The 60,948-nt window shown below is 36.3% G+C and overlaps 4 protein-coding genes, 1 long non-coding RNA gene and 1 pseudogene across 6 annotated transcripts; 4 read left to right on the top strand and 2 right to left on the bottom strand.

Annotated features, from left to right (window-relative positions):
• Positions 1-996: 996 nt before the first annotated feature.
• LOC119769552 lies at positions 997-1,762 on the bottom strand. The gene is made up of 3 exons (XR_005278419.1): positions 1,721-1,762; positions 1,518-1,666; positions 997-1,209 (listed from the first exon to the last, which is right to left on the bottom strand). It is a non-coding gene; the product is annotated as an uncharacterized LOC119769552 (long non-coding RNA).
• A 10,090-nt stretch (positions 1,763-11,852) lies between these two features.
• LOC119769550 lies at positions 11,853-12,618 on the top strand. Its single transcript, XM_038262424.1, has 3 exons — positions 11,853-11,969; positions 12,065-12,261; positions 12,388-12,618. The coding sequence occupies exons 1-3, from the start codon at positions 11,908-11,910 to the stop codon at positions 12,498-12,500; spliced, it is 372 nt and encodes a 123-aa protein (XP_038118352.1). The 5' UTR covers positions 11,853-11,907; the 3' UTR covers positions 12,501-12,618.
• On the top strand, positions 12,524-13,898 carry LOC119768982 (annotated as a pseudogene).
• A 1,599-nt stretch (positions 13,899-15,497) lies between these two features.
• Positions 15,498-16,445, top strand: LOC6032533 (rRNA methyltransferase 2, mitochondrial). Of its 2 annotated transcripts, XM_038262423.1 has the most exons (3): positions 15,498-15,576; positions 15,654-15,761; positions 15,819-16,445. In XM_038262423.1, exons 2-3 carry the CDS (start codon positions 15,748-15,750, stop codon positions 16,387-16,389), a joined length of 585 nt encoding a protein of 194 aa, XP_038118351.1. In that variant the 5' UTR covers positions 15,498-15,576; positions 15,654-15,747; the 3' UTR covers positions 16,390-16,445. The 2 variants fall into 2 exon arrangements, with proteins under 2 accessions (XP_038118351.1, XP_001843114.2); XM_001843062.2 differs by having other exon boundaries at positions 15,503-15,761.
• A 3,502-nt stretch (positions 16,446-19,947) lies between these two features.
• On the top strand, positions 19,948-26,223 carry LOC6032534 (uridine 5'-monophosphate synthase). Its single transcript, XM_001843063.2, has 2 exons — positions 19,948-20,620; positions 24,976-26,223. The coding sequence occupies exons 1-2, from the start codon at positions 20,197-20,199 to the stop codon at positions 26,013-26,015; spliced, it is 1,464 nt and encodes a 487-aa protein (XP_001843115.2). The 5' UTR covers positions 19,948-20,196; the 3' UTR covers positions 26,016-26,223.
• A 6,166-nt stretch (positions 26,224-32,389) lies between these two features.
• On the bottom strand, positions 32,390-33,953 carry LOC6032535. Its single transcript, XM_001843064.2, has 2 exons — positions 33,108-33,953; positions 32,390-33,047 (listed from the first exon to the last, which is right to left on the bottom strand). The coding sequence occupies exons 1-2, from the start codon at positions 33,664-33,666 to the stop codon at positions 32,530-32,532; spliced, it is 1,077 nt and encodes a 358-aa protein (XP_001843116.2). The 5' UTR covers positions 33,667-33,953; the 3' UTR covers positions 32,390-32,529.
• Between the last annotated feature and the right edge of the window lie 26,995 nt (positions 33,954-60,948).

Below are 60,948 nucleotides of genomic sequence, written 5' to 3'. Positions count from 1 at the left end.
CGGATCGCCGATTCTTCTCCAACTTGGCTTCCTTCGGGATTTGCCTTGACCGCAGCTTCCGGCTTGAATGTTGGTATTCTTCTGAGGCGGCCGTGGCAGCATCTTTGCCGTGTTGGACTTTTGCTCCTCGACGAGCTGATCTTGGACCTCCGACGGATTGATGTTTACCGGAGTACGAGACAACGTGGGTTTGTGGAGTACGAGTACGAGAAAACTTGGCTGCTTCCGTGGGTTCTACGGAAGCCACGCGGGACCACACGGGGACGCATGGTTTCCGGCAGGATCAGACCAGAATATGTTTGTTACCTGAAAAAATATAACATCAATCAACAATTGGCAAGAATTTATAATTGAATTCAGATTTTAATAATAATAATAATAAAATTTCAAGACAATAAAATTTCAAATATGTAATATTCAAATATTTTGTAACTATAAAAGAAAAACTAAATTTATTTATTCTCGCTTACTTTTACAAAATGTCCTATGCACATACACAGAAAAAAAAAATTGGGTAAATTTACATCATTTGTGATGTACCAAAAGTGCACGTCATTAATGATGCTAATTTACATGAAGTTCATCGGAAATTTAAATGCCATCCGATGTAAACGCGCCTAACAAAAATGTCACGAAAACATGTAAATTTCCGATGAAATCTACGTAAATTTACCCAACCAAAAATTTTTTTTGCTCCGTTGAATCTAGAATCTGATGTAATTTTCAAATACTTTATAGCCTTACGAAGCATAAAAAGGTACACCTTTGATTAACTTTATGGTCAAATTTAGCACCTGAAAATATTCAAAAAGTACGTTTGTTTGACCAGAAAGGAAAACTGTAATGTCCATTTAAACTGTCAAAGGCAAAGAATTTGTAAATAATGTCAAATTCTAAATCCAACAGAGAAATATACAAAATAAACTGGGAACAACTAGTCTTGTAGATGCTAATCTAACGATTATTGCATAAATAAGGGCTGGAAAAAAAATAACCTACGTGCCAAATTCACCGTTTTATCAAACCGAAAGATATGAATGATTTACACTGCTGAGCCAATAGTTTGATCATGGTCTGCTTGATTTGAAGTATTTACAAACCTAGTCGTTCAGTTTGTGATCATGTAACCTCGTGCATGCCAAAATCACAATGTCAGCATAATTCTCGGTACTTCCAGTCGTGTTTGCCTTTACAAAAATGCCTCGATCCCTGTAACGAAAAAGTAGAGGAATTCTAAGTACAAAATAACGAGTTTTCTAATGATCTTTTAATTATTTTTTTATAATTTTAATGCAACATTTGAAAACGGCACATAAGCAATGTTACAGCTGGAACCATGTCTCAAATCATTAGACAATGCGTAACTACTTTTTGAACACAGCAATGGTTGAAAGGCACTTTATGTTTTGTAGAAAAAAATACTCAGAACTGTCAGCATTAAATATGATTAATTCCAATGTTTTCTCGTGCTGGTCCAGAAATAATGTGTGGAAAACACTTAATTTATAAAAACATACCATATCCACTTAAATCAAGGCCATCCAGATCGGCCTTGAATTTGATCTTTCCAGGAATTCTAGCCGTTCTTGCGGCTCTCCCGGCGCTGCCTTGGACGTCAGAATTCGGGTCGATGTGGCCGTCCAGCCGCGATTGTATGAGCATTGTGCTGTAAGGAAATTATTTTAAATCACAAAAAGTACGGGGGAAAACTAAAACAAACCTGCAAAATTGAGTTCCAAGCGATGGATGTTCACGATTTTGCTTCAAAAACGCGAAAACAGATGAAAGAAACTGTAGAAAAAAACACAAACACGTTTGACATTTCGGGCGTTTATGTCGTAATTCGCGAATGTCGACTACAGTGTTGCCATATTGGAATTGGTTAAAATCTGGAGCAACATTTGAAAGGGGCAGTACGACATTGCTTTTACTGCATTTCGTCCCATTTAAACGCGTGCAATGAAAGGCCGTAAGAGCAATGTCGTACCGCCCCTTTCAAATGTTGCTCCAGAAATTAACAGCGCTGAAAATCTGTATAACTATATTTATGTATACATGAATCGAAAAAATCTGTAAAGTGGTTTGAGCATGAGCATGAGCATGAGAGACCACCCATGGTTGTCCTTCTCCGTTGCTGAACAGGACCGTAATATCCTATCAACACAACCGGTCATACGCTTCAACGATCAAATAATGTTTCCCTTATCAACAGCATTCATGAATGCGCTGAAAAGATAAAACATCACGGTCATCAAAACTAGAGCCGTTGCTAATAGGAAACAGTCATTGGCCACCAACGGCGCCCGCCATGTCAGTTTGTAGATCTCGAGGAACGGGACGGGAATGTTAGTTAGCACAGGCTGCTACCAAGGGTGGGTTCTATACGATATCCACACCCCGCGTGTGCCGGAAAACTACTTCTACTTGGGATTTTGTTAGTGGGAAAGGGTAATGGCCAGGATTCATCATAGAGGATGATGATGTGGCCCAATAATCAATGAATTTCGTTGAGTGATAGGGTGATGTATTATGTATTCTCAAGGCAAACAATCGAATGATGCGGATGAGACCATTCCCGGTTATTTGGTGTTGAGTTTAGCACAAATGATTTAATCTTAGACAGCCGGCTGTGGAAAGATAGAATCAAAATTGTGTGATTAAAAGTGAAATATTATACTCAGCGTAACACATTTACGTAGAGTTGACCTGAGACTATTTATACTTTTAAGTTTTTATAAGATGAGCGACCAATTAATTACTGATGAGTTATGAGTTATCTGAAGGACTTGAACAATCGCGTTAAAACAATATTTGTCACCGTGCTTTACGAGCTATAATGCTAAAATGTGATTTCGCGGCAAACGAAAGGTCAAATATAATTTATGCTAACGCAATTAAGAACGAATCTTCCCATGAAACAATCGCAAATCATAGAACAAAGAAACTCGACTGACTAACGAGAAAGACGATCGCGATATTTGAACTTTACAATCTAATTAAGAAGAAAAAAAAGCCACGTCAATAGAAAGGAATAGACAAACATACAGGTAACCACAAAACGGACTGCCTCAACTGTCATCGTGACAACCAGAGCAAGCCGCATATTCACACACACACACGCGCGCACTCACCCGAAAAACTCACCGACGACGAACGACGCGAAAAAACATGCGATCCGTCGGACAGGCATCGCAAAACGGACTGGCTCAACTGTCATTTTTCTACCAGAGCCAGCCGCACCTTCACACACACACACGCGCGCACTCACCCGACAAACTCACCGACGACGAACGACGCGAAAAAACATGCGACCCGACGGACAGGCATCGCAAAACGGACTGGCTCAACAGTCATTTTTTCAACCAGAGCCAGCCGCACCTTCACACACACACACGCGCGCACTCACCCGACAAACTCACCGACAGGCTTGCCACAAATACAGATTTTTCAGCACAGGCCCGAAACACAAACGAATTTTTTTTAACAGTTAAAATAAATTTGAGCAATTTTTGTTAAATTGGCCAAAAAGATAAACATTGTTAGCCTCTTTTGGCATGTTCAGTTATTGGTTAGAATATTATTCTTTAAAGTTATACTCGATTGAGTGTTTGGTATGTGCCAAAAAAATCTGTATTTGTGGCAAGCCTGCTCACCGACGACGAACGACGCGAAAAAACATGCGATCCGACGGACAGGCATCGCAAAACGGACTGGCTCAACTGTCATTTTTCTACCAGAGCCAGCCGCACCTTCACACACACACACGCGCGCACTCACCCGACAAACTCACCGACGACGAACGACGCGAAAAAACATGCGACCCGACGGACAGGCATCGCAAAACGGACTGGCTCAACAGTCATTTTTTCAACCAGAGCCAGCCGCACCTTCACACACACACGCGCGCACTCACCCGACAAACTCACCGACGACGAACGACGCGAAAAAACATGCGACCCGACGGACAGGCATCGCAAAACGGACTGGCTCAACTGTCATTTTTTCAACCAGAGCCAGCCGCACCTTCACACACACACGCGCGCACTCACCCGACAAACTCACCGACGACGAACGACGCGAAAAAACATGCGATCCGACGGACAGGCATCGCAAAACGGACTCCGTAATGGCTGTTATGACGTATTGCAAACTAACTAGAGAATTCTATTTTTACGAAAAAATCTGTAAAGTGGTTTTAGGACAAATTTGCATTATAAAAACTGGATTTTTTTAAGTTCAGCCAATTCAAGTCAAAGGTACCGTTATCAGGGGTGACATTGGGTCTGGGGGGTGAAATTGGGTCGTATAAATTTCAGCAATTTTGATGACCCAATCTCACCCCAGACCCAATGTCACTCCTGATGACGGTACCAGTCAAAGCACGAGAGCTGTGACGGGGTGACTTTGATAGGTTTGAGATTTTTCCGCAAATTGAGGAGTAAAAAATAAATACGTACGAAAATGTATAGAATCATACTGACCGTTGTAGAGAAGTGTAAAAAGTTCTTCTAAAAGAAGTTTTAATAAAGTTTTGATAAATTTAACAAATGAAGAAATATATGTCCCCCCGGAATTCAAATAAGTAATTTGAACGAAACTATAGATGTCATCTGATGACATGAGTGAAACTTTTACAATCGTCATGTTTAATTTTACAGAAGCTTGACAGAAAATTTAACTTCATGGGTGAAAATAGGAAATACTTTAGAATTACTGATAAATATAAAGTAAAAATCATTGAAGAATGTTTATAATCGATACATTTGTAACTTAATCGATGAAATTTATTTAGGTTGTTTTGTCCCTCGCCTCTGTTCAAAGTCGAGGGGGGGGCCTAAAAAATAAAATAGTTTGAAAATTGAATTTAAGAGCCACGGTTTTAACAATTGAATGAAAAAAGTGTTTTAAAATGCATTATACACCATTAGTTATCATCAGTTTCCAAAATATCTAAGTATTGACGAAAATTCAATATTTTGCTAAAAAAAAAGTTTCTGCGGTGCTGTGCATTGGAATTTCATAAAAATTCAAAATATTGGTAATCCAGCCCAAACATGCTAAATATGATTATCAATGCAGACGTCTATTCTCATTAAAATTTTAAAGTTTTTTGAAAAAATATTTTTTTGCTCCCAGATTTTTCGGACAAATTTTGAAGGGGTGCGACATTAACTTTGAAAAATATTTGCAACGGCCTTACTTCCTTACTAAAAAAAAATATTGCTTATAGCGAGATAAAATCACGTTTCTCCTTCGCTGTGACTGACAGGAGATTATAGCCGCCTTACTACCGCAGTGTGAAAATCAGCAAGTTGAACTCAAATTCTACGTTGATTTGGCTGTCAACTTGATTTGTTTTGAATATTTTCCAAAAAGTCAGCTGAAAACTCAAGGCAACCTTTGACAACAGCCAACAATTTGTTTCTGCGGCTGTCATGTGGCCATTATCCTGCGGTCATATCAGCGCGCGCGAACTCTAATTATAGACGCCCACGATAAAACTTTAGGCCGCTGAAAATATTTTTTAAAGTCTATGTCGCAAAACCTGGCTTGAAAAATCAGGGGTCAAACATATTTTTTCAAAAAATATCAAAATTTCAATGAAATAAAACATGCAGCTTCCTGCGTTGATAATCATTTTCATAAAATTTCGATGCACTGTTAGTATAGTTTTTTTTTCGCAAAAAAAAAATAGTGATTGTAAAACAACAACAACAAAATAGTTTTTTCATTGAAATGTCAAAACTAATAAATAATTTTATTTGTCATGTTTTTTTTTCAATTTTTTGGTCTTCCCCCCTTGACCCGGAGACAAGGAAGATAAACTTTAAAAAATATTTGCAACGGTAATAAAATAATAAAATAAATAACACAACATTTACAACATTTCCATCCATTGAATTCTGCATTGTTTTTTAAAGAACGAAATAAGAAAAAAATATGATTTTTTTATGAATTCCCTAGAAATGTTACATTGATGTTAATCTCTAAATACTGTGATATATCGTGCTTTCCATTTCATTAGGGCACAAAACTTTTGTAAACAAGAGTGTATCCCTCTCACACCTTATGCAAACTGGCATTTGAGTGAAAGGGATACACTATTGTTTACTAAAGTTTTGTGCCCTAATGAAATGTTAGGCTCCATATATGAGTCCAGAAACTACATTCACACTCAACGTAAACTTTACGTAAGTGGAATAGAGTTATCTACGTGCGCATGTATTGCGTGTACGTACACGAAATAAAGTGAGGTTAAATTTTGTACCCGCCAGCAAAACAAATGGCGTGCTAGTGTTCGTGCGAACGGGCTTAGATAACTCTATAGACTGTTTGTTTAAATCCAGGGTTACGCCCGTTTGAAAAGTTACGTCCCAGTTTTGTTGTTGTGGTTTATGTCGACTCCTTTTATGCCTCACCTATGTAATGCATCACATTAATCCACCAAGATCCCGGGGTTGCAACTGTCAAGTTGACAGAGTTGACATCGTCAAAGAAGTTTCTTTTCCGCAAATTATCGTGAATCCCAGAAAAAAACAAGTGTGAGCAATAATATTTAATAATTAAGGTTATAAATTTAGCTTAAATTTCATTCAACGATGGCCAACTCAATCCTAAATAATATTACCTGTAATGGTGATGGTGATTTGAACTGTGAGTTTATAAAAATATGTATTACAAATTATTGTACTCTTGTGAACTAGAAATAATGATTGAAACCGTTATTTTACAGATTTCGGTGGGAATCTCACGAAAGTTCGACGAGTTAGAAACAGACTACAAAAGCTGCCCTGACTGTCGATCGAAAGATTCCTTGGGACGATTGGCGCTCTGGCAGTGAGTACTTTACGTGTTTGAATCGATGCAGGCATGTTCCGGAAAATTGCTGGTCATTGCTTAGAATCTAGAAGCTCGCCCATCATCAACAAACTCAGGGCAGGAACCTGCAAAGATGGACAGTAGACACACCAAGTATATTAAAGTACTTACCCTTATGATTTTGTTACGGCAAAAAACCTATTCTGATGCGATTGACCAAGGCTGCGGAGTAGGGAAAGCTTTTTGAGGACCCCGACTTTTCAAATCTTTTCGAGTCCAACTCCCCCTCCAGCTTTCCTAAAAGACCCTACTCTTCCACAGCTTTGTGACTGACACCAAACAAAACACATTCTTCTACATGATCTGCTGCGGAAACAGTTTTCTTCACTACACGAAACTTTAATTTGTCTACGGTTCCCCGTTTTTAGTTTCTCCAGCAGAACCAGACGGGGGCAGTAACGTCTTGCTGAAAACCGACCGAAAATGTCTCCATCCGCGTTGAATACTGCGAATTTTATCTTGGTAGTTACCCGCCGCAAGACACCTTCGAATACGAGCACCCGAAGCGGCCTGCGGCAGCCCAACATTGTTTTGATTTTGCTAGCTGTCAATCACAAAAGCAGACAAATCTTTTGTAATTTTACAGTTTTTCTAAATTTACGTAAAACATTTTTAAATGTGTTTCTCAGTTTACATGCTATTCATATATTCAAATTTGCTGGTTTTGATAAACAATTTGTTCGTTTACATAAGATTTACCAATTACGTAGAATCTGATTTTACAATATGGCTCTTTAAGTGGCATTCAACCGATTACATCGACTTTCAAATTTACATGAACCGTATTTACGTCTGAAACAAGGTTTACGAGTCAGGTAAATTTACAGTTTTTTTTCTGTGTAGGAAACCCATGGCGCATTGGTTTTTTTTAAAGGAATCTAGAATAATCAAAATTTAAACATTTAAAAAGAATTATAAATGAAGATATCTAAAAAAAAAATTAAAAACGTATAAAACTCAAATTACTGCAAATAATAAAAAATCCGAAAATATTATTATTATTATTTAAAAATTGTACCAAATTTGAGAATTTAAAAAAAAATTATGGTCAAACGTCAATCATCAAATTCTTAAACTCTAAAATTCTAAAATTCTAAAATTCTAAAATTCTAAAATTCTAAAATTCTAAAATTCTAAAATTCTAAAATTCTAAAATTCTAAAATTCTAAAATTCTAAAATTCTAAAATTCTAAAATTCTAAAATTCTAAAATTCTAAAATTTAAAATTCTAAAATTTAAAATTCTAAAATTCTAAAATTCTAAAATTTAAAATTCTAAAATTCTAAAATTCTAAAATCTAAAATTCTAAAATTCTAAAAAAAATTCTAAAATTCTAAAATTCTAAAATTCTAAAATTCTAAAATTCTAAAATTCTAAAATTCTAAAATTCTAAAATTCTAAAATTCTAAAATTCTAAAATTCTAAAATTCTCAAATTCTAAAATTCTAAAATTTTAAAATTCTAAGATCCTAATATTCTAAAACTCTAATTTTCTGAATTTTAAAATTTGAGAGTACCTCAACACCAGAATCATTTAATTCAATTCCTGATTTTTTTTTAACTCCTATTTTTCATTAGACAATTTTTTCATTTTTACATTGTAATGTCCTTGAAAATTTTCAAAAAATAAATTTTTTGGAATTTTTAGATTTTTTTAAAAGAATTTTAAAAAGTTTAAAATATTTAAAAGAAATTAAAAACTTTAACATTTTTAAAACTAAAAAAATATATTTTGAAAAAATTTTGAATTTTGAATAAGATATTTTTTTTATTTAAAATTATCAAAAATTTAAGATGTGCAATTTTTTTTAATTTTTATAATTTTAAGAAACTTACTTATTTTTAAAATGCTTTGAATTTAAAACAAATAGAATTTTCGATTTTTTTATTTAAAAATATAAATTATTTGAATTTTAGCATTTTTAGAATTTACAATTTTGGAATTTTAGAACTAATAATTTTTGGAATTTTTGAATTCAAAATTCCAACTCGCGCGACTTACGTTTAGGGAATTTAAGAACTTTATAATGTTAGATTTTTAGTATTTATGAATTGAAGAATTTTAGTATTAAAGAATTAGGAAATTTTAGTATTTAAATTTTCGTCAATTTCAAAATTTTCACATTTAAGAATTTCATTTTTTTAAATGTTTGAAGAATGAGAATTTTAAATTAATAAATTCTAGAATTTAAGAATATTAACAATTTGCACAATATCAAGAAATTAAATAAATTTAGAATTTTCAATTTCTTGCATTCTTATGTTCTGGAATGTTACAATTTGAAAATAAGAATTAAAAACTTTATAATTTAATTTTACAATTATCAAATCAAATCAGCGTTGAAGTTTTTTTAAGCTTTAGTATTTTGGATTTTTCCATTTTTCAGTTGGAATTATTGGATTGAAAAGTTAAGAACTTGTGATGATCATCCTATTTTTAATTTCGATCGTCCAATAGCACTCCCAGCACACTTCCTCCATCGTTTCTAAAACATGACTCACCAGTTCCATTAGATATGCGAAGCAAACTCCCACGGAAAGTAAAACACCAAACACTAACCGCTTCCTCGATCGCAAACTGGTTCCTTCCCGTCGCGTCTTCCGGAATGGCCCGCCGAGTAAACCATATTTCCCGTCCTCCTCCTCCTCCTCTTCCTCCTATACCGCCACAAAGACCGCAATCTGGAATACAAGACAATTTGATTCGGTCGCTCGCCTACTCCGGCCGGAACTTTCCGGCAGAAAAAGTAATTCAACCTAGAACACAACTTACCTTTAAACTGTCCAAAATCCTCCCAAAGCCTAAAACCAACAACAACTGGTTCGACTCGGTTGCAATCAAGTCCGAACAAGATCAACTGAAGAGAATTGAGAGATTCGACAGAAACGTGCACGCATCCTGGTGGCGAGTAGAAGCACTACGCAACGATGTTCGGAATGACAGCGTGCTTGGAAATATTATTTTTTTTGCAGTTTTTGATTTTTATTTCCTTCAAATATTTTTTAACGTCGATGAAAGTTATTGTAAAGTGTGGCAATCGCATAAACGAATCGAATGATGTATAAATCATAGGGGCTGAGTTAATTTTTCATGTTTTTTCCTCAAATTTACCAAAAAGATCTTTTGAAAAATTGATTTAAATATGATTTATTTGATTGATAATGCTCTTATGTGTGTATTATTGATAGAACAAACTGTTAGTGTCATATTACAGCATAATTACAATAATTTTCTCAAAAAATTGCCAGTTATTCGAATTTTTCCAAAAAATTCCAAAAAATCACCAAAATGCATTTTTAAGGTCAATATTTTGGTCAAAAGGGAAGAAAAGTAAAGTTTAAACACTTTTACATAACATTTCATCATTACTTTTAACTTTTGCAACATTTAACTCAAGTTATTCAAAATATCGATCATCTTTTAGAAAAATCGTTTAAATAAAATACCAGTCACAATTAATCACTACAAATCACCACGCATTATGATCGTTAGCGAAATTGCCACACTTTGCAATACCCCACTTTTCTGAAAATGCTCGATTTTTCATCATAAACGCGATTTTTTCCTAAAAACTGCTCAAACTGTATGGGGGCTGTCATTCCGAACACCGCTGGAACAACAGCGAACCTAGCGGAAAAAACGTCGTCGAATTCTTCAATTGTCAAACTGATAATCGACGTCGAATTGAAGGTAAATCGATGGAAAAAACAATGTCGAGCATGTCGAGTGTTTGTCGTACGTTTGTCGTCCTTTCGACCAATCGATATCGAAACGGTAAAATCAAAACCGTGCGACAACGCGTACGACGTGCGACATTTTTCAAACAGGGGTGGTGTGTGCAGCTGCCCCTAGGGGAATCGTTATTATATACACGGTCAGCTGGATGTACTCAAAATCAAGTTCAAATCCACTCAAAATCAAGTTCAGGTCTCGAACTGAAAATGAGTGGTTTTCTGAACTTGATTATGAGTGGATTTTTCACTCAAACGACAGTTCAAAAGCTGAACTGGCGTTTGAGTAGTTTGGACTTGGCGAAGAAATGGTCAGCAGCAGTCAGCTTTTTTTCTAAGTCGAGGTAAGTTCAGTTCAGGAAGCGGCAAAGTTGCTTTTTCTTTTCGGAAGGTCCGGGAGTTGTGGTGGTCCACTTTTGCCAGCTGGAAGAAATGTCAATTTACTTCCCCTTTGCCGAAATGGTCCGGGAGGATTGAGTGACCACTTTTCCAGCTGGCAAAAGTGGCAATCCAGTTTCCGCTGTGTCTCAAGATTTGCATCTTGAGACCTTCCGGATTGTCCGGAAGAGGCAAAACTTCCTCCTCCAACATAATATTATTTTGCAACGCCCGGACAATTCGGATGGTCAAACAGAATTGTTCGGACGTTGCAAAATATGTTGCAGGAAGAAGTTTTCCTCTTTGTTTTACCTCTTCCGGACAATCCGGAAGGTGCAAAACCGACGGAGGAGAAAAGTAACCGTCTGATTTTGACATTCCACATTGGTCGGAAGATGCAAACACGCTTTCTTTCTTCTCAACAGGATATACGGAACTGGTTCCCGGAACACAACGGGGACGGTCGGAACTGGTTCGCGGAACGGACATGGGGGAAGGGGTTATGGTTTATCCTCCCCACTCGGTGGTGTTCAAACGTTGGCACGACTGATGCTGCAACTGTGACTATTCGTGGTATCGATGACCGCTCCCGGTCGGCTGCCTTGGTCAACTGGATGATATTAATCCACCTACCGCGGACGATCCTGCTGTGCCGAAGCAGAAGAGCAGAAGGTTTTGGTCAGGATACTTTTAGGCGGTGTTTGGGCGTCTCAGGTGAGCAAACCAGCTGCCGGTGGAAATGACTTTGCCGACTATGCGGCGTTTGGATCGGCACCTGTGGCAACGCCAGTTGCGGCGGCTCCTTAGACGGTGTTCGGCTAAACCTTCCACCACTCCTGCGTCGATTGCCTACACCGGCACGATTCAATCGCTGGCGAACTCCATCAAAAGTGGTGCAACTCAACCCAACTACAGCCGATGGAACGTTTGCCAAGTTGGTCACCTACAGTACGGCGGGAGCGACAACAGCTCAAGCACTGGTAAGCCAAGAGTCTACCAGCTCTGTTTGGCATCGTCTCTTCGTCATAGACAACGCCAACAGTCAGCTACACCCCGCTAACGCAATCCTCCCCAGGTTCAACTACGATGGTCTCAGCTGCGCCGTCAGCCCAACATCACCTATTCAAGCGCCCAGCTATCAAGCATCTTTTGATCCTCCGGGTCCATGGCCGAGGTGGCTTATCTCAGCACCAACTTCACGGGCCCCTATCGGATCCGGCTTAAGCGGATCACCCTCGGACAACCTACAGCTCGCGCCAACGTTACACTTTCGTAAGTATTTCAAACCACGCACTCTTCTTCCGCGGCAGTGAGAATATCGGCACTTGTCGCTGTGTCCAGCAGCTGCGCCGGTCTAATCGGCAGCGGAATACTAACCTTTCGCTTCTTCCTCTTTAGCGACAGCGTCCGCAGCGGCCATCGCCCAGCAACTGCAATCCAAGATCAACAACAATGCGCACGAGTACTCGGTGTTTAACAATTCGTACGGCAGCAATCAGTGGACTAGCTAGAGTGGTGGTTATATTGGCGGCGGATGTGGCGCCCAGAATCATCACGGAGGTCACAATTAGTTACGGTGTGGTTGGTGGTGGGTATCACCATGTGCTTCACTGAGGATCGCCCACCACTATCAAGCGTCGCAAGTCTGAGACGGAATGGAGGAGGTCTGGGATTTTTTTTGTTGAGCCCCCGGCGGCCGCATCAGCAGCATCGGCTGGCAGCAACAAAACTCTGGGCATGACGTCGGCCATCAGTTTGGCGGAACCGAAGCCGGATACCATACCAAGACGGTGGAGCTGCAGAAGGCGCTCGAGCCGAACAACGTGTTTGAGGACGAGTCCGAGCTGAACCACCGGATGAAGATTCTGTCCAAGCTGAACACGCTGGTCAAGCAGTGGGTGCGCGATGTGTCCGTCTCGAAGAACATGCTGGAATCGCTGGTCGAGAAGCTCGGCAGGAAGATCTACACGTTCGAATCGTACCGGCTGGGCGTTCACCACAAGGGGCGGATATTGACGCGTTGTGCGTGGCGCCGCGTAACATCGAACGGCAGAACTATTTTGGGTCGTTCTTCGAACTGCTAAAGAAACAGCCCAAGATGACGGAGTGCCGCACCGTCCAGGAGGCGTTTGTGCCGGTCGTCAAGATGATCTTTGACAGCATCGAGATTGATTTGCTGTTTGCGCGGTTGGCGCTGAAGGAGATTCCGGACAACTTTGACCTGATCCTGCGGCTGGTGCCCAACATTAACAACTTTCGGCTGGCGCTGCGTTCGATCAAGCTTTGGGGGAAGAGTGAGTTGAGCTCTAGTTGGTATCTTTTAGGGTTTTTTGTGAATTTTTGTTTTTTCTTCTTTTCAGAGCATGGAATCTACTCCAACTCGTTGGGTTACTTGAAGGTGTGTCGTGGGATATGCTGGTGGCGAGGACGTGCCAGCTCTACCCGAATGTCGTCGCGGCCACGCTGGTGCGCAAATTCTTTCTGGTGTTTTCACGCTGGAAGTGGCCCAGCCGTTGTTGCTGAAGCAGCCGGACACCGTGAATCTGGGTTTTCAAGTGTGGGATCCGCGAGTGAACGTGCAGGACTGGTTCCACCTGATGCCGATCACCACGCCGGCATATCCGCAGCAAAACTCGACTTCAACGCGGAAGGTCAGGCTGAACGAGTTCAACCGCGGCATGCAGATCACGGACGAAATGATGCTCGGCAAGGCCGGCTTGGACAAGCTGTTTGAGGCGCCGAGCTTCTTAAAGTATCGCCACTTTATCGTACTGCTAGTGACCTCGAACAACGCCGACGACCACCTCGAGTGGTGCGGACTGGTCGAGTTCAAGATCTGCTCCCTGATCCAGAACCTGGAGCGAATTCTGCACATCAACCTGGTCCACGTCAACCCGAAATGCTTCTAGCAGCAGGAGCAGAACCAAAAGGACGACGGCGGCGACCATCATCCGTACCAATAATCCGGTTCCCCAACAAAGAATTTTGGCAGAACCATCAACCGGAAAGCGTCAACGCACGGAGCAGCAACAGCGACGCAGATGAGATCCTCGTACCGTCGACGCGACGACGACCACGGACCCCGGCATACTTGATGATATCACATCACAAACCGCGGACGAGTCGGCTACCTGCGACTGGGCATTTGGATCGGCGCCCGTGCCAAAGCCAGTTGGGGCAGTACCAACGGTGAGTTTTGGTTGAGTTTTTGAACATCCTTCAAAGGGTTCAGTTTAATGTCAGTGATAACGTGCGTCACTTTTGTGTCCTTTCAGCTGACCCGGTGTACCCAAGATCTTCATCAGTTGCTGCAGGAGACGGTCAGGATAAGTTCCGGGGAGGACTTGAAAGCGATTCGGAGGGGAAGGCTTGCCGGGACCACTGGTTCCGTTTTCGGGTTGATCAAAAGAACGGAGGTAACGTCGCCCGAACTGCAATATCCTCATCACGGGGCTCCTGACTGAGTTTGACGAGCGGATGCTGGCGCCCGGTGACATTGCGTCCTGGTGCTGTTTTCCGACCAGCGCTGAGCTAATGGTCGCCATCATAGGTTCTACCAACCGATCCCGCCATCCTACATCTAGGTCAGCTAGATGAGCTGATTTGCATTCCGTTACCGAAAGATAAGCACCGAAGGCCATCTCGAAGAAAAACCTGTGCAAGCGTTTTAAATATATTGAATATGAAATAAATAAATTATAACCAGCATTTCTGGGTTGCTCGAGTACTAAAATGATTTATTTAACTAAACAATCACTTAATTTAGTAGTAACATTCACAAATTTCAAAAATTTCAAGGTAATTTTCATTGAAACAGCCGAAAATCGCGGTCCAGCCAAACTACTCATTCGGCAGTTCGAGCGCTAAACTCATTTATGAGTTTCAGCATTAAACTCATAAATGAATTCCTCCACGCATGGTCCAAAATGAGTGAATCGAACTTGATTTTGAGTATATCCAGCTGACCGTGTAGTAAATGACCTTGTGACATTATTTCACTACTACAGATTAATTCACTCAAGGGGTGTCAACCCCTCGGTGGCTGAGTAGTTAGAGCATCTGACTACCAATCCTAAGGTGTGAGTTCGAATCCCACCTGATTCCATTCGTTTTTTGATTATATTCAAAGTTCGAATAATTTCAAGGAGACCGGTCGGGAATTGAACCCGGAACCTTCCGCTTATGAGGAGGGAGCCGTAGCCATTAAGCCACGGGCCGGTCTGTTTTGCAAAATTTTCTATACAAACTTGCTCACTGCTAATTAAGATATTTATTGCTTGATATGGGCTTATCACGCTTTTTAAAATCTGTAATCTCCTTCAATGTGCTAACATTAGGTGCACGATGGAAACTTATGCGGTTCCCCTTAATGTGTAAAAGTAAATTGAACAATGTGTAATGCTAATTTTTCAGCGAATCATGTTTTATTAATATGCATGTTGATTAGTCGGTTGTCACCGTGTATGTGATTGATATTGAAATCCATAAACGTCATTTGACGGTTCAAAGTAAATAAAGACATTTTCGGTGTGAGCTGAACGTTACGTTCTAATTTCAGCAGAAATTTGAATTAAATTGAAGTTTTAAGTAAGCAAATCAGATAATTTATAAAAAGCAAGAAAAATGTTCGTCCGCAGATTCCACACTTCAATTGTTTCATTTAGCAAAGTTGTTCCTACCAATCTCAAGGGCAAGAAGAAAAGTTCTCAAGAATGGCTCACCCGGCAGCTCAACGATCCCTTCGTGGAACGGGCCAAAATGGCAAATTACAGGTAATTTTTGAAAGTTTCAAATTTTTCAGATCAATTAAAACCTTTTTGCCTAATCAGATGCCGCAGTGCGTTCAAGCTGCTGGAGATCGATCAAAAGTACAACATCATCAAACCCGGCTTTACGGTCATCGACTGTGGTGCCGCCCCCGGCTCCTGGTCCCAGATCGCCGTTAAACAGTCAAACGCCGATGGCGCGGCACCCGGCAAACCCAAAGGCACCGTCATCGGGGTGGATCTGTTGCAAATTTACCCAATCGCGCACGCCACCACGCTGGGAAACACGGATTTTACCCGGACGGAATCGCAGGACATAATCCGCTCTCTGCTGGGCGAAAAACGGATCGATTGCGTGCTCTCGGATATGGCTCCGAATGCGACCGGGGTGCGGTCGCTGGACCAGGAGAACATCATCACGCTTTGTTATTCGGTGTTGCGATTTGCGATTTTAATGTCCTCGCCGAATGCGTCGCTGCTGATGAAGGTTTGGGATAACGGTGAGGTTCCGGCGCTGGAGAAGAATATCCAGCGGTACTACCAGCAGGTGAAGCGGATAAAACCCCGGGCTAGTCGGGCGGATTCGGCGGAAAATTTTGTGCTAGCGAGAGGGTTTGTTGGGGTGGAGCGATGAAGCAGTAGGGGTAAGGAATTGTAGAAGTTGTTAAAATCATAAACTAGTCTTTTGAATTTTTTTTTATTTTCCGTTGTGGGATCCGAAAGCATCCATAATCTACTATAGGTTGAAAGAACAAAACTCGAGTTAGTTTACAATAGGTCTTATTAGGATTTACGCCGACTCGATTTTTAGGTTAGAAATTTGACAGTTCGGCTGCACTGTTTACATTTTTTGCACGTGTGTCTCAGTAAAAATGTGTGTGCGTGTGCGCTCGTGACGTCACGCTGTAAAACCTAATTAGGGCCTAAAACTTTTGACAGATTTGGCGTAATATTGAATATTTGGCCCTTTTGAAATGTTAGTCCTGATTTATTTATTTTTAAATATTGTTTTCGGAAAGATCGGAAAATTTCACGAATGTTTCATATTTTAACATTGTAAATCGGACCTATAGTTGCTGAGATATCGACGTTAGAAAATGGTGAGTTGTTTGGGTGAGACATAGAAAACATCAATTTTCCTGTTTTTATACCTTTGCATGGCAATATCTCAGCAACTAAGGGTCGTATCAACAAAGTTCAAAAAAGCAAAATATAGAGAATTTTCCCAGCTTTTAAAAAATATTCTTAACAAAAGTGGGCAAACATGTGCACTAATTAAAAAAAATGAAAAATTGCGACTATTTTCAAAAAAGTTACCTAAAAATGCCTTTAACATGAAAACGGTGCACTTTATGAAAATTGCTCTAAAGTACTTTTTGATTGCAAATTTTATTTTATATCGAGAAATGAATTTGAAAAATTTTTGCCCAATATTTCGTTTTTTTTTTTTTTTGAAAAAAAATCAGAACTGATTAAAAAATTCATAACTCGGTCAAAGATTTGTTGCACAACCTGGAAATTTTTGGAAAGTTGGCATTTAATGTCCCCTAAAGCATATCAAAAAATAAAAAAATTAAAAATAGTTTTTTTTTTGCAAATCAAGTTTTAGTGAAATAAAAAATCACCAATTTGTTTTACCGTGTATCATTTTATTCAGTGTAGTCCATATCCATACCTACAACTTTGCCGAAGACACCAAATCGATCGAAAAATTCCTTCAAAAGATACAGATTTTTTAATTTTCATACATCATTTTTGTATGGACAGCTGCCAAATGTGTATGGAGAATTATATGGACAAACTAATGATGCAAACTGGCTTCTTTGAGCATACCGAAGGCACCAAAAAAGTTTCAGCCGGATTAAAAAATACAGAAAAAAATCGAATGACCGAAATCTGAGAGAATTGCCAAATGAGGCTTATTTATTTTTCTGCTGAATAAGATCGATGTACACTAGGGTGCTCAGAATATGGGACTTTTTTCTCAAAACCTCGCTCCACATGCTGAATATTGTTCCTTGGGCTATTTTAGGACTCTGGGCCAAATATAAGCAAAATTGGCTAACATTTTTACAAAAAAATTTATGGAAAACTCAATTTTCTTAAGGTTTGGTCTGCACGATGCGCTTCTTTCATCAAATTAATCCCAAAAGTCAGATTCTAATTGGAAATTTAATGCTCTACAACTTTGTAGAACATACCAAAGCTGTAAAACTCGATCCTGAATTGTTATTAGCTATTTAAAAAAGTCATTTTTTGTATGAAAAGCTTTTTTTTCACCAATTTTAGGCTCGGTTATCAACGGGTCAATCTCAACCGATTTCACTCAAAATTTGCACAGATGCTTAAAATAACCCATAAAGCCGTTTTTCGCTTGTGGAGCAGACGGTCATTTTTTCTGGGCACCCTAATGTACACTTTTTAATGTTAAGTTGAACAAGGCTACGACCATTAACCCTCTACTACCCATTTTTTTTTCGAAAATTTGTATTTTTCCCGTATTCAGAAGGTTATTTTGAGCAACTTTTGTTCTACGAAAAACTTTACTTCTTTTGTTTTATGTTTTTCTTGTTTAATTTTTAGTATTTATATTTGCATTTACACTTAACCCTCCGGTGGTTGGTCACTTTTTCGTTTGACACTTTTTTAGTTTGTACCCCGTTGGTTGGTCAAAGTCAAACCAAAAAGTGACGAACTGTTACTTTTTACACGGCGCTCACGCACACTATAGAAACAAACGTTTGTTAGTGTGTGTGAATTCCGTGTAAAAGGGGTGTCAAACTAAAAAGTGACCCTGTTCGTTTGACAACAGTTGGTGTGAAACCATCGGGGTTTAAGTGTAACTTGTTTAGATTATATTTTTTCTGATAGTATTAGGCTAATACTTCCACCTCCTATCATTAACTTTTGTCTACTTAGTTTTTTCATGTTTTTACAGCCACTTTTAATTTTTTTGCATGTTTTTCACATTTTTTACTCTAGAATGAAATCATTTGAATAGTTTAAAAATGCTCAGTAGTCTGGGACGTTACAAAAATTACTGCATACTTATTTTTACATATAATAAAGAAAATATTAGTGAAAAGCATTGCCAAAATTGACCTCCCAAATAATGACATTTTTGAAAATATTGACAAAGTCACATAAAACAAGTCACACTTACAACCCTGCAATTTTCTTAAATTTTAAGAGTTCTTCATTTCAATGCTTTTTAAAGATCAAAAATTGGTTAAAAAATGGATTTTTGGCGATTTTTTTAAATCGAAGCCCGTTTTGAGGTGGGGTCATTTTTTAAATTTAGAACGAAACCTTGCATTTTAAAATTTCATACTTTTTCTAACTTAGCAGTGTTATTTTTTAGAGTGTGACAAAAAAAGCAAAACAATCCACTTTAATTTTTGGTGGTCTCTGTTGCAAGTTTCTGCTCATTTCTAGGCTTCCAAAGGTTATGTGTGGTGAGTCACTCAAAACCTCTTTTACGCTAATGGACCGACGTTTTACTTCCCCATCCGATAGAAGGCGTGATCAGGCAAATCTCGTCTCGAAAAATGCCACCGGGTCCGTCTGGGATTGAACCCAGGCCTTACTGGGGTGAGAGGCTACCATGCTAACTACTGAGATTTTCAAAAATAGTTCACGTGGTTTCTGGCGTGATTCAGAAATGTATTGTTGTTTTTACATTCGTGCTCAAACTCAATCACTTCAACGAATCATCTTTGCGGTAAACTTTACGCAGTAGGCCTGGCCACTTTAACGTTTGTGATGTTTCAAAGCAATTTATTGCATTGGGGCACTGCAATTGTTAATAATGACAAGAGGATGCTAGCCGTTAAGCCCTCAAAAGAATGGCTGCGATAGGGTTTAGATTAGATTAGAATCGTTCGCGTGGTTTATGGATGGTCCCTAAATAGACTTCCTAGTTAGTGAATGCTGACTGTGCTGTTTGAAAAAGTTTATGTTGTATGAGTAGCAGTAGGTAGGTATACAAACAAATTTCAACACAAGTGAAAAATCCGTCATACAACAAGCTCAATCAACACTAATAAAATTCAATTCTTCACTACATTCATACTTTACAGTACTTTGCCACATGTTTGCTCCAACTGCGAGAAATAGAACAACCCAAAAAAGACAGTTCAACAGTATCTCCCACCACCCTATCTGCCTACTGCGTTCTACCGCGTGTAGCGTGGACACGAAAACCCAAAGAATTTATTACCAAGCAAAACGTCAACCGGGAAAGGTCAGTGTCGAATTTCGGGAACGTCAAACAGTGCCCGTTCTTTTGGAAGGTGTTCCAACAGTGTGGTTAGTGTCCCCGGCGACAATCCCGCGGAATCAACAGGTTGAGTTGCTTTTCAACAAGCAAAAGGTTCAATTCGTTCCGGCCACGACCAAACCACGTGCAATTTCGTGCCTGAGAGTCTGCTACGCGAGAACCATGGACCAGACCAAGCTGAAGGAACTGGGCCTGCGGCTGTTCGAGATCAACGCGTTCAAGTTCGGCGACTTCAAGATGAAGGTCGGCATCAACTCGCCGGTGTACTTTGACCTGCGCGTCATCGTGAGCTATCCGGACGTGATGAACACTCTGTCGGAGCTGCTGACCGAGTACATCCGGCAGATTCGCGTCGACATGGGCGTGCACCTGTGCGGCGTGCCGTACACGGCCCTGCCGATCGCGACGCTGATCTCGATCAAGGCGGACAAACCGATGCTGATCCGCCGGAAGGAGGCCAAGACGTACGGCACGAAGAAGCTGATCGAGGGCAAGTTCAACGCCGGCGACAAGTGCCTCATCATCGAGGACGTCGTCACGTCCGGGTCGAGCATCCTGGACACGGTCAACGATCTGCGCGGCGAGGGTGAGTTTAATTGAATTGTTGGGTCGCGTCGACGTTATCGTGAGGGGTGATTTATTGGCCATCCCAGAGTAGTAGATAAGTGCCGGAACAGGCACGTGGAAGTTGTGCATTTGCACTATCTCTTGTTGTGGATTGAAACAGTCATAACTTAAATCGGTTATCAGATGTAGTAGCTGGGTGTGCCGCGACTTTATTAGATTTTATGGACGTGCCGGTTGGGAATAGTAGCAAAGTACTCGCCCGAATCGGTGATAGTAAAAGTCAAAGCGAAGCACTTTGAAATGCTTATTTTGAAATTGATTCCTGGAATTCGTTCGATAGCCTCAGTTATGATTTTTTCAACTAGGGGAAATATACCCTTTCTAATCAAACACCTATCTTCGGCATATGAAGAGTTTGATGCTCGATTAATGCTCTAAAAATACTATTTAGGATATAAACTTACCAACAACAGCACCGCCCCAAGTAAGCACGCAAATTTATGCCATTTACTGGCCAAAAAGAACAAGTTTAATGCACTTTTGATCATAATTTCTATTTTGTGAGACCATTTCTCATCATTTTGGTGGCACACACATCCACACGCAAGATAAGAGGTTAACTGCCGAACGTCGCCATCAATATCTTTTCACTTGCGCTAACGTTTTCAATGCGCTTAAGATATAAAATTGCTTCCAACTACCGGCAACTTGTTCTTTTGCACATTAGTTAGTAGGTCTATTCCCGTACTTGCAGAATTGCAGAATTTCTGCAGCTTTTGCAGAATTCTGCAGCCAGCATAAGTCACTTTTTTGCAGCACGTTCCCGTACTTTTCAGCTCGCTCTCTTCATCTCTCTCTTTTGCAGAAGTTCTGCAAGGAGAGAAGCCGCAAAACTTTTGCCTGGATAGCGCGTTCCAGTACTTTTTCTGCAATATTGTACACAGTTGAGTGGATTTACTCAAATTCGGTATTGAAGTTTTTTTTTAAATTATTTCAAAACAATTAAAAAAATGGATTGACAAAAATTGTAATTGAAAGAAGTTTACCTCTAGAACGGGGACTTATTTTTTATGCAAATCAACATTTTATCTAAAAAATCAAGCATGTACCATTTATTTAAATATGAAATTAATAATGCTTAGGTAGACATTTTATAATAGAAACAACTTAAAACTTTTACATTAGGTAAACAATTTAAGAAATGAGAATGGCAGGTACGTTTAAAAAACTTAATTAAAAAAGAAAAAGGTTTAATATAGAAGGTACATTTATATAGACCATAAATACATGTTTTAATAGCAAAATGTTTGAAAGATAACATAAATAAATTATGATTGGATTTCACATCGAAGAACAACGGTGACGCAACGAAATTGTCAAAAAAAATTAATCACAAACTCTACAATTTTGAAACTCATAAATTTAGAAATCTCGATTAAATTTTCAAAAGGCCCTATCTGCATAGGAAACCCATGAGGGATAGGTTGTTTTGAAAATTTAATCTAGAAATATGAAAATTAAGAAATTTGTGATTAAAAATATAAAAATCTATTTTCAAATTGAGAAACTTGAAAAAAATAAATCAGATATTAGAAAAATTGAAAAATGCAAATATTTAATTCAGAAAAAAAAACAATAAATCAGAAATTCAAAGCTTGAAAAATACAAATAATTAAAAATTAAACATTGAAAATTTCAAAAAAATCTTAATTTTCAAAATTCCCAAACTTAAAAATTCTATTTTTTTTTAATAAGAGTTTGAATATTTCAAAGTTCAGAACACCAAAAATTCAAATGTTACAGTTTTAAAAAAATAATAAAAAATAAAGAAACTAAAAAAAAACAAAAATAAGTTAAATTTTAAAATTCTGTACATACAGTTCGTACTCTATTTTCCGAAGAACTCGTCAAAATGTTCAATCTCTAAATCCTCTAAACCTGATTTTCTAACGACTCCAAAAAAATGTACTTTTTGTGATTCAAGATGGCGCATTTAAGAATTTCCGAATTTTAGAATTTAAACTTCCTAAAATTCAAGAATTCGACTAAATTACATCACATTTTTTGGTTCAAATAAGAATACAAATTGGTAGCACCGTTAAAGGTACAATTTATTATTTGGCAATTAAATTTACCTATTATTTAAACACACATATTTAGTCTATTCAAAAAGTTATCATTTTAACACTAAAAAATATCGCTATATCATTTACATTAATAAACTAAGCATGAAATCGTTAACACAAAAAAAAATCGTTCTTAATAAAACCAGACATAAAAAAAACTAACTACCCAAAAAATCCATCGATTCAAAATATACAAACGTCTCTTCAAAAGACTAATTCAATTTAGAAATAATAAAACAAAAAAAAATATTACAACTAATAATAAAATGCTTGATTCTACCCAAATTGCAAACTTTATGTAAGCGTGTACTCAACATCCATCACACCAACTTGCAGTCACTTTTCAATAAGAAAGAGAAGAGAGAGCTTGCAGAAAAGTACGGGAACGGTTTTGCTGCAACTTCTGTCTCTCTCATTGCAGGAGTTCTGCCTGGGAAAAAAGTTACTTATGTTGCAGAAAAGTACGGGAACGCTCTGCTGCCGATTTCGTGCAGAATTGCAGAATTCTGCAGTACGGGAATAGACCTAGTCACTCACTTGAAAAATAATCCCGAAGCATGTCAATAATTAGCAAGCGCCATCAAAAAAAACAAACGCGCCAAGTCATTTGACGTTTGAATTTTGACGACCCATTCCAATCGAAGGCTGAAGAAAACCGAGCGAGAAGCGAAGACAAATGGTCTATTCCCGTACTGCAGTATTCTGCAATTCTGCACGAAATCGGCAGCAGAGCGTTCCCGTACTTTTCTGCAACAAAAGTAACTTTTCTCTCAGGCAGAACTTCTGCAATGAGAGAGACAGAAGTTGCAGCAAAACCGTTCCCGTACTTTTCTGCAAGCTCTCTCTTCTCTTTCGTGCTGAAAAGTATCTGCAAGTTGGTGTGGTGGATATTGAGTACACGCTTACATAAAATTTGCAAGTTGAGTGAAATCAAGCATTATATTATGAGTTGTAGTAAATTTGATGCCTTATTATTACTAAATTGAAGTAGTATTTTTGAAGGGACATTTGTATATTTTGAATTGATGGATTTTGGGGTAGTTTTTTTAAATGCCTGGTTTAATTGAGAACGATTATTATTTTTTTAGTGTTAATTTTTAATCTTCAATTGTTTTTTAACAGACTCTAGAACAGGCTGTATGTGTTAACATAATAGGTAAATTTAATTGGCTAAAAAATAATAAATTATACCTAAATCGGTGCTACCAATTTGATGTAATTTTGTCGAACGAAGGAGTCATCAAGGAGGTATTACAAAACTCCAATTTAGAAGATTAAGAGATTCGAAATTTTGGATTTACAACATTTTTAAATTTTACTTATTCTTGTAATTATAATTTCTTAGATTTTTTTTAACTATTAAAGGTTTATGCTTGTCACTTTTCAATTATATTAGTTAAACGTACCTGCAACTCTCATGTATAATTTCTATCAAAGCATAATTAATTTCTAGTTACTTAAACAATGGTACATGTTTGATTTTTTAAATAAAATGTTGAGTTGCATAGAACAATAAGTTCAAGAAATAAACTTTTTAATATTTACAAAAAAAATACCCAATTTGAGTAAATCCACTCAACTGTGTACAATATTGCAGAAAAGGTACTGGAATGCGCTACCCAGGCAAAAGTTGTGCGGCTTCTCTCATTGCAGAACTTCTGCAAAAGAGAGAGATGAAGAGAGCGAACTGAAAAGTACGGGAACGTGTTGCAAAAAAGTGACTTATGCTGGCTGCAGAATTCTGCAGAAGCTGCAGAAATTCTGCAATTCTGCAGGTACGGGAATAGACCTAAAGAAAGAACCAAGGGTGGCCACCAACACCACCACCAGCGCCTGTGGGTGAGCCAGTGCTGCCATAAAATTTTATCAATTTTGGGAGCACTAAGCAGACCCAAAAGAGCGCTGAAAGAAAAAAATGAGCTAAAAATAGGAAAATGGGCGTGACCAATGCACTCGACTGATTAGAATGCATTTGGGAAATATTTTTTTTAAATGCTTGTAAAAGGAATAGCATAACTTTTAGAAAAGTGAATATAAACAGAAATGTTCACAAAAAGTTGCTCTACTCGTTGGTGTACTTGGTTTTAGTAAATTTCAAGGAACATTCCAGATTATCCAGCATCATTCAAACACGACCGCTTATTAGGCTTAAAATGGGTATATTTCCCCTACTCGTCACTTTTTTTTAGAACTGAACACCGTTCAACAAAATTGCATAAATAACTCAATGATGTATTCCGGCTTTCAGGTCTCGTCGTGACGGACGCCATCGTGGTGGTGGATCGCGAGCAGGGCGGCGTCCAGAACACGGAGGAAAGTGGCGTCCGGATGCACTCGCTGTTTACGCTGTCCTATCTGCTGAACGTGCTGCTCGAAGCTGGTCGGATCGAGGAAAAGACGGTGCAATCGGTGGCGAAGTACATCGCCGGGGCGCAGATTCGCAGCGACGGGTCGTTCATGAAGAATGGCACCAAGGTGGTGAACGAGCTGAGCCGCGTTGGGATGTCGTTCGAGGCTCGGGCCGACTTGGCCAAGTGCGCGATCACGAAGGAGCTGATGAAGCTGATCGCGAGCAAGAAGAGCACGCTCTGCTTGGCGGCGGATTTGACGAGCTCGGAGGAGATTCTGAACCTGGTGGAGCGCGTTGGGCCGTACATTTGCATTTTGAAGACTCACGTGGACATCGTTGAGGATTTCAGCGAGAACTTTGTCAAGTCGCTGCAATCGCTGGCGAAGAAGCACAACTTTATGATCATGGAGGATCGCAAGTTTGCCGACATCGGGAACACCGTAGCGCAGCAGTACGCCGGCGGTGCGTTCAAAATTTCCAGCTGGGCCGATCTCGTAACCGTTCACTCGCTGCCCGGCCAGGGCATCCTTATGGGACTCAAGTCGGTCCTAAACGATCCGACGCAACAGCGCGGAGTCTTTCTGCTGGCGGAGATGAGCTCCCAGGGCAACCTAGCCACGGCGCAGTACAGCGCGGCCACGATGAAGATCGCCACCGAGATGGAGGGTGATTTTGTGGCCGGAATCGTGTGCCAGAGCGCGGATCTGGTGGCTTCGCCGGGACTACTTCAGCTAACGCCGGGCGTTAAAATTGAGGAGGGCGTTGACGCTCTTGGTCAAAAGTACGACAGCCCCGAGCACGTGGTCAAGGAGAAGGGAGCGGACATTTGCGTGGTGGGCCGAGGCATTTTGAACGCCAAGAACCAGGAGGACGCGGCCAAGACGTACCGGGACAGGTTGTGGGCGGCGTACTGCGAGCGAGTTGGCGTGAGTGAGTGATGGAAGAAGAAGAAAGTTTTGCCTTTAGCGACAAGAGTATTACCAACCAATATCGATGTGAATCTGATTGTAGAAAAGTAGCGACCTGAATCTGAGAGAAAACACGTTGAAATCATTCCCCAATCGCCTTTTTTTTTAGACTAAAAGTTACATATATTAACCATAAGTGGCAATCAAAAATAAATAATTGGATTATCTAAACACAAAACTAAGTGTTTTCTTTTTTTCAAAGTCACACAACACACTCAAAACAACCGACCTGCAGCGGAAAATGTCCATTTTTTTTTTGTTATTTACGGTATTTGAGCATGAGCATGAGAGACCACCCAAGGTTGCCCCTACGTTGCTGAACAGAACCGCAATATCCTGTCAACACCAACGGCGCCCGCCATGTCAGTTTGTAGATCTCGATTTTAAGTTCGATTCCCATCTACCCCTTAACGGGAAAGATCTGGTCCTCGATCTGGACTCATTGAATTTGGAATTAATGAAATACATGGTGGGGTTCACGATCCCCTGTCCTTTAGATTGGCAAGCAAAATGCTTTCCACTTTACCGTGGAGCATTGGTAGCTCGATGAGGACTTTATTGGCTTATATAGTTGAATCCAGGAATCGGATTAGAATACAAGTTTAATGCAAGTTGAATTTCAGAACTAAACAAGATTGCTTGCAAGATTGCAGACGCATCTGAAATTGAATCTAAATTACCCAAATTACCTCGCTAAAAACTCGCACTTTATCGCGTATGACAGTTTGCCAAATTCGCAAACAAAATAAAATGTATGCAAGCTGACGTTTCTGCAAACAAATGTCGGCGGACAAACAACGCTGACAAACTGTTAAAATGTGCGAGTTTGTGTGTTTGTTTGCCGTAGTCTTAGGGCATCTCCACCGCAGAGATCTAATTGCGTGGCAAACCTATCGGTTGGATCCCCAGTTTTAGCTTTGCTCCGTAGCTAATACACGTTTCCGCACCGTTGGGAGCTAATTTGGCTACTGAATCAAGCCCACCGTGGGGATCTAATTTATTCATTTTCCAATTTTAGCCGTTTTGTTGACAAAAATCAATGAAACTATGTTCTAGTATGATAGAACATGCTTCCAGTTGCATTATATGTCCTAATTGTTTGCTTACATCTATAAAATATAATTTTCAAATTTTTAAAAGAGTTCATCCGATTTGCTCCCGACATGTTTGCACCCCAACATTCGCACCGCGGGTAGCAAAGCTAAAGCTAAATTAGCCTTCGAGTTCATTCAGCGAAGAAAAAGTTCATCGGGGATCCGTCGAGTAGCCAAGATAGGTGCTCGAGAAGTCCCCAAGCTGCCGGTGGCTAATTTTTTCAGCGATTTTTAGAATTATTTGTATTCGTTTTGGTTGAAGATGCATTTATTTTGACTATCAAATTTTAATAAATATTAAAGAAATGAGTTATTTGGTTTAAAACGACTTCATTAAATTGAAAAATTTTGGAATTTATATTTAATTTGGTATTTTTTAAATAAAAATAATCAGCCACCTATGTTTAATATAAGCAAACCATCACAAAAAAATTAAACATGGATGTTGAAAATTTATAAAATAACTTAACCGATTTGAACATTTTTAAATTATTTATTAAAATTTAAATATAGGGTAGGGAGTAAACTAAAAATACGAATACATTTATTATTATTTTTTTTTTCATTTGATTTAAAAATATTTTGAATAGTAGTACCGTAAAGGCTGATACGCAGATTGGAAGGAACGCAAAACTCCATATAAAAAAATGGTCAGGGAAAGGGCAACGAAAAGATTTTTCTTAAGCGGTACGCAACTAAAAAGCTCTAAAAAGTAACAAAAACGAAAAGTGGCGTTTGACGTTTCTTCGCACGGTGCTTGTTTGCAATATGAATCGAAAAATTTGAATTTTCCTTTTTGAATGCGACTGAAAATCACAAACGTATTGATAATCTTGTATACGATATAATAATATTGAAAATCCCCGCCGAATCTCAAAATGCAGAATTTTGAAATTAAAAGGACAGATATAGTTTTATGGTCGAAATAGAGTAAAAAAAGAAGTTGTCTTTATAGCTGTCGGCAGACATGTCGGCCACTATTGCTAGTACCAACCAGCAACCTCTAGATTGTGAGTCCAGTGCGCTGTCTAATTGATCCACACGGACGGGATCGAAATGAAGTAAACCAGAGCGAAAAAAAAACTTGACAATTATCATACAAATATCTATTTTCTGACTGAAAAACTCAATAAAAAAAATCTTAAATTTGGAAATTCAAAATTAAAAATATGCAGAATTGAATAATCATTTTAATATTAAAGTATTTATAAATTCAAAAGCTCAACAATTTATTTAAAAAACACCAGAAATTACAAGTCGAAATTCCAAAAGCTTAAAACTCTGAAATTTAGAAATTCGAAAATAAAAATTTACGAAAAAAACACTATTTTTGTCAAAAATACAGAATTTAATAATTTAAGAAGCTAAGAATCTAAGAATCTAAGAATCTAAGAATCTAAGAATCTAAGAATCTAAGAATTTAAGAATTTAAGAATATAAGAATCTAAGAATCTGAGAATCTAAGAATCTAAGAATTTAAGAATTTAAGAATTTAAGAATTTAAGAATTTAAGAATTTAAGAATTTAAGAATTTAAGAATTTAAGAATTTAAGAATTTAAGAATTTAAGAATTTAAGAATTTAAGAATTTAAAATTTAAGAATTTAAAATTTAAGAATTTAAATTTAAATTTAAATTTAAGAATTTAAGAATTTAAGAATTTAAATTTAAGAATTTAAGAATTTAAGAATTTAAAATTTAAAATTTAAGAATTTAAGAATTTAAGAATTTAAATTTAAGAATTTAAATTTAAGAATTTAAATTTAAATTTAAGAATTTAAATTTAAAATTTAAGAATTTAAATTTAAAATTTAAGAATTTAAGAATTTAAGAATTTAAGAATTTAAATTTAAATTTAAAATTTAAAATTTAAGAATTTAAGAATTTAAATTTAAGAATTTAAGAATTTAAGAATTTAAATTTAAGAATTTAAGAATTTAAAATTTAAGAATTTAAATTTAAGAATTTAAGAATTTAAGAATTTAAAATTTAAAATTTAAGAATTTAAATTTAAGAATTTAAAATTTAAGAATTTAAATTTAAGAATTTAAATTTAAAATTTAAATTTAAGAATTTAAAATTTAAGAATTTAAAATTTAAATTTAAGAATTTAAAATTTAAATTTAAGAATTTAAGAATTTAAATTTAAGAATTTAAAATTTAAGAATTTAAGAATTTAAATTTAAAATTTAAGAATTTAAGAATTTAAGAATTTAAGAATTTAAATTTAAATTTAAGAATTTAAGAATTTAAGAATTTAAATTTAAAATTTAAGAATTTAAGAATTTAAAATTTAAGAATTTAAATTTAAGAATTTAAGAATTTAAGAATTTAAAATTTAAGAATTTAAGAATTTAAGAATTTAAGAATTTAAGAATTTAAATTTAAGAATTTAAGAATTTAAAATTTAAGAATTTAAAATTTAAATTTAAATTTAAATTTAAGAATTTAAGAATTTAAGAATTTAAGAATTTAAATTTAAAATTTAAAATTTAAGAATTTAAGAATTTAAGAATTTAAGAATTTAAATTTAAATTTAAGAATTTAAGAATTTAAAATTTAAGAATTTAAGAATTTAAATTTAAGAATTTAAGAATTTAAGAATTTAAATTTAAGAATTTAAATTTAAAATTTAAGAATTTAAAATTTAAGAATTTAAGAATTTAAAATTTAAGAATTTAGAATTTAAGAATTTAAATTTAAGAATTTAAGAATTTAAGAATTTAAATTTAAGAATTTAAGAATTTAAGAATTTAAGAATTTAAATTTAAAATTTAAGAATTTAAATTTAAGAATTTAAGAATTTAAGAATTTAAGAATTTAAATTTAAGAATTTAAGAATTTAAGAATTTAAGAATTTAAGAATTTAAGAATTTAAGAATTTAAGAATTTAAAATTTAAGAATTTAAGAATTTAAGAATTTAAGAATTTAAGAATTTAAGAATTTAAAATTTAAGAATTTAAGAATTTAAGAATTTAAGAATTTAAATTTAAGAATTTAAATTTAAGAATTTAAGAATTTAAGAATTTAAATTTAAGAATTTAAGAATTTAAGAATTTAAATTTAAGAATTTAAATTTAAATTTAAAATTTAAGAATTTAAGAATTTAAGAATTTAAGAATTTAAGAATTTAAGAATTTAAGAATTTAAGAATTTAAGAATTTAAGAATTTAAGAATTTAAATTTAAATTTAAGAATTTAAGAATTTAAATTTAAGAATTTAAGAATTTAAGAATTTAAGAATTTAAATTTAAGAATTTAAAATTTAAGAATTTAAGAATTTAAAATTTAAGAATTTAAGAATTTAAGAATTTAAGAATTTAAATTTAAGAATTTAAATTTAAGAATTTAAGAATTTAAATTTAAGAATTTAAATTTAAGAATTTAAGAATTTAAAATTTAAGAATTTAAGAATTTAAGAATTTAAGAATTTAAGAATTTAAGAATTTAAGAATTTAAGAATTTAAGAATTTAAGAATTTAAGAATTTAAGAATTTAAGAATTTAAGAATTTAAGAATTTAAGAATTTAAGAATTTAAGAATTTAGGAATTTAAGAATTTAAGAATTTAAGAATTTAAGAATTTAAGAATTTAAGAATTTAAGAATTTAGGAATTTAAGAATTTAAGATCAGGATTGCATGTTTTCGAATCCGTATTGGCTTATTTAAAATGTTTTGCTTGAATTTTGCGTTTTATTCAATACAAATGACTTGTCTCTTGCATGTCCAGCAGTTGATCGACAATGCGTTGACCAAAATTAATCAAACACAGCCCCAATCTGACCTCAAAAACTAAACTGCATCACCCCAGATTGCCAAAAGGTGGCCAAAAGTCATTTTTCATGCGTAAACTTGCAGCACAGGAGGGAAAATATCTCCAAACTCGAAGAATTGAAATCGAAAAATCAATCATCACTCCTAATGTAAACATTTACTGACGTGAGCAGGATAAACTCTTTGTTTACAAACTCACATTGGCCTAATTACATTGTTTTGCTCGAAAAAACCATCCGTCAGACGATTTGCTCCCGGTAGATCCCAGAGCTAACCTGAGTTTTGTTTAGATTCGGATGAACACGGATGAACTCGAACCTAAATTAGCTCTCGCACAAGTACCGCGGTGGGCTTGACGCGGGTGCCAAATTAGCTTTGCAACGCAATTAGGTCCCTGCGGTGGAGATGCCCTTATACCTCCTTTATAGAAACTTACTTGTGGATACCGTGGAGATTTTCCCTTGTCCCCTTAAAAAAGTTGAGCATCAACACTTTCCGTCTTCCAAATCACTTTCCAAGTGGGCCTGGTGGGCGGTGGAGATTGGAGCGGCGTGGTGGTGAGAATCTGGTTCAGGTGGAATTGGTTCTATTCCTAATTATCGATTTCAAGGCAAGTCTGCAATCCGCTAAAATTAACGTCTCCTAGTGAAGCGAAAGGGATGTTAGTAACGCTTGTTGCTACTAGGACAGCTGCTTTACGCTGTGCTTACACCCCACAAGCGCCAAGAACCTGAAATGGTGTTAGTAGGTAGGGATTTCAGGTCAGTAAGCGTTTGACACAAGTACGTAAACATTTGCAATTTTAACTCCAGCAACGGAAATCAACCAAACTTCAGGACAATGCACAGAATGGTAAACCAAAACAAATGTGTTTGTTATTGTTTACATTGCGTGCTCTAGTTTTTTGTTTATTCAGGGTCAAACAATAAAACGCGTTTTTCTCGGAACTCGGGTAAATGTGGTGACAGCAATCATTTGAATGCAGTCATGGGCCAAGCGATCGAAATTTCAGTAGATTCTAACGAACGGGCTCTGAGCGAATGATAGAGGGAGTGAGAGTCCATGAGTGATTTTGCGTTGTGCTCATACTCTAGATATGTTCGGATGTGTTTGTATTTTGGAAATTAGAAGTCGAAGAATCGGTCTATTGAAAAAAATCTGTTTTGCAGTTCCGTCGTGAAACTACTTACTTTTTCCTGTCATTCTTGAACTTGGGTGCTGAAAAGTTGAACTTTTCAAAACTTCAACACACTATTCAACATTTTTTTGATTTATTGACAAAATACATGAAAATTTGACTTAAAATTTCACTCAATGGGTGTTTTTCAAAATTGCAAAAACTGTTGTAAGGAACTCGTTGCAAAACTTGATTTTTTCAGCACGAGTCGTACATTTATCTAACGAGGTTCACCTCTTTTTGCAACTTGGTGCATAAACTTCTATTTCAAGATATCTCAAGATTGAAAGACAAATGCATGCATGTAGATTGAATCCCCTTATCAAAAATATCAATAGATTTATTGAAACAATTCTACAATAAACGTTACAAATCTATTCATTTCTTACACTTCAATGAAAGGTGGTCAACTAATCTAAAACAAAAGCGTCTGCTTCCTTCACTCCACCGCGGACGCCTTCCGGCCCGCCTTCTCCTCCTTGTCCATGTGCAGCTGCTTGAGCAGCGCCTTGTTGATCACGTTCAGCACGTCCATCTGGGTCGAGTAGAACAGATAGTCGTCCTTGATGCCGTTGATCTGGGCCGCCACAAAGTTGCCCAAGCTGCGGGCCCGGTCCGACTCGACTGAGATCGGTTCAACTTGTTCGACGGAGGTGTTGGCGGGCGTCGTTGCTGGCGTTCCGACGGGTTCGTGCTTGGGAAGGCTGGTGGGTGCGGCGGGGGTTTGAGTTTGCGGATGTGGCGCGGCGATTACATCGGTGCGGATGATCTTGACTGGGGTGGCGGCAGCCAGGTCGGCGGCGCTGATGACCTCGTGTTTGCGCTTCGCGACGACCGTGTTGGCGTCGGTGATTTCGAAGATAATTTCCTCCTTGGGCCCGTTGTGGGTCATCGAGGCGGACACGTTGTGGCTTTTGCGGACCATTTTGGTTTTGCCGAGCAGATCCTCCTTGGTGTCTACAGGTTATAGAATGGGTTGAATTAGTCTTGAACAGGACTACGAGTGGGACTCCTTACCTTTGCCCGGTTGGGCACTCTGAATCTCGTACACAATCTCCGAGTCGTCGTTATCGTCCTCGTACACCTCGGCCTCGTAAGTCTCGTACTCTTCCTCGGCCTGCTGGTAGCTGTTGTCGTCGTCTTCGACAATTTCCGCTGCTCCGTTCCGTGGCCGGATGTGCTGTCGCAGGAAGGACAGATAGGTGTACCACCAAACCGTTGGTACGTACTGGCCACCCTTTTCCTGTGCCCGCCGAACCTTCCCGTACTCCTGGCCAAACTGGGTTCGCATGGTTTGGATCTTCTTCAGGATGTCGTTGGTGGTCGTGCCGGGCCGGTGATCTTCCAGCAGGTCGATGATCGTGTTCAGCGCCATCTGGCGTTCGCCCTTGTTGTAGTACTTGGGATGTCTCATGTTGTACAGGATAGGATGCTCTTTGTACAGCTTCAGCAGTACTTCCGTCGCACCCCGCTTCCAGTCGATCGAACTCATCTTGGCACTTCCGGTGGCTCGGTTGCTCGCAGACTCGCGGTCGTACGGTTCTATCGACAGTTGCAACAAAGAACCCGTTTTCATGAAAATTCACTTGCACACGACTCCCGGATTTCCCTAGAAGTGGCTTGCTTGCAAACAAAATGGAGAATGCAATTTTTGTACGCCGCCAGCTTGCATCCACCGATATCAACTTGAAAGTCAATTTGGCGCGTAATTATTGCAATCAAAGCCAAATCCAAGCAATCCCCTGCGCTTTTCACTCAAGTTTTCAAAACAATACTAAACTATTCACCCCAAAATCAAACTAATCTTGCAAGAAAGTTGTCAAAAGTGACGTTGTGAATGAAGGTAAAATAATAAAGCCATCAAAGCATTCAACTCGAACACAACACACCAATACACAGACACACTTGGTAGAGGGCGGAAGAAATACCAACACTGCACCGTTTGCACGCAAGTTTGTGTTAAACAAACGTTGTACGCGTACAACACGTGCGTGCGTGCGGACCGAGTTGAGTGTGAATGTGTTTGCTCGCGACAAGTTTGAGGAGGGAACACCACACGTGTCGGCTTGTGGTGAATATCAACCTCCATGCTTCGAGGGAGCAGACGAATGAACGAAATTTCTTGCAAATTGCGAACTTTTTTTTTAATAATTTTCATAAATTATTTTGATTGATAATTATTGTAACTCAAATAATTGAAAAATATCGGCAGTTTGAAAAACTTTTAAAGGATATTGTTTTTGTTAATCAATTAACGGCAATTTTTTTTATCGAAAAGAATTTTAAAAAATCAAACTTTGACAGTTGATAAAGTAAACAATCTTGGAATAGTTATGAACAAACACCTAACCTGGAACCGAATTTTACGAATTTTAAACCAACATGGAAACACTTTATCAATAGATACTAAAACAAAACTAATCAAAACTCTACTTTTACCTCACTTCATTTACGGCAATTTAATTATCTCTCATTTGTCAGCAAGAACTGAACGTCACTTAAAACAGTTTGATTCTAACGTTGTATTAGATTCATTTACAATTTACGCTGATATGACTATGTTTCTCAACATCACTCGTCAATTTTTGGCATACCTTTACAAACACATGGTGTCGATCCAAATCCCAAGATAAAATTCCCTGACTTTTCCCTGACCTCTCCAGACCACCATATTTTTTATTTTCTATTTTTTACTAACATATAGTTTGGAGCGTTTTAATGGTTTCATGCATTTTCTTTTTTGAATATTGGAAATTTAAAATATTGAAAAAAATCTATGACTTTTTTATTTTATTTTTTTAACGATGCAAAAACTCAAAAACTTTTTTTTATTTTGTTAATCATTTTTTTCTAATCGAACATCCAAAATGAGCAACCATAAAATTGTCCTGTTTTTTTTATCTGGTGATGCCATTTTAAATGCTGCCCTTTACCAAAAAATCCAGAGTGTTTTTTTTTTAATGGGTCATATAAACATATGAAACACAATAGCTTACAGGACCTTTAAAAAACTCTAAAAATAATTACAACTGTTGCAAATTTCAAATTGCGATTAGTTAGTTTCACTTCATTTCTTAAAGAAAATTAAAAATTAAAAGTTTTCAAAAAAAAAACAATTGAAAATTTAAATTAAAGTAAGAAGTCATGTTAAATTTTAAAATTGTTGCCTTTTGCGGAATTTTCAAACGAATTAGGCCGTTGCCATTTTTGATTGCGTTTTTATAAAAAAAAAACTAAAGTTTTGGAGACAAAAACTTGAAAAAAAATGTAATTTTGTAGAACCTTAAGAAAGATTAAAACAAAACTGAAAAACTAAGAAAAATATACAATTAAGAGTAAATTATTCAAGTACATGTTTACGGTTTTAAAAAAGATCTAGGTATTTTTCAACAATGATTGTATTTAAAGTTAACGGTTTTCTGGATATTTGAAGAGAACATCTTCTTATATAATATTTCAAAAAAAAATGTTTTTGCTAAAAAATTAAAAAAAAATGGTTTCTACTTTGACCACAGCCTACAGACGATCATTCACATTTGTTTTCATTTTATAAAAATAAAAACAAAATACAACCTGCTCGAGCATTTCAAATAGTCATTATTTATCAAACTTAGATATTTGGGTGTTTTAGAATAGATTCCAAATTTAAGCTCGATCTGACCACGAGAACTCCTCCTTGTAACCCATTGAATGTTGTTTGGGGAAAATATGTGAAATGTAGTTGTACAGTCCCTATGAAATCTCGGATGCTGGAAACAACTTTTCCGAAGAGACCATATTTTATAAATTCTTGAACTCTCAAATTCCTTTATTCAGAATTGTTACGGAGAAATCGAAAAAAAATCCGCGCCATCCCAAAACCCAATCCGCGCCAAATCCGCGTCATTTTAAGAAATATAATTTTGCGACAAGCATACAAAAGAGTTTTACAATAAATTCAATTTTGTAATCTCAGAACACAGAATCTTGAAACGCTGAAAATGTATTTTTCTAGGATTAGGTAAACTAGAAGAAAAAGCCAAAACAAACATTTTCAACATTTAGAAATTTAGATCTAAAAACTGAATGAAATCTAAATAAAAAAAAATTAAAATTGTAATAGATTCTTGATCTTGAGGTTTTAAATTTAAGATACAGTTCATACTCGATGATCTTACCAAAACGTCACTTAGAAAAATTGAAGCGAATTTTGCTACATCTTCTTCTCAAAATTTTTCTAACCGAAAAAAACTCCAAAAACACTTCAAATTTTATCAGATTTTCTCTAATCTACGATGGTATCAAAAATGGCAGCATTCAAGAACCTAGGAATTTAATAATTAAATAATTTAAGAATTTAAGAATTTAAGAATTTAAGAATTTAAGAATTTAAGAATTTAAGAATTTAAGAATTTAAGAATTTAAGAATTTAAGAATTTAAGAATTTAAGAATTTAAGAATTTAAGAATTTAAGAATTTAAGAATTTAAGAATTTAAGAATTTAAGAATTTAAGAATTTAAGAATTTAAGAATTTAAGAATTTAAGAATTTAAGAATTTAAGAATTTAAGAATTTAAGAATTTAAAATTTAAGAATTTAAGAATTTAAGAATTTAAGAACTTAAGAATTTAAGAATTTAAGAATTTAAGAATTTAAGAATTTAAGAATTTAAGAATTTAAGAATTTAAGAATTTAAGAATTTAAGAACTTAAGAATTTAAGAATTTAAGAATTTAAGAATTTAAGAATTTAAGAATTTAAGAATTTAAGAATTTAAGAATTTAAGAATTTAAGAATTTAAGAAGTTAGGAATTTAAGAATTTAAAATAATATTTTTTTTTGTAATCTTGATTGTTTTTATTTTGTTTTTTATTTCTGAATATTGATATCATTGCTTTTTGTTTTCAGATTTTTTAAATTTTGATTTAAAAATTTCCGATCTTTTAATTTCTTTTTTAATATGAATTTATTTTTTTGGGTTTTTAAATACTATCCTATTTTCTGAATAATCCAGTTTTGAATGTTGGAGCTGTAATTTTTGAATGTTTTGTTTTTTTTTATTTTTCTTCAAGAATGTTCAAATTTAAAAAAAAAATATTTCCCATATAAAATTCAAAGGCGGAGAAGCTTCTGTTATGCCCAATCAAGCTCATATTTGGGATAGAAGCACAATACACCCACTGGAACATGCCCAATAATAATTTTTATTACATCCAAATGTCTGTATCTTCAAGAAAAGTTTGAAATATGATTAACCCTCTAACGCCCAGAGCTGTTTGCTCATCGTAAAAATAGTAAATGGCAAAATTTGGTAAAATAATGCAGGAAATACTTTACGTTGACCCACAAACATCGAATTGGTGCAAAAAAGTTGAATTTGCACCATCAGGAAGATGAGCAACTTTTTGCAAATCACAAAATCTCGTTTTCTTCAAATCTATTGGTTCAGTTGTTTGAAAATGCTTCGAAATGTGTGAAAAACTACTTATTCTTTGCTGTGAGACCATATTTCTGAAATATGAATTACAAATTTTTAAATCTCTTCATTTTCAGATTTCTTTGATTGGCTCATTCAATACTCACAAACAACCATTTTCATGAAAAATAAGGAAAATATTAAAACTATCCGTCTAATAACAATGTTTTCTCTTGTTTATGGATAGTCAAGACGTTTATAAAATTTTGTTTTGATAAAAATAAACTTTTTCTGTAGTTTAGAAAAAAGTGCTCCTGAATATTCAATTGCTCATATGCCTAGGTGGTGCTCTGGTGCACCAAATGAAAAAGGTTGAAAAACACTCAAAACCGGTCCAAACTCACAATGTTATTCACAGGGGTTATTGTCCAAGGTTCAAATGATAGCAAAACATTTTTTGTTACATAAAATTTTGTGTTTGGTATTTTTTACGGGCTTTCGAAAACAGGTCTTATTTATTTCCCTAAAATTTGCCAATTTTTGTTTACATTTCGTACTGTAACTTTGCTTGTGCTTAATCAAATTTGATTAAATTTGGGGAGATGTTAGTATACATTCTACATGAACACCTGCAACTTAAAGCACCATGAAAGGTTGTGTCAATTCCGAGATTTTTGCGTTCGAAGTTTTGGTGCTCTGTAGTAACCATGGGCGGGAGAGGGTTATGATTCACAAGATTAAAATTTAATGTATTCAGTATAAAAGAACAATAAATAAGGATAAAAAACATTACTCAAAACTTTAAAGAAATTAAATATTCAGAGTCAGTATGTTTCAAAATGAGTTGAGTGTAGTCCGTAATAACCCTGTTTATTCCATAAATTGTTGTTTTATTTCTTCAATTCTTGAATTTAATTCTTTAATTTTTAATTCCATTTCACCATCACTATTTAGCTTACATTTTAAATTACACAAAATTAGACTACTTTGGATCATTTCTAAATCATAGTTCAGTTTAATTTTGAGAAAAATAAAAATTTAGATAACGAATACTAAAGTGAAATTTTGGAAAATTTTCTAACCTCACATTTTTTTTTTAGAATTTTAGAATAAGAATTTAAAAAATTAGGAAATCAACAATTCCAAAATATCAGAATTTCATTTTTTTTAATTAGAATCTTTATGCTTTAGAATTTTAGATTTATTTTTTTAAATTTTCAATTGTTCGAATTTTTTAACATTTGATTTTTTAAATCATTCAATTTTTCTGACAAAATGTATGATTTTATCAATGGTCCCTATATGCTAAGCAAACGACCAATTTTAGAACAAATCTCTGAGGATGTTGGGGCAACTGCCTCATATTGTTCCACCCTGTGTGCGCTAGTAATTTGTAATTTTCAGTTGAACGGAAACCCAAATCAAAACCAAATTATTTGATTTTTAAACCTAAACATATTGCAAACAAGCTACGCGCTTTTCATCCCTTTTCTTAAGCATTTTTTATATGGAGTTCTGCGTTCCTTCCGGGCTGACCAACATAAAAAATTAAATATTATTAATGTTGCAAAGTTTGGCCTGGAAGACATTCAAATACATCATCAAGGGCGAATTTTCAAAAAGAAATGAAATTTTGTAGTAATTTTTTTAAGTTCATCAAAATTCCCTAACCCAGCTTAAAATTCCCTGACTTTCCCTGACTTTTCCAGGTCAAATAAAATTCCCTGACAATTCCAGGTTTTCCCTGACTTTTCCAGAAATCGACACCATGAAACATATTTTCAATTTCAGCTTCTTTTTCTTTTTTTAACTAATTAAATTTAAAGAGCCAGCTCATCTATATGAAAAACATTTGTGTTAAAAATAAAAATATTATTTTCGAGAAGATCGGAAAATTTCTCGAATGTTCCATTTTTTAACCCTCTACAACCCAAACCCGCCTTTAGACGAACTTCGATCTAAAAAATCGCAAAAAAAAATTTCAACCAATTTCTGATTTGATTTGATTTGATGTGATAACCAACAGGGCCACAAGGATGACCTATATAGCGGTTGCCTAGAACTACAGTGGCTCAGACTTAAAAGGAGCATCTTCAAATTACTGCCGTATGAAGGGCCAAAAGGGGGTGGTTGGACGCGAACAAGCAAAATCTCTCACGGTGTCCTCAGGGGAAAAGAATCTCCTTCCGACAGTAAGCTCCAATAACTCCGAAAAAAGTCTGACAAAGCTGAAAAACAGGGCTCGCACCCTGTTGGGGGCCTAAAAGGGCGCGGCTGACAGCTGGAAACTGACAGAAGTCAATAAGTGCAGTAATTAGACAATCCTTAAGAATTGTTCAATTAATACGCTATTTTCCCCTTGCGACGTAGTTCTGGTCTTCCACTATCTACATCCAGTCTCCGCCACTACAGCATACTGTCCCCTGCCCTGATGCTCCCTCCCCAATCCCCGGCTTTGATTCTAACTACTGATAAAAAGGAAAATCATAGATGAGAAAAGGTCAATGCGGATGGAGAGCAAATCGAGCTCAGTATCCCCTCACAAAGACTGGTAGTAAGTGTGAAAAAAAGCAATAAAAAATATAAAGAAAGATAAGAAGAAAAATGAAAAAATAGTATGTCAATGCGGATGGATCGATGATCCCCTCACAAGGACTTAAAAGAAACAGATTGTAGGAAAAGCAATAGAAGAACAGAAAATCAGGAATAAGAACGCATGGAGAGCAAAGTGCACTCTCCCATTACAAAGACATCAGTTCTTAATTGATATAAGGATTTAAAATGGGCTGATCCCACCAAATTCCTCGATGATGGTTTGCGTTTCTTCTAGAACCGGTCCCACCCGAAATAATTTTGATCTGCTCAGCAAAAATGCTTCCTCAGCTAAATCCTTCGATGCATTAACCACTTCCTCCGCAATCGAACGATTCAGCGATACTTCCGTAAAACCTCCCAGCGCGTTCACTTGCAAACAGGATCCATCTCCATGATCGAACAATAAAAGCTTGAGATATATTTCCATCTCGAATGCTGGGCCATCCATTAGGATTCGTCACTCGTAACTTCAGTCTTCCGGTGGTACTCCAAGAATGACTCCAGATTTAATTTTCTGTACAACCATTTCAACGCGATTCCAAATCCAATGTCCAAGTTCTTTTAGAATCAGATCCATTTCTGGTACATACCCAAACATTTTATAAAACTTAGGACTTAAAAATTACAAAAATCGAAAAAAAAGACAGAGCAAAGTTTTTTCGCGACTGCACTATGGGCCATCTCCATACAAACAGGCGGCCAAATTATTTTTTTGCTTTTTAAATGTTTTTTCATACAAATTTGGGTAATTGTATGGTATTGAAATGATATACGTCGATTTTTATGACTTTTCATGTTTTTCAATAGTTGATTGTTTATAATAAATAGTCTTTTCATACATTTGCATGTGCAACAGAATTGCGTATATATTAGGGTGGGTACGTTTTTGAAAAAGTTCTCGGATCAAGTTTTAGTATGGTTCCCCTTGTAGGGCATGCCCATAGGGACTTTCATGCCAAATATCAGCTCATTTGGTTGTAAACTGGCTGCGCGCATCAGGGTGAAAGTTTACATGGGAATTACTATGGGAAATTGGAACTTTTTGTTCAAACGATCCTACAGGTCTGGGAAAATCACGCGCCAACTTCTGGTATGGTCAGGCCTATGGGGAATGGTCTGGAGAACATCTTTCCCGAAGAGAGCGTATGGATTCGTTGTCCCTAGACCTGGCGCATCGGCAAACAATCCGATGTCTCCGGAATCGACGTTTTCCCTGAAAAAGCATCAAATTTTCCTTAGCATGCTATGAAAGCTTGATGCACACGGCGACGCCATACGTCAGGCAGTTCCCACGTGGTTGAAATATTTGCAAAAAAATACAAATTTGCTATGCAAAGATTCTGAATTCGACTAAATACTATCAGGATAACTCGAAATGATCATTTTCTAGTTGAAAGAAGGTTTGCAATTGAATATTCCAGCCGTTTCTCACCCACGTGGTAGCTGCCTGACGTATGGCGTCGCCGTGTGCATCAAGCTTTCATAGCATGCTAAGGAAAATGTGATGCTTTTTCAGGGAAAACGTCGATTCCGGAGACATCGGATTGTTTGCCGATGCGCCAGGTCTAAGGACAACGAATCCATACGCTCTCTTCGGGAAAGATGTTCTCCAGACCATTCCAGGCCTGACCATACCAGAAGCGCGTGATTTTCCCAGACCTGTAGGAGTGTTTGAACAAAAAGTTCCAATTTCTAATAGTAATTCCCATGTAAACTTTAACCCTGATGCGCGCAGCCAGTTTACAACCAAATGAGCTGATATTTGGCATGAAAGTCCCTATGGGCATGCCCTACAAGGGGAACCATACTTAAGCTTGATCCGAGAACTTTTTGAAAAACGTACCCACCCTAGTATATATTGTATTGCAAGTTTATATTATTAAATTATGGATAAGCTAATACATCCCCACTTTAAGAACACAACCCCTCCCTCCTCTTTCTTCCCCCCCCCCTCTCCTCCTCCCCTCCAACAAAATTTTGTTAAGCGTAATAAATTCATTTTAAGTCAAATATTTATTATTTACTGCTGTGTGTTTCTTTTGTGAGTCCATGCCATATAACTTGAGACCCGGGGTTACGGGCATAAATTGTGAAAATTTTAATTGTTAAATCAAATAACAGAAAAATAATTTTATTCAAAATATTAATTATGAAGTAAAACGATAAAATACAAACCATATTCTTAAAATTCATTTGATTATAGAGTTTGTGACAGCTTCAGGATATGTTAAAGGTACTTTTTATGATGTTTTGTACTAACCAACATAGAACTTAAATGTGGATCAGTTTCATGGATTGATCGCAGAAATTCATCATGCTAAGTCAACATTTTGCTGAATACTTTTTCCGGTATCAAACTGAGATTCTCCAGTTTCGCTTGAGAAACTTCGGTACGAATAACTTATTTTGACTAAGGTACTCAATTTTAAATGTAGGCAACAGAAAATTCCAATAAAGTCATTTCGAACTTCTTGAAACCAGGTATTGATTTTTGAAGCGACGATGCCCACGAAATAGGTAGCAAAACAAGTGAAAAAAGGGGGCATATGTAGATTGCAGCAAATTTTGATAAAACGTAAATGTTCAAAATGGCATATCTCCGAAAACGCAAAAAATCGCAGGCTGGAAATTTCAGCAGTGTTAGATTATAATCCAATCTTTCAAGTGATCTTAGTTTCATGTTTAGCATCGGTTAGCAAAAAAGTACTCGATTAACAAACACAAAAATATGATTTGTCAAAAAATGCTCCAGTTATTCGATGAAAACTTCAGTTTTGGTTTGGAAACAACATTTTATCTATTAATAGTTTCAAAGCTTATCTCATTACCTTTCCAACGATGTATATTTGTCCTAATAAAACATTTAAAATGGCTGAGCTATGTTAAAATTAAACAATCAGCCTTTTTTCGAAAAACTCTAGTTTTTACTCCATTTTTGACTTTCAGCTTGCGTACCTCCGTAATGAACAAACTTAGAGCTTTGAAAATTTGGATTTTTCTTAGTTAGAATGTTTACTTTCGAGAAAAAAATACCAAAAAATATTTGGAGAAGGTCACTTTTTTGAAACTTGGCCACCGATTACTACCTACGATCCGATGAAAAAAAAATCAACTAATTTCTGATCTAAAAAAAGGCAAAGAAAGAAGAACTTTTAAAATGTTAGAAAAATTTAGGTTTGGAAGATTGACTTGTTTTATGTGACTTTGCCAATGTTTTGAAAAATGTATTTTTTTAAAGGTCAACTTTTCCAATATTTTAAGACAAGAGAATGCAGTTTTTTTTAAGTGTCCCGGACTATGCACCTACGCATTTTTTTACAATTTAAATGATAATTGTTGTGTCATTCGATAGCAGAAAATGTGAAAAACAAGCAAAAAATTGGAAAAGTGACTGTAAAAACATGCAAAAATTTGATAGACAAAATGTAATGATAGAAGGTGGTAGAATAGGCAAAATGCTACCATAATCAAACATAAACTAAACAAGATAAATGCAAATTAAAATACCAAAAATAAAACAAGAGAAGTAAAGTTTTTCGTAAAACAAAAGTTGCATAAAATGACCTCTTAAACACCGGAAAAATAAAAATTTTCGAAGCAAAAATTTGGGCATGACAGGGTTAACATTGAAAATCGGACCATTAATTGCTGAGACAACGGCATTTGAAAATGGAGGGTTGTTTGGGTGAGACTTAGAAAACTAAAATTTTCCCGTTTCTTTTTCTTTAAGCCGCTGTATCTCAACAACCAGAGGTCCAATCTTAAATGTCTCTCAGACAGTTTTGTAGCAAATTTTTTGAACTTTTCAAACAATATTTTCAGAAATGGTCACCCAAGATCACTTTTTTAAAAATCGAAAAACTGCAATTGTTTCACTGAAATCAAACTTTCGGTGGCTATATCTTGAAAACGAGGTACTTTATCAAATATTCCTTAAAAAAAATTAGCTCAAAAAGTTCTAAGTAAAAAATCGGATTTTTTCAAAACATACAATTTTTTTTTTTAAAAATCCTAACTCGGCGGCCACTTTTTTGAAAATACTTTTCTATGGCTCAAAAGTTGCGGGTTTGGTCCCCTAAAACATATCAAATAATCTCGAAAATAAAATAAATACAGATTTTGACAAGTTGAGTTTTTATGATAAAAAAAGTTATTTAAAAAATCGTATACCTATTTTTTCTGAATATTCCTCATCGATACCTGCAACTTTGTAAGCGGATGATCAAGGGTTCGATTCCCATCTGCTCCAACCTTCCATCGGATGAGGAAGTAAAATGTCGGTCCCGGCCGTTAAGTCATTCCAGGTGTAGGAGTCGTCTCCATGCCATAAGTACAAACAACACACCAAACCAAGCCTGCTCCGGTGGAATCGCTGGCGACGGTTGGACTCGCAATTCAAAGGTCGTCAGTTCGAACCCTGGGGTGGGTGGAGTAAAAAGAGGTTTGGGTGGAGAGAGCAAGCCTTTGGACTCCGAGGTTCAAGCAGAAACTTGCAATAGAGACCACCCAAGGCTCGGGGGTCATTAAATTGGTTGGGTTTTTGACCTGCAACTTTGCCGAAGACACCAAATTGATCCAGTATGAAAATTTTCACATTAATGAATTACTTTTGCAAAAAAAGCTTCAAATAATTTTAGCTCACAGTTTTGAGTCTTCTGGCTTCCACTGCTATCGGCATCCAACGAAGATGACGTAATTTTTACTCTGTCCAATTGTCCACACACCGGCATTCGGCAATCCTCGGCAAATCCCGCAACTCTCTCGGCCAGTGTGTCTCGTGGCACAATGTTCGCATTTTCAGTATATTGGTGGTGAGATGTTGATGAAAAGATTGCTGTTAGGTTGAAGGTATTTGTTGAATGCTTGATTTTTTTTTCATACCGCCATGCAAACTGCATTATACACACTGCAGTAAACTGCAAGTGCAAGTGCCGGTCAAATGACGCATTGAATATTAAATAAAAATCACAAATTGAATCTTTCTGGAATGTTTTTATTCCACTCAAATTGGTGGTTTTGTTAAAAGTTTGATCTTTGTTGGCTAACGTTACTGAAAGGCGGCGGTTGGAATTTTTATAACACTTTGACTTGAAGGTTTGCCCTTCACCTTAACCGGGTGGTTAGTCAAAGTTTAAATTACACCGTTGAAGAATTACGACTCCAACCCCTCGAAGGTATCATGACGACAAACCCGATGATGACGATCCTAGCTATTCAGTGGTTGTTCATGTTCAGCTATTCAATGTCATCCTCTTAATCATTTGAGCTTGTCGTTTCGCTAACAAACATGAGTCACTCGCACGATCGTGAGATGGAAGTAAACGCGCGATCTTATTCATCTCGAATTCGCTGAAATAGGTCTACCTCTAATACACAAGCAAGTTGTCGAGATGTTGGCTTAATCGTAAGCTCAATACTTTTGGAAAGAGTTTGTGAAATATTAGTTTAGTTAAGTTTTTTTTCCAATTTCTCAAATTTTATTCAATTAAAATTAAGTATGTAGGGGAGAGTGAGGAGACTTGATCCCCTTTTTTTGTATCGTACATAACTCTGTCAATTTCTCACAAAACTATGAACTTTTTGCATGAATTGAAAGTTTAAACATTCAACTATGTTTGGCTGATAAGGGTTTTTCATCAGATAAACTCTTCGAATCATGCCAAGCGTTTTAAAAAAAATATTTTAAACCGGCATTTTCAAAATGTTAGGGGTAGGGTTAGGGGGATCAACATTTTGAAGAAATCTTAAGCAAAATGTTTCTTATTCATCCAAACTTTTAATTTTCTACAAGTTACAGCAATTTCACATTAAACCTGTACGTACAAAATATAACAAGTTTAGCATGCAAAATATTTAAAAACTTAAAATTTTCTTTTTTAGACCAAAATTGAGCATGTTTACATAAGCTGGAAATGTTTGTTTACAAAACTTTTGAAAAATGGTTCAAACTGCAATAAGTTATGTACAACTATACTAAAGGAAACTATGTACGAAAACCCAGCCCAATTATTTAATCTTGAGGCTGATTCGAGTGACTGTAACAATGCAGGGATCAAGTCTCCCTAAATGCACTTTTTTAAACAATTGATTGTAAAAATAGTATGACGATAAATTTAACGTCAAATGCGTAAGGGTTTTGGAGTTGATATGTTTATCAAACAATTTATGTATAAAAAATATTTTTTTGAATAATTTTTGAGTGTTTTCTATACTTATCAAAACAAAGAAAAAAGATCTCTTGGAAGTTTTTTGCAGCACTTTGTAGAAAAATGTGTGTAACTCAATCTAAACATTTTTTTATTTTTTTCTTTGTTTTCTACAATGAGTTTTAGTCAATTTCGCACAACTTTCTAGAACAAAGCTAATTGTTTTACCCACATGCTGACGAGATACAGGCTTAGGATCAAGTGTCCCCGGGGATCAAGTCTCCCCACTCTCCCCTATGTTTAATGAATTGTGTTGGGGCATCTTAAGGTCGAAAAAACTAAAAAAAATCACGTTCCTAGAGCAAATTCGGTCAAAAAGCAGTTGTTTAGGTACATTTTTGGCAAAAGTGACCTCTCAAAAAATCAACCTTCTAAATTCTTTTTCGTAAATGTTCAAAAAGTACCTTAATGATTGAAAAGCTTTACTTTAAACAGTAAACATGTCAATACGATTCTCTCGAACAAGTTTCATTGATGTTTGACTTGATTTTACCCTATGTTTGTATTTTAGCATAATTTTTATCATAAAATAAAATAAACTTTGTGGCTTCGGATAATCGGGTCTGCATTGTATACCCCATCCATCACTAAAGCCTTGTTTTTATAACAACTCACATGTGGGTAATGGGTAATTCATTGCCAACTCACACAGCAGTTGCCCCGACCCCTCTTCGATTTGCGTGAAACTTTGTCCTAAGGGGTAACTTTTGTCCCTGATCACGAATCCGAGGTCCGTTTTTTGATATCTCGTGACGGAGGGGCGGTACGACCCCTTCCATTTTTGAACATGCGAAAAAAGACGTGTTTTTCAATAATTTGCAGCCTGAAACGGTGATGAGATAGAAATTTGGTGTCAAAGGGACTATTATGTAAAATTAGACGCCCGATTTGATGGCGTACTCAGAATTCCGAAAAATCGTTTTTTTTATCGAAAAAAAAACACTAAAAAAGTCTTAAAAATTCCTCCTTTTTCCTTTACTCGACTGTAAAAATTTTTGGAACATGTCATTTTATGGGAAATTTAATGTGCTTTTTGAATCTAAATTGACCCAGAGAGGTCATTTTTTCATTTAAAACAAAATTTTTCATTTTAAAATTTCGTGTTTTTTCTAACATTGCAGGGTTATTTTTTAGAGTGTAACAATGTTCTACAAAGTTGTAGAGCAGACAATTACAAAAATTGATATGTAGACATAAGGGGTTTGCCGAGGGGCATGACAAAGGCCTTAATATATTATTTTTTGCTATTTAATACATTAAGCAAAACAATCAATACAATTTCAGCACTTTAAAGAATATACATTTCAAGATAAAGGTGTTTTTTGCTTCATATGACTGTCAAGTATCTCTGAGCCAAGTTTCAGAAGGTTTGCTGATGTAGTTCTCGAGATACAGCCATTTTAAAATGTTATTTCCGATTTTTTCAAAGAAAATCCATAAAATCAACACAATTTCAGCACTTTAAAGAATATGCATTTCGAGATAAAGATGTTTTTGTTTCATATGACTGTCAAGTATCTCTGGGCCAAGTTTCAGAAGGTTTGCTGATAGTTCTCGAGATACAGCCATTTTAAAATGTTATTTCCGATTTTTCAAAGAAAATCCATAAAATCAATACAATTTCAGCACTTTAGAGAATATGCATTTCGAGATAATGATGTTTTTGCTTCATATGACTTTCAAGTATCTCAAGCAAGTTTCAGAAGGTTTGCTGATGTAGTTCTCGAGATACAGCCATTTTAAAATGTTATTTCCGATTTTTTCAAAGAAAATCCATAAAATCAATACAATTTCAGCACTTTAGAATATGCATTTCGAGATAATGATGTTTTTGCTTCATATGACTTTCAAGTATCTCTGGGCCGTTTCAGAAGGTTTGCTGATGTAGTTCTCGAGATACAGCCATTTTAAAATGTTATTTCCGATTTTTTCAAAGAAAATCCATAAAATCAACACAATTTCAGCACTTTAAAGAATATGCATTTCGAGAAAGATGTTTTTGTTTCATATGACTGTCAAGTATCTCTGGGCCAAGTTTCAGAAGGTTTGCTGATGTAGTTCTGGAGATACAGCCATTTTAAAATGTTATTTCCGATTTTTCAAGAAAATCCATAAAATCAACACAATTTCAGCACTTTAAAGAATATGCATTTCGAGATAAAGATGTTTTTGTTTCATATGACTGTCAAGTATCTCTGGGCCAAGTTTCAGAAGGTTTGCTGTAGTTCTGGAGATACAGCCATTTTAAAATGTTATTTCCGATTTTTCAAAGAAAATCCATAAAATCAATACAATTTCAGCACTTTAATATGCATTTCGAGATAAAGATGTTTTTGTTTCATATGACTGTCAAGTATCTCTGGGCCAAGTTTCAGAAGGTTTGCTGATGTAGTTCTGGAGATACAGCCATTTTAAAATGTTATTTCCGATTTTTCAAAGAAAATCCATAAAATCAATACAATTTCAGCACTTTAAAGAATATGCATTTAATGATGTTTTTGCTTCATATGACTGTCAAGTATCTCTGGGCCGTTTCAGAAGGTTTGCTGATGTAGTTCTGGAGATACAGCCATTTAAAATGTTATTTCCGATTTTTCAAAGAAAATCCATGAAATCAATTTAATTTCAGCATTTTAAAGAATATGCATTTCGAAATAATGATGTTTATTGCTTCATATGACTGTCGCAAATAAAGTTTCAGAAGGTTTGCTGATGTAGTTCTCGAGATACAGCCATTTTAAAATGTTATTTCCGATTTTTCAAAGAAAATCCATAAAACGAATACAATTTCAGCAATATAAAGAATATGCATTTCGAGATAATACTTGCAAACCTTCTGAAACTTGGCCCAAAGTTACTTGACAGTGATATGAAGCAAAAAACATCATTATCTCGAAATGCATATTCTTTAAAATGCTGAAATTAAATTGATTTCATGGATTTTCTTTGAAAAAATCGGAAATAACATTTTAAAATGGCTGTATCTCCAGAACTACATCAGCAAACCTTCTGAAACTTGGCCCAGATACTTGACAGTCATATGAAACAAAAAAACATCTTTATCTCGAAATGCATATTCTAAAGTGCTGAAATTGTATTGATTTTATGGATTTTCTTTGAAAAATTGAAATAACATTTTAAATGGCTGTATCTCAGAACTACATCAGCAAACCTTCTGAAACTTGGCCCAGAGATACTTGACAGTCATATGAAACAAAAAACATCTTTATCTCGAAATGCATATTCTTTAAAGTGCTGAAATTGTGTTGATTTTATGGATTTTCTTTGAAAAAATCGGAAATAACATTTTAAAATGGCTGTATCTCGAGAACTACATCAGCAAACCTTCTGAAACTTGGCCCAGAGATACTTGAAAGTCATATGAAGCAAAAAACATCATTATCTCGAAATGCATATTCTCTAAAGTGCTGAAATTGTATTGATTTTATGGATTTTCTTTGAAAAATCGGAAATAACATTTTAAAATGGCTGTATCTCGAGAACTACATCAGCAAACCTTCTGAAACGGCCCAGAGATACTTGACAGTCATATGAAACAAAAAACATCTTTATCTCGAAATGCATATTCTTTAAAGTGCTGAAATTGTGTTGATTTTATGGATTTTCTTTGAAAAAATCGGAAATAACATTTTAAAATGGCTGTATCTCGAGAACTACATCAAAACCTTCTGAAACTTGGCCCAGAGATACTTGACAGTCATATGAAACAAAAAACATCTTTATCTCGAAATGCATATTCTTTAAAGTGCTGAAATTGTGTTGATTTTATGGATTTTCTTTGAAAAAATCGGAAATAACATTTTAAAATGGCTGTATCTCGAGAACTACATCAGCAAACCTTCTGAAACTTGGCCCAGAGATACTTGAAAGTCATATGAAGCAAAACATCATTATCTCGAAATGCATATTCTTTAAAGTGCTGAAATTGTATTGATTTTATGGATTTTCTTTGAAAAATCGGAAATAACATTTTAAAATGGCTGTATCTCGAGAACTACATCAGCAAACCTTCTGAAACTTGGCTCAGAGATACTTGACAGTCATATGAAGCAAAAACATCATTATCTCGAAATGCATATTCAAGTGCTGAAATTGTATTGAATTTATGGATTTTCTTTGAAAAAATCGGAAATAACATTTTAAAATGGCTGTATCTCCAGAACTACATCAGCAAACCTTCTGAAACTTGGCCCAGAGATACTTGACAGTCATGTAAAGCAAAAAACATCATTATCTCGAAATGCATATTCTTTAAATTGCTGAAATTGTATTGATTTTATGGATTTTCTTTGAAAAAATAGGAAATAACATTTTAAAATGGCTGTATCTCGAGAACTACATCAGCAAACCTTCTGAAACTTGGCCAAGAGATACTTGACAGTCATATGAAGCAAAAAACACCTTTATCTTGAAATGTATATTCTTTAAAGTGCTGAAATTGTATTGATTGTTTTGGTTTTCTTATTAAAAATCGGATGTAACATCTTAAAGGGCTGTATCTCGAAAACTACATCAGCGAATGTTTTTATTTTTTGCACAGAGATGCGCTATGGTGTAAGGAATCGATAGACCCCAAAATCTCGGAGTGCATATTTTTTTTCATAATAACGGTATTTTGAGCACCGTGTTAAGGAATTAAATTTCCATGTCATTTGACATTTGACAGCGCCACACCTGCTTTGAAAACATTGGTTTGCTTCGTATCTCTTTCGCGCGCTCGGCTGTCAAGTTTGTTTTGGTTTCGCGCTTGGTCGCGGTGGACAAAAAAAAAGAAGCGGAGGAAATTCTGGAGCAGGACGATGCAAAAGTGCCATAGGCAGAGAAGTTGCAGCCGGCGGATTATGATTACATTGGCTAGTAGCGAATCAAAAAGCTGGGAAAGTGCGGTTTCATCGATGACGAGATCCTGGGACGCGCCTTGCGTCGGACTCTAGCAAGATTTCTTTGCAGCTGGTGGTGGCTTGTGACAGCGATGCCTTCAACAAGCCGACACCGGATGAAATGAAATTCTGTTGTCCACTCACGCTCGGATGCTGGAGTGATTAATCCGGCAAATGGTTCGACTAGCTGGCCACTTTAACGCTCGCTGGTTCAGGATCAGGGGTCAAGGAAGAGCAACCAGGAGGGAGTGGACCATTATAATTATGAGACCATCAGGGTTGGTTACTCGAAATGGCCTTCAGTTCCGTTAGGTGGTGACTTTTTTGTAGATTTTATTGAATATAGACAAATAAAATAACTCAACTCTGTTGTTTCATTTATTTCAACAAGAATCGCATCAATTGTGGAACCGACAACGGTCGCGTTCCCGGGAAAAGTCCTCATCACCGTCAACCGGCGATTGAATTTCCACCGGGCTCATGGTAGTACCGGTGATGGAGGTCGTCACGGGACTAACGGAGGTCAAAGACTCAGCGGTGATGAGGGTGGCAACGGTAGGGACAACATCGGGGGAAACCACTTCTGATGGGTCTCGTTGAACATGCCCAGCTGTTTGGCGGGAGTGGTGACGAAGAAACCAGACCAAATAAATAGGACCATTTTTGCCGAAATATGTGGCCCGTGGGAAGAATTGGAGTCGAGGATACGTTTCAGCAAACGCAGCATCCAGATGTGTCTCAATGCGCCGCTTCCGACTGGGCCAGCTCCGATATCGTCCCTAGTACGTCCTGGTCACTGCCCTGGATGGCGCTGCGCAACTTTTCCGGTTTGTCCGTGCCGCGCTGGCACTTATCTGCTCGACCTGCTTTTCGAGGATGCAAATTTTTGCGCCAAACACATCAACAAACACGCGCGGTTTCAAACTGTCAAACCAATGTAGTGTAAGGAGAGGTGGCGTTGTTTTGATCGTAAACAATCGTTAATGTATTTAATTCCTGCCGTTAATTAATTAAATAATTTAATTTCTTACTTTTGTCGCGCCCCTCGGGGTTTGCTTATAAACATCACGAGTTATCGCGATTTTACGAAAAAAAGTTTTGAAAAAGTTGGTCGTCTTTGATCATGGCCGTTCATGGTCACCCGCGACAGACACGGAAAATGACATGTTCCAAAATTTTTTACAGTCGAGTTACGGAAAATGGGAGAATTTTTAAGACTTTTTTAGTGTTTTTTTCGATGAAAAATACGTTTTTTTGGAATTCTGAGTACGCCATCAAATCGGGCGTCTAATTTTACATAAAAGTCCCTTTGACACCAAATTTCCGTCTCATCACCGTTTCAGACTGCAAATTATCGAAAAATACCTCTATTTTCGCATGTTCAAAAATGGAAGGGGTCGTACCGCCCCTCCGTCACGAGATATCAAAAAACGGACCTCGGATTCGTGATCAGGGACAAAACCCCTTAGGACAAAGTTTCACGCAAATCGAAGAGGGGTCGGGGCAACTTTTCCCGATTTCGTGTGAGTTGGTAGAGAATTACCCAATAATATTTCTGATGAAATCAGTCAGTTTTCCACAAAACAAATTTCCAGAACTCAACTAGCACACAAAACATTTTCGCAGAATGTACCTGCTGCTATATAATTGTGTTTGGGAAACTTTCAAGACATTTTGCTTTCTACAAAGTTGATTTCATTAGTTCTGAACTATTTTATTTAACGGCGGAGAATCAGGAAGTTGAATATTCAATTTTACATAAAAAAAATTAGGCCAAAAATAATTTACGTATGATTTTTTTTTTCCTATCTTTTCAAAAGTTTATAACTCGACAGCAGAATTTTTTACCATACCTCTCTATGACTCAAAAGTTGCGGGTTTCTCTCCCCCAAAACATGTCAAAAAATCTCCAAAATAAAAAAAAAATACTTTTCTTGGGAAATTGAGCTTTTGTGAAAAAAGGGAATAAAAAATCGGCCAATGTTTTCCGTGGACCTATTTTTCCTCAATATTCCTCAAAATTACCTACAACTTTCCCGAATACTCTAATTTGATTAGAACATTTATTCAAATATTACAGATTTTCGAATATTTACGTACCATTTTTGTATGAACAGTTGCCAGAATTGTATGGAGACTTGTTTGGGTGAACCATTGGCACAAAATGGTGAACCAATGGCACAAGTTGCGCCATGGCTTCTTTGGTCATAGAGGAGGCTCTCACTAGTGCTGGGACTTCGGATATTAGGATAACTTGCAGCATTGATAATTCTAACTAACTCATACATGCCAGCGTTGTCACACGACTGTGGGGCGTCAAAAAGACGAAAAAAAATAATTTTACAGGTATTGAAAAGACCTTTCATTTTGTATTACATGATTTATAGTCGAATACTATTATCCTAAAAACTATCCGATCCGTTACATTTTTATTCTTAAATCTTATTTGGGTTCCCCAAATATTTTCATCCAAATAATTTTCAGTTCTGATACGATTTTCGTATATCTCTTTTGATTTGGTTTGAATGAAAAGATGATATTAGATTTTATATAGAAAAAAATGTAAATTATCCGGATATCCGAAGTCCAAGCTCTAGCTCCCACAAAGTTTGAGCAAAATAAAAAAATATAAAATGGTCAAAATCGGTCGGTTTTGTTGAGAATTGCTCTTTTAAGAAAAAATAATCAATTTTCCGATTAAAAAAAAGTGCCTTCCTTTAAGAACCCTTTTTATGAAACTTTTTTTTTTCAAAAAGCTGAGATATTTTTCCGTAAAATTGTCTAAGAAACATTGAAGATAAATATGTTTGTGCCAAAGATACAGCCCCTCTAAAAATAAAGAAACAATCAAATTGAATATTTTCAAGTGTCAAACAATCGATTTTTTGTTTTCATGTTTTTGCCTTCCTCATTGAGGTAAGGCTATAATCCTGCTCGAAAAATGAACTTTTGAAAAACAGCTCGTAGACTTAAATTCATGTATACCTATCGACTCAGAATCGAAAACTGGACAAATGTGTGTGTGTGTGTGTGTGTGTGTGTGTGTGTGTGTGTGTGTGTGTGGTGCTCAAAATTCTTGCCAAGTTTGCTCGGCACTGGCTGATCTGGATTGAGTAAATAAGTTGCATTCGATTCGTTTTGGTGCCCCATAATGTGCTATTGAATTGTTTGAAGATCCGATAAGTAGTTCAAAAGTTACGTATAAAAAAGTGTCAGAGTTGCGAATTAGGTGCTGGAATTTTGATGCCGGATCTCACATATCTATATGAAACTATGTCCGGATCTATCATCCGACCCATCGTTGGTTAGGTAATCAAAAGATCTTTCCAATGAGTCCAAAACTTTGAAGATCTGGCAACCCTGTCTCAAGTTATGACCACTTAAGTGATATTTATGTACTTGTTTGAAGCCGGATCTCACTTAAATGTATGTAAACTATATCCGGATCCATCATCCGACCCATCGTTAATTAGGTAATCAAAAGACCTTTCCAATGAGTCCAAAACATTGAAGATCTGGCAACCCTGTCTCAAGTTATGACCACTTAAGTGATATTAATGTACTTGTTTGAAGCCGGATCTCACTTAAATGTATGTAAACTATATCCGGTTAGGTAATCAAAAGACCTTTCCAATGAGTCCAAAACATTGATGATCTGGCAACCTTGTCTCGAGATATGACCACTTAAGTGATATTTTTATACTTTTTTTAAAATTCCTAAGCTTTGTCCGGATCCATCATCCGACCCATCGTTGGTTAGGTAATGAGTTTTTTGAAGATCTGGCAACGCTCAGTTTCAAGTTATGACCGACATTTCGTCAGCTGTGTGCTATCTTGTGACATAGACCATTTTGGTCGGAAATGAGTTAATGATGACGTTTTGCTATACTTAACAAACACTACAAGATGCTTTAACCCGATTTTGGGAATTCGCTTCCGTTTCCCGGATATCGCCATGCACACTTGTGACATAGACCAATTTATCATCAAAATGTTCGTGCACACTTGTGACACGTCATACATGTTGTTGGAAAATGTGGAAAATTTCTCTTGTTTTTCACAAATTTATGTTGATACACATTTTCTAAAGGCAATGCAATGTTTTGTTTTCGAAAATATATTGATTAAGTCGGTTAAACTATTGATTTAAGCTTATTCTAGTTTGTATGGGAATTCTGTGCACACCTGTGACACGTAGTACAATTTTACATTTGAAACACACTTGTGACACGTGCTTTTCAGATTTTTGTTTACATAATTTATTGTATCTTTTAACTGGTGTAACCAAATTAGGTAAAACTTGGAGCGATTTTTTAGCGATAGTATACGAACCGATTGCTTCAAACAGTTTGACTCTATCATCCATAGTTTTGAAAATATTTATCGTCAAACTTTAAAAATCGATTTTCTCGAATAGTACTAAATGGTCGTTGTCACAAGATAGCACACAACAGACGATTTGTGTATTTTTTTTATTGTGAAATAGATGGAATTTGTGTCCAAACTCATCATATCACCAAATGTTGATAAAAAGTGAGGAAGGCACCAACCACATAGGTGGATTAAGTTAGTTTTTTTGTACCTTTTCAGGGTTACTTTTTAGATTGTATCAATATTCTATGAAGTTGTAGAGGCAGAAAACATAAAGAGCTTGCAAGTAACCATTAAAAGTCATTGATTTAAAAAAGTAATAATTGAAAAAGTTCCTTTTTGCGTTTTTTCTTTGTTTCGTCGTTCGTGTCTGGCCTTTATTATATTTTATTTTTTTATTTTTGTATTTGTATCTTGTTTATGATTCAGTGTTTGTTTTTACTTATTAAGTTATAAAAGTCCTCATGATTTCATGTTTCTGTTTTGTTTCATTTTGTTGTTTTTGAGTTCAAAATGCATCTTTCTGTTTTATTTCTTTAGTTTCTCACTTTGCCCACAGTCTTCGTTTTCTTCCGGTGTTCGTCATCGGAACCGATGATGATGGCGAAGAAGAGGAAACAGTCATCCAAACACGAAGCCGCCCTAACCCAATACAATACAGTATAAGTAAAAGCAAGTCTTGTTCGGTGCGACTCGCGAGAATTTCAAACGGGCGAACAAATTTCGCGTCAGTTTCAGTTCAACCCTCGGATCGTCCGGACCGGTAAATTTAGCCCGCGTTCAAGTGGAAAAAAAAGGAAATACTGCAACAAAACCTTACCACACATTCAACCACCGGTATTAGGTATTTATTTATCCAACTAACATCTCTCTCTCTTGGGTTTCGAGCAAGTGTGTGAAATTTACGATATTTTTTCGTGGAAACTGTGTTCATCTTCTGTGCAAAAATGTGTGTGGGTCTACGAAATTTCGGAGAAGACATCATCTTACGTTTTATTGCAGTGGATTTTTTTGAGTGTGTATCTGTGATAAGATGACGAAATATTTTTAATGTTGAATTTTTAATTGTTTTAAACCGAAATAAAAAAAATCATAAACATTCTCAAAATTAAAAAAAAAAACAATTGCAAAAATTGCAGTCTTGTTTGAAGCATCGAAAGTAATTTGCTCAGTTGCCCATCATGCCGGCCGCAGAGTTTAAGTCAAGAGCTCAAGTCAATTGCGCCATTAGGGCGTTGCCACGCTGGAGGGTTCACACAAGGTCGTTAATTTTAAGTCATTTATTTTCCACCTGCGCTTAAAATATCCAACATTTGGAAAGCCCAAGCTTTCACTCGGCCTAGAAAGTTCGAGTTTTGTTTATTTTCGTTGCACTTACCCACCGTGTAAACGTGACGAATTGTTTTTCATACAAAAAGTGGAGCGTTTTCCCCCTCTCGAATCTGATTTGGTTGTGGCATTGCGGTTAAAAATTAAGGTTCAATGTTATCACTATGCACGACATGCTCTGCCGGTGCAATCGCATAAGTAAGAGTCAATTTTATTGGCCACTCAGCCGATGAAAAAGAAATTAAATTTAATTCAAAATACACCAGCACATGGAAGACTGCGGTAGTGTGGGGCAAAATAATCATAACAAGAGTCAAACAGAGCAGAGCAGAGTTCGAAAAATGTGCACGATTCTGGCGAGGCTAAATTTAACGGTGATTTGTGCTATTTTGTTTCAGCTGACACATGTTTTGCTGGTTGGCACCGTGTTCAATAGCCTCAGCACAGTGAAACATGACCTGTTATTGGGCAAATTTTGTTAGTTGACAGCTTTTCGGTTTTTAAAGTTCAATATTTGCTTACTAAAATAAAATTAAAAAGAAAAAAACAAAACATAAATATAAACTCTGTCAAATTTTCGATTTAGACATTACACTTTTAACAAAAACTTGTTCAAAATCGACTAATGGCAACATTATCCTGCACCATTTCACTAATGGTTTTTGCCACGATTCAGGGTGGTTTGCATCGCGCGGGCAAGTGACTTGCCGTCGTGGAAACGCCGATGATGGTGACATGAAATATTGAACTTGTTTTACACCCCGCTGCTGATGGCGGAGAAAGTTGCATGTCCATAACTTTGAGGTAGGTTTAGGAGGCGTTTGAAATTTCAGTGAGAAGTGACACTGACAATATGTTTCAATTTAAAAAAAAAAAAACTGAGAGGGTTCTTTGGTTGATACGGATTTTGAAGTGTATTCGGTATGATTCAGAATTTTCAAAATAACCTGAATAATACAAATATCTACAAAAAGGATGGCTCGATTTTATTTATTGAAGTTTTTTTAGATAGTAACTTACAATTTGTTTTTGATATTCTTGCTCTTACCGATGTTTAAGGGGTTACGTACATACAGTTGGGTAAATCTCTTATGTCAGAAAAATAGTAATTTTCCATCTAAAAATTTGTAAATTTACTACATCGAAAAGAAGGTAAGATTAAACCTTCAAATTTTACACATTCAAAATTTGCACATTTTTTACTGTGCATGTAAATCGGCTAAAATATCATTTCATATAAAACGGCAGCTTCATATGATTTCCAGCATTTGTTCCAAAATCCAGCATTTGTTCCAAATTTCCGAAAAAAAAATTCGAGTTATTGGATTTTTTTGCCTCAAGCCTATTTTTGTTTTGAAAAGGATGTTCAGCTGGACATTTAAGCAGCTTTACTTCTACTTGAAATTTTCTTCTCTTGTTAAATGGGTTTCTAGATTATTTTCTGTATTTTTATATGAATTTATCAAGTTTTGATTTTGTTTTTATATGTTATTTTCATTATCTTTTTAAATTTTTTTATTATCTTAAATCTAGAAGGTTTTTTTTTAATTCTGGAAGGTTTTTTTTTAATTTTCCCTTCTCTTGCCAAATCCATTGTTAGAATATCCAATTACTTCAAATTGAATTATAGTTCAAACCAAAGTTGAAAGGAACTCCAAAACTCTATTAGGTTATAAGAAAGACGGAATTGTAAATTGATTATTTACAAATAAAATTAATTAAATTGAATTGAATATTATCTTAAACCAGCATTTAAGTTACATCAAAGTGTGTCAATTATAAAATGGGGCATAAAACGGCAAAAGTAGATCCCAGAAAAAATCCTTTTTCACAAAGGAAAAGTCACACAAAACCAATAAAACCGCCGAGATATTGTTTAAAAAAAAATCAAAGTTCTACTTTACAATGCTTTTTACGATTCAAAATTGTTTAAAAAAAAATATTTGTGACAAATTTTGACAGCAAAGTCCGTTTGAGACTGGGTTGACTTGTTTTGAATACTGTGACGTATTTTAATGTTAACCCTCTACTGGCCAAATTTTTTTTTCGATTTTTTTTTATTTTTCCCGTGTTCAGGAGGTCATTTTGAGCAACTTTTGTTCTTCGAAAAACTTTACTTCTCTTGTTTTATGTTTTTCTTGTTTCATTTTTAGTATTTTAATTTGCATTTATCTTGTTTAGTTTATGTTTGTTTTTGGTAGTATTTGGCCTACTCTACCACCTCCTATCATTACATTTTGCCTACCTAATTTTTTCATGTTTTTAAAGTATCTGTTAACGCACATAAGAGCGTCTGGTGCTTGGTTCGTGGCATAATCGGATCTGGACAGAACTGAAACTCGCGGGTTAGCTAGTGCACAGTAATTTGTAATCAAAACTTTATTGCTCTTGGTTTCTGTCGGTTTATTGAACTGTACTGGACGGTAATTAGACAAGAAAACTGTAACTTTCTACATCTTGAGCTGTATTTCAGAACAGGACGGTTCTGTTCTGTCTGATCTGTTCTGTACTGTGTCTCATGGAGCAATGGCCACTTCTAGAGAAGATTCTTGTGACCAAAGCTGGTAGTTCTAGCGGGAAATTCTATAACAATGCCAAGAACTCATTTGGAGATGCTTAGAATTATTCTGTAGTACTAGATCTAACTGAACTGATACAAATCTACAATCTGAACCTTTTGCATGCGCAAACATACCGCTCGCCTTAAATTACTTCGTATTTTAACACAAAACAATCTTCTTAAATCGTCAATCGATTTTCCTACTGTAGCTACTGAACAAATCTGATCTGAACAGTCTTCTTGTACGGTCAGTTTCTTACAAATGTTTCAATTTTGTTTGTTTGTTCACTTGTTCTTCTTGTTTTTACTGCAGTTGTTGTTTGTTGCTGACGATCGTATCGTCCTTCATCTGTTGATTGCTCCCGCTGATGTTGTTGCACCTGACACGATGCTTTCTACCTCTGCACTCGTTGTAGCTAGTTGTCCTTCGTTGAGCGTTCCAGCAACCTGTTCGGGGAAACGAGTAAATGTTCGACTGGGTTGTGTATTTCAGGATACTTAACTCCGGGTAGAGTTGGAGTGGCAGTTCCGACCCGTCCGATCGGAACGGCGCCACCCCTGCTTGCTTTTTGCTGGAACCTCGTGTCAGCTTTTGGCATGCTGACTTGCTGTACTGTTGCTGTAGCTCGTACGCGATTGTGTGCGACATAAAATTGCCGCCCGCCATTAGATATCGCTGCTCGTGAGCAGCCTCCTGTTTTGCGACCTCAGAGCCGCCCGCCGTAGTTGACCTGCTGTTGTTTAACTTCTTGCTGCTGTAGATTCTGTAGTCTGCTGTCTGGTTTGAACTGTCTGTGCAGTTCCGTGCTGTCGTTTCTGCTGAACTGATCTGCTGATCCTGATTCTTCTCCTCACCACTTGTTCAACACTGCTGATCTCGATGCTAGTTCCTGCGAACGACATAAGCGCCGCCCGCCATTGTATGTTGTTGTTTGAAAACACCACCAATGCTGCTGCTGTCTCTTCTTTTCCGTACTGATTGCCTTCAGTGTGTGCTGTGCTGAGTTTGTTTCGTCGCTGTTTGCGTTCTGATCGGTTCTGTAGCTGAGTTGTCACCTTGGTGGTCGACCTTCCTTCTGAAGAACGCTTCTTGCTGGTGCTGCTGTTTCCTCACTGCTTCTGCAGATACAGTGAGCTTCCTCTTGACTGAACTGTTGCTGTAGACCTCTTCGGGTCGTCCGTAAATGACGAAACAATCTGTACTTCAAACCTTCGCCTTCTTTGTCCGTTCATTCGATTCCAAAACTGTACTGTACTGAACTTCTCCGCTGTAAACTTCTGCCGGTTTCATTCCAGTCCGTGGTACATGGCTGTACCTTAATTTGGCTTTCGCCCCTTCACAGAGATCAGCGTCTCTACTGGAATGTCTGACGAGACCTGTGTGTCCCCTCCAAACGTGAGTCCTTTGCGCCTGTGGTCCGTTGCTCCACCACTGTACGTGGAGCGTGATTTCCCAAAGCTGGGCAAATCCATAGCAATCCTCCGGTCGGCGCACCGAAAGA

Source organism: Culex quinquefasciatus, chromosome 3 (assembly GCF_015732765.1).
Source record: "Culex quinquefasciatus strain JHB chromosome 3, VPISU_Cqui_1.0_pri_paternal, whole genome shotgun sequence".
NCBI lineage: Eukaryota > Metazoa > Arthropoda > Insecta > Diptera > Culicidae > Culex > Culex quinquefasciatus.
Note: the sequence above shows the minus strand (reverse complement) of the source record. Positions and strands in the feature narration are given on the sequence as shown.

What these genes read in the sequence shown, in the direction of transcription:
- LOC119769550 (XM_038262424.1), top strand. Translation starts at nt 11,908, where the DNA reads ATGGAACGTTTGCCAAGTTGGTCACCTACAGTACGGCGGGAGCGACAA. An exon ending in CGACAACAGCTCAAGCACTG is followed by an intron (nt 11,970 to 12,064) that starts GTAAGCCAAGAG and finishes AATCCTCCCCAG; the next exon opens with GTTCAACTACGATGGTCTCA. An exon ending in CGCGCCAACGTTACACTTTC is followed by an intron (nt 12,262 to 12,387) that starts GTAAGTATTTCA and finishes CTTCCTCTTTAG; the next exon opens with CGACAGCGTCCGCAGCGGCC.
- LOC6032533 (XM_001843062.2), top strand. Translation starts at nt 15,613, where the DNA reads ATGTTCGTCCGCAGATTCCACACTTCAATTGTTTCATTTAGCAAAGTT. An exon ending in GCCAAAATGGCAAATTACAG is followed by an intron (nt 15,762 to 15,818) that starts GTAATTTTTGAA and finishes TTGCCTAATCAG; the next exon opens with ATGCCGCAGTGCGTTCAAGC.
- LOC6032534 (XM_001843063.2), top strand. Translation starts at nt 20,197, where the DNA reads ATGGACCAGACCAAGCTGAAGGAACTGGGCCTGCGGCTGTTCGAGATC. An exon ending in CAACGATCTGCGCGGCGAGG is followed by an intron (nt 20,621 to 24,975) that starts GTGAGTTTAATT and finishes TCCGGCTTTCAG; the next exon opens with GTCTCGTCGTGACGGACGCC.
- LOC6032535 (XM_001843064.2), bottom strand. Translation starts at nt 33,666, where the DNA reads ATGAAAACGGGTTCTTTGTTGCAACTGTCGATAGAACCGTACGACCGC. An exon ending in GAGTGCCCAACCGGGCAAAG is followed by an intron (nt 33,048 to 33,107) that starts GTAAGGAGTCCC and finishes TATAACCTGTAG; the next exon opens with ACACCAAGGAGGATCTGCTC.